At 37.0% G+C, this 72,089-nt stretch overlaps 1 protein-coding gene across 2 annotated transcripts; it reads right to left on the reverse strand.

The window, feature by feature from the left end:
- Positions 1-2,880: 2,880 nt before the first annotated feature.
- LOC113060776 (leucine-rich repeat and fibronectin type-III domain-containing protein 5-like) lies at positions 2,881-54,245 on the reverse strand. Of its 2 annotated transcripts, XM_026229949.1 has the most exons (4): positions 53,447-54,245; positions 47,463-47,565; positions 8,910-10,317; positions 2,881-3,935 (listed from the first exon to the last, which is right to left on the reverse strand). In XM_026229949.1, the coding sequence occupies exons 3-4, from the start codon at positions 10,295-10,297 to the stop codon at positions 2,960-2,962; spliced, it is 2,364 nt and encodes a 787-aa protein (XP_026085734.1). In that variant the 5' UTR covers positions 10,298-10,317; positions 47,463-47,565; positions 53,447-54,245; the 3' UTR covers positions 2,881-2,959. The 2 variants fall into 2 exon arrangements, with proteins under 2 accessions (XP_026085734.1, XP_026085735.1); XM_026229950.1 differs by lacking the exon at positions 47,463-47,565.
- Between the last annotated feature and the right edge of the window lie 17,844 nt (positions 54,246-72,089).

Here is a 72,089-nt window from a genome sequence, read left to right on the forward strand (position 1 = left end):
GTTAAAAGCACTATATAAATAAAGATGACTTGACTGACTTGGCTTGACTTGCTTTTTTAAAATTAGTGTTTTATTCTGATTTCAGAAATAGGGATCAACATTATTTTTCTAGCAGTAAAAATGTGTTAATATTGATCCAAGTTCAAATCTGATTATGAGACACTTTTCACATAAAGGGTACATCTTAGAATCCCACTACAGTATTTTAATAATACAATTTATACAAATATATTTTAACTAAACTATTTAATAAAAAAATTTAATCCTAATTTAATAAAATATATTTATAGTTTATTGCTAAAATAACAGATTTATATTTGATTGTATCTAGGCATAAAGATCTTTTTTTCTGACTGAATATATAAGATTGTGCACATCTGACTATAATAATCATGTTTGATTTCAGTGGAACTGTAAAATAAACGTCATCAAAATTCCAAATCCAGCTTTTCGAACATTATTTCATAAAATCAACAAAGGACAATAAACATCCCACATCTTCCCAAAATTATGAAGACATCTGTTGATTTGTAATCTTATCTCTTAAAATAATGAAAAACAATCCACATTCAGAATTTTCTTGGTTTAGTGAACCACACACACACACACACACATATATACATAAACATAAAAAAATACTTATTGACATGCCATCTGTTATCAGTATGCAGATGTTATGCAACTCTATTTTTAACTTTTCATTTCCATGTTTATGAATATAGAACAATTTGTAAACAATGTTTTTATAGTAAGTTTATCATCAATATTAGGTGTTAGGTAGTAGACATCCCTGTGATTAATGTCTGTGCTTTAATTTTCCCGTGTAGACTAGCTGCAGTTCTCTGTGTGTTCGCCTTTCCTCCTCCCTCTAATGAGCTGACACATGCCGATTAAAGACTCGTGACAGAAAAGTGGAGCGAGGGTTGTTAAAATGTCAGTGCCCTCGGCTGAATCTTGATTGCAGAGACACATGGGTGCTCTGACTTGTGAGTCTCTCTACGAGACAATAAAGCTGGAGAAGGTTGTAATGCCTCTGGACCCCCCAACTGGAAACCATATGTGGTCAAAGAGATCTTCCCAAAGCTACTTAACATTAAGAGTCTAGGGCTTAAAGAGCTAGAGCAAGGACAATTTTATTTATAGTTTATAGATCCGTTGTAAGGGACTGTAACCCTTTATATGAATGTGTAAGTTATGTTTGAACTGTGAAAGAGATATTTTACAACTGCCATTCCACTTTGGCTTTCAATTTGATCAGACACCTAAAGGATAATTCTTCATGCTTTAAAGTTTCTATAAGATGTCACTTACCTTGTGAAAAACAATTGTCACCTCCCTATAAAAATGTATGCCATTAACAATTTTTTTTGGCTAACATTCCAGACACGTTTTAAACGCCAGTGTGAAAATGATGTGATGCGTTGTCATCTTAATCATCTTATAATGCAGAGGCTTTAATGAATGATGAACCATAGAGAATTAGGTTCTGTTACCAAGGTGATTATTTCCTCACATTATCCTTGAGCTGGATTGAAGCTCACAATGAGAGGATAACAGACTGAAAGCACCATCACACAACAATATCTGTTTTGGCAGCAACTCTGCACAGTAAACAATGTATAGGCCAATAGTAATTTTAGTGGAAAATAATGCAGAAAAATCATATTAATTTACATGAAACATTTATTGATTTACTTTACATTAAAAATGATATAAAAAATACTCAAAAATCTATATTTAAAATTTTGAAATTAAAGTTTGGATTTCATAATTATTATTGCACAGCAATATGACAGATGTCTGTGCAAAATCAGATGGTTATGTCAATTAGATACTGTTTTTTAACTTATCTGTTAAGTATACAATAATTTTACATTTGGTTAGTAATTTACTGCATTATTTTAGAGGAATTTATTGCTACTCTGATATGTGGTTCTTGCAAAGGCCAATTGTAATCATATGATCATTTGTCAATGCATTGTTCAAAGAAGATTTTTTCAATGCACGTTCAAAGAAGATTTTTATAGTTCAACATTGAAGGGTCACATTGAATATGGCTATGAACTCTCAAAAATATACAGATCCTACAATGTCATTCCATAATACCTCAAACATCACTGTATTTTTTGTTGATTACACAGATTGAGGCAGTATGGGGGATTTCAAAGCATTAATAAAACACCTTCCAAGGCTGTGTTCATTATCCTGACCATTTTTTGCCTCATGGTGATAATGCCACAACTGAATTTTTTTTTTTTTGTTAATTTTATTATTATTATTTTACACAACATAAGAACACAGCATATGTTGTCTTTCTGTACATGGATTTTTTTGTGCCTTAAAACAAAGGCAAAATCAATGTTACTGAAAAGAAAAAAGCTTTGATTTTCTTTTAAAAATATCAATTTAATAACAGGTCCCAGTATCAAGTCCTCACATAGTGTTTTTTTTTTTTTTTTTTTTTCAATAAGCGCTTCTCTATAATATGCAGGAAATGTCATTTCCTTGAATAGAAAGGCTTTTTTGTGAAATCTCCTGTTTCCTTCCATCCGGGTAACCGACACAAAGCTTGTATCCAGTAGGAGCCCCTGGTAAGAGGTCAAAGGAAGGCACCAATGCTTTCCTCTTACCGTGATGCTCGCCGTGTGCAGTGAAGATGGAGGCATGTCTCTCTCGTGTGGTGGATCTTGCTCAGAGTGGCTCACGAACCTCCCTCAAGGCAAACATCCACAATAATCCATGGGTTTCCAAAAAACATTAACATAAAGACAGCAGAAAAATATGATTTGCAGATTGAAACAAAATAAATGGTGCAAAACGTGCACATTCATACGATCACACACATCTATATACTATGAGCACCTATACACACCCACACCCACCCACCCACACACACACACGCTAATGCACATACACAATGAGATGCAGGCACTCCATCTTGTCTCCAGCAGTCGTACATTCACACGGTGCTCTCTAGGATCCACTCTGAACTGGAAAAGGCATTTTTCTCACTGTCTAGATTTGAGTTCGCCATTTGGACTAGCATTCCATTCACGGACATACTCCGTTTGTAAAACACATTGCCCAGCTTCTGCGAGCCAATGTAGCAGTGATGTTTCGACAGGTTCTCGTTCAAAGAGTACCTGCGTTTAGCCCGTGCTCCTTCCACGGGCAGTGTCATATACTTGGACGAAGACGGACGAGCCCTCCTTAAAATTGGAGTGTCTTTGAAGCATGATGGAGGGGTTGGGACTGGCTGCTGAAGAGCGGTGGAGTTGTTGCGGTTGGTGTTTTGCGTCTCTGCACTGGGTAGCGCCTCTACTTTGGGCTCGGCGCCGGACACCGGCACAGGCTTTGGCGCTGGTTTGCGCTTTGGCTTTAGTGACCCTGAAGAGCCAGGAGTTGTCCAGCTTTGGCTTACCAGGGAAGTGGAGGTGGGGCAGTCTTGGATGGAGGTCTCTGAGGTGTGGGTTTGGGAATCTGGACGGGGAGGAAGAGGGGCGGCGGAGCTCTTTTTGCACCCCTCACCCTCCTCTAAGCTGAAAGCACCTTGTTTGGAGACAGACGGTGTGACGGTACACCCTTGGGATTGCGCGCCGTTGGTTTGAGAGTGCACGTCGGTGACCGAGGTCCCCTTGGCGGCGGCACCACTGTTGCACACCTTGTAGCGGATCATGAGGATGATGATGAAGACGAGGACGGAGGCGACAATTATGCCCCCGATGATGATGATCATAGTGCCGCCCAAAAACTGGGACTGCATGAAGTGGCAGCGCAGATATTCAGATTCAGTGGTGAACTGCACGCAGCCCACAACCCGCGTAGCTGTCAACGAGGTAATGCCATCGTCATAAATAGCTAGCACACAGAGGTCATACTGTGTCCCGGCAGCCAGGTTATTCACCAGGAAGTTTTTACTCGTTGGGGGAATCATTCTGTTGGGTGAAGAAAAGAACAATGTTAGAATAAATCATGATACGTTTCATTCATCATTCATTTATTAAACAGCCGTAAGGCTCATGAGTGGTACGAGTTCCTGTTTTTTTTTTCATTTATCTATTGCAAAGCTGCACTTTCAGCAGTTATTACTATAGTCTATACTATACTATAGCATGATTTTTTAATTCTAATATGATGATGTGGACCTTGCTTTCAATGTTGAAAAGAGTTGTGCTGCTTAATATTTCTTTAAAACTGCACTATTAATTTTCAGGACACCTTTTATTTAAAAAAAAACTTTGCAACATTATAAAAGATTGCACAGGGCTCTGTACAGAGCACCCCTGTACTAAGCTATTGATAAATCTGCTAATATTCAAGTATACTTTTCATGTGTTAAGCAGGCTCAGGCACGGACCGTATTATACTATTCTGAGCATGTTAATAATTAATAATAATAATAATTCATTACATTTATATAGCGCTTTTCTAGGCACTCAAAGCGCTTTAAATTTTCAAGGGGGTATCTCCTCATCCACCACCAGTGTGAAGCATCCACCTGGATGATGTAACGGCAGCCATATTGCGCCAGAACACCCACCACACACCAGCTTACTGGTGGAGAGGAGACATAGTGATGAAACCAATCAGCAGATATGGGGATTGTGAGCGAATTTAGCCAGGATGCCGAGGTCACACCTCTACTCTTTATCGAAAGACATCCTGGGATTTTGAATGGCCACAGAGAGTCAGGACCTCGGTTTAACGTCTCATCCGAAGGACGGTGCTTGTTGACAGTATAGTGTCCCCATCACTACACTGGGGCGCTAGGACCCACACAGACCACAGAGTGAGCATCCCCTGTTGGCCTCACTAGCACCTCTTCCAGCAGCAACCTAGATTTCCCAGGAGGTCTCCCATCCAGGTACTGACCAGGCTCAGCCCTGCTTAGCTTCAGTGGGAAACCGGTTTTGGGCTCCAGGGTGATATGGCGGCCGGCCATATCATTATGTTACAATAAACACGTAAAACAAACTCTGATATCAGGACTATCTCTTATCTGTAGCGTCTACTCTGCTGCAGTCATGTTTAATCACATAATCTAGAGAGAGTAATTGTGAAACTGTGGTAAATCTTCTTCGGTTCTTTCTCTTGAGGAAGTCCTGCTGTACCTACAGGAGCCTGGGGTCTGCGTCAGACGTGAACAATAGAATCTCTTATCATCCTTCCCCGTGTGCCCCACCTGCCTCTTCTGCAGCCTGGCAAACATTCAGCTCATTCAGCCTGCTGAAAGAAGCGCTCTATGATTTCCCCATGCAAACTGACTGGATTTGGAGCACAAAGGTTCTCAGTAGAAGCGGTCTTGTGATACAGCCGGTCAAAGTGTTTCAGTATGCTGGGTGAGAGCGTCTGCCGTCATACATACAAATGAACGAGGCAAGCATTTTAATTGCAGGGTTGCTCTGAGTAACTGAATGTGTGTATAATGGTGTCAAGTTGCTAGGGTCGCATTTCAAAAAATGGCTGAAGAAATTTGCATGACTCTACTGTTTGAGTAACTACTGATTTTATGAAGTGAGACTTGAATATATCCTCCCATTTCTGGATGCTTCATTGTTAAACGTAACATCTAATTAGCTCACTGCTGTGACACTATTAGTGTCACTATTCCTGGATAGCAGAAGTTTCCTCTGTGGAGGAGGTTCTTGATACTAGCAGGCAGTTGGCGCTGTTAACGTGAAGAGGTTGAAAAGTTTACAATGTTTGGCAATGACAACAAATATTGGGTAAAAAACAAAACAAAACAAAACAAAAGTACAGAGAGATTTCTGGTAAGGTATGGATACTTTGTCAATGTTGTACACAATTAAAAGTCAAAGTATTCAGGCAAAAAAATAAAGTTTCCACATTTAATTGTACTTAATATTTAATAGTAGCCTAAAGAGTACTACTTTGTTTTTGAAAAAGACTGATGAAACCAGCATGGGATTTCTCATTAAAATAACTTTGATTCTCAACTCTGCAGGACATTCCTTTTAATCACAATCTTGTTGATATTTTAGTGTTTCTTGGACTGATCGATGATCATCTCAAACCAGATTTGCTTACGGTTATAACATGCACTGATTTAGATTAAAAACTCTACACTGAGGTGACTGAAAAAAAAAGTCTCATCTCAAGGATGAATGACCACAGTTTTAGCCAATTACATTTTACCCAGATTGTTTTTTAGTTTGAAGTTAAAGGAATTGAGACTGCCTGGACTTGCTAACTCAGTAGGACAGACAAAAAATAACTTATTTTTCAAAAAGAGTATAGATATGTGTCATGATGAGCAGTGAAATTAGTTTTTTTTTTCTGTATTTTAAAGGTATAAATTAAATTACGAGGATTAAAAGTATGATTTTCTACCTTAGAAATATGACTGAGTATCAGTCTTCAGTTTTCCATGAAATAATTAAGCACAATTAACTCAAGTATTTTACACGTCTGAGAAATGAACACAGATTCTAATGAGAAGTGAATTGTGTACTTTGTAAATTGAAGGTCTAAATGAATTTACAAGGATTAAAAGCATGATTATCTGCCTTTAGAAATGTAACTGAGTGAATATATTAATGTTCAATGTGACTTGAATAAAGGAAAAATTCTGTTTTTACTATTAGTGTCCAAATCCTTTTATCAAAATGCTTCTCCTGTGAAATGGCATTCCTTTTCGACACTTACACCAGACTACTTAACATACATTGTGAGATCCAATCAAGCTATCATTGAATATTCTGTATAACTCAGAAATACTTTGTGTAAGATGTGAATGACATTTCATATTGACTTTAAGCTCAGGAGTGATAGTCCGAAGGTTATGGAACTCGAAGAATCAAGATAACAGCCATCATTGTGCCCATGAGCAAGAAACTTAACCCCAGGTTTAAAAGGGACTGTCTCTTTTATAAGTTCATGGCACTTTTCTGCAGCTTTATCACAGAAACAAATTCCACTGGCCTTGTTTTTGTGGCGAAAATCTGATTATAGTGCGTGTTTCACTGCGACGGGTCTGTTGCTAAATGTGTTAACTGAGAAGGGAGCACTTGATAACAACATGGGGTATCAGCCAGCTGCTTCTCTAGTAGAAAATAGGTCGAGATATATCAGTAGTCTTTTTTGTGGGCTTCATTTTCAACTTTTGTGTAAAGAGCTTCCCACACAATGTGCTCTGTACACAAACGATGAGGTAATGGCTTTGCTTCTGCAGTTTGTCTCATTGAACGTGAACACTCATGACCAGTGTTATTGCAATTAGCTGTCTGTGGCTCATTTAAAGCAGCCCATTGAGATAAAGTAAGCCAAAAAATGAATCTCTTTTTGATTCCCCCAAGTGAGTCTGCAAAGCACGCAATTATGAGAATGTATTAATGAGTACAGTGTACGTGAAATGAAATACTGTTTGAGAGTACTAAAGCAGATCGACTAACACACATAATGGTTTCTGAATATTATCAACACTATAAACTATAGTGATTATTACATTTTATACTTTAATACACTCTAGGTAGACACTCTTGCTAATCCTAATCAAAGAGGTTCATGGATTTGTTTCTGTGTTCAGTCTCCCAAGCACTCACAACTTCTTTAAACCATCAAACCAGACCAGGAAAGACAGGCTTAGGCTGGTTTAAGCGGTGTCTTTCAGCAGAAATAGCTGCAATAGAAAACAAATGACAAAATAAAACTATATTATCAAATATTCTGGTGCCCAAGTCTTCCAAACATTTGCCTAGTCCGCCACTGGTCAGTTGGTCATTGGTCAGTCCTGCCCCAAACTCACACTCTTGATATAAACACTGAAAAACTTAATTTAATTTAACTTAAAATATAATGCTAATAAAAAGCTGGGCTACAATATGACTAATCACAACCACAAAAAGACAAAAGCACTGCACATTCTAAAAGCCAGGCTGCAAAAACTAACACAGCGAAAAACACCAGCATTATTAATTTAAGAGAACATTAGAAATGGATTTCTATTCGACCATTTCACATGGACATACAGCTAAGCATAGATTCATCCATCCATTAGAACAGCACAAACTAGTGATGAATTTTTGCTCTAATGTACAAAAGACAAGGTCTTTTTTTCAGCTGGCCCCCTTAACACCTTGCTGTTGACTTAAAGGGCAAACGTCAGTTCAATCATGCATCTAGACTGATTGTGTTTTTCAACTGCCTTTTAAATCAGATCGTTTGCTCTCCTCTTGCTGGTTGGTTTGAGAGTCTATTGTCAGACAGTTTCTTAAATTTCAATCTACAAATTACAATCTACAACTCATTTCAAACCATATACTGATATATCAGCCCTTTTGCCCAAATGTTTGAGCTGTATTATTTACGTGATAAACATGATGTTCTTTCCTAAGTTTTACTCCTTGGTCGTTTCACAGTGGGAATAAGTTGTCACTGTCCTTATGAACTTTTCTCTAAATGATGGTGGTGGGGCTTCAGTCACCAAATCCAAACGAGCAAAATGAACATAGACACTGCAACAACAAAAAACAATGACTAACAATAACTGTTCAAAATACTCTGCAAGAAATGGCTAAACAACTAGCTTGCTTCCTAATCTAGTTTTCTAATAAACCTGGCATTATATATTATGAATATTGTTGGTTCTTTGACAAATTGCTCTTAATTCTCTTTTGTACACTCTCAGGAAATAATTTCAAAAGTTGCACCTCTAGGGGTACAACTGCTAGTCACTGGGCCAGTACCCTCAAATTGACACCTTTGTTTGTTATTTACCCTTAAAGGGTGCATATTAAGTGCAATAAGAGTACATATTACTACTCTAAGGTACTATTATGCACCCTTAAGGAGTACAGAAGGTGGTAAATGCCATTTAAGTGTCTTGTAAATGCATAAATGTAAAAAGTATTGCGTATTGTAAATGCATAAATGTTAAAAGTATTGCTCACCTGTAAACAAGAGAGTCATCGTAGGTTCCATTATACTGAATCTGAAACATGCGTATTCCAGGTATATTCCTCTGGAAGTTAAATTTTATGAGTGCTGTGGATGAAGTGGCTTCTACCATAACCACCCTCTTATCGGAGCTGGTTTTGGCATCGCCTGTTTGGTTGCTGCCGTTTGCTCCCGCCCTTGTCGAAGTGGAGATGTCAGAGGAGCCCGGGTCAGGCTCTTGGATGTTATTGGTGTTGTTGCTAATGTGTGGAAGCTTTATGATGACCAGCTCCACAGTCTGGTGGGCCTCCCCGGCGGGATTCGAGGAGATGCATGTAAAAGAGCCTGTGTCCTTTACTGTGCTTATGAGGATGTCCAAAGTTCCATTGTTGTAAACCAGCGTGCGTGAGGAGTTTGAAACCAACTTCCCATCAGGAGATATCCAGTGAATGGCAGGTTCTGGATCTCCCCTAGCTTTGCACTTCAATGCTACCCGTTGGCCCTCCAGGACCCTCATCTCGTTAGAGTGGCGGGTGATGAGGGGTGGCTCGCAGAGGAACTCCTCCTCTGGGATGGACCAGAAATAGCGTCCAGAGAGGTGCAAAGGTGTGGCGCAGGTCTCCAAGTCATCCTCCCGATTGAGCCGCCGAAGCCACAGCAGCTCACAGTTGCAGTGTAAAGGATTTCCTCCAAAGCTCAGAGCGAAAGAGGAGGGATTCATTGCACCAGATGTGGCCAGAACCTGCGCCCGCTGGAAAAGTGGGTCTGGCGGAAGCTTCTGGAGCTTGTTGGAGGTCACGTCCAAGCGGTTGAGCTTCTGTAAGAGGGAAAAAGTCCCCTCAGGAATGTATTCGATCATGTTGTGGTCCAGACTAAGTGTGTGTAGGCTGGTCATCTTTTGAATGGCCTCCCAGGGGATGGTCTCCAGGTTATTGTAGGATAAATCCAGTTCTTCGAGTGCTAGTAGGTCATTAAAGGCTCCCATGTGGATGAGGGTCAGTTGGTTGTTGTTCAAAATCAGGTGATGTAGCTTAGACATGCCACTGAAGGTATCATTGGCTATTCGTGTCAATCGGTTATGGTCTAGATGCAAGGCTCGTAGGTTCTCCAAGTCCGCGAACGCATGTGGAGTGATGTAGCTTATTGTATTCCTTGACAAAGTAAGATCCTGCAGCTTGGTCATGTTGGCCAAGTCTTTCCGTTTTACACTGGTGACAAAGTTATCAGCAAGCCGGAGCTCCACGGTGTGCCTGTCGATGTTGGGCGGAACAAAGAGCAGCCCTTTTTTGGCACAGAGTGTTGCAAGGTTGGGGGACAGAACTTGACAGACGCAGCGCTTTGGACAGATCTGAGCCTTCACTGCCATTCCGATAACCAACAAGCAGACAAGCAGTTTTTCCATTGTAAATCAGGTTTTTACACCTAGGAAAAAGAGGGTGGAAAAGACAAAGGGTTTGATTAATATACTACTTTGAAGTACACATTTTAAGCAAATCAGGCCTTTTTTAGTTAGAGCACAATTGCAATTGTAAATGTTTATCATGCACCAGTGGTTAGCACAGCCAGAATGCATCTGATAACAGCAAGTCATTGGTTATCCCCCAGTCATTTCAGGAACTGTGATAAACAGTTCATCTTGCACAAACAAAACCCCATGTCAGATGTAAGAAATCAGCAGTTTTGTAACACAGCAGTAACATTATCAGGCTCAAAATCGGTGCTGCTAGATCTCAAAAGAAAATAAGCCAGATAAAATGTCCAAAATAAATGACTCACTAAAGATACAGTATATATATATTGTGAACAGTATCCAATCAGTTGGAGAACCCCTAATATATATATATATATATATATATATATATATATATATTAGGGGTTCTCCGACTGATTTGGCTACTGTTCACAATCGGCCTATAATCACTTTCGAATTCTCTGAAAAGGCCGATCTCATAAAACTGATCTCAAGCTGATGACGTGCCTGTCTTGAGAAGTTTGGCTCGACATTTATGTGATCGACAATAATGTTGATAAAATGATTCAAATAAATTCTGTACAAAGGTTTTGAACAGAGGGTTAGTATCTAATGTATAAGTAAATCATAGGTTTTATGAAGAACAGGTATATGTCAGGTTATTCCACAATATATATTTTTACCTTACAGTCAGCTGTTCAGAAATATATTATCAAGTGAAAAGGTAGGATGCATTGTATATTTACATATTTTTCTAAAGCTTTATTGAAAAAGTCTAGAATAGTCATTTGCACTTCACTCTCATTAAGAATGGCATTGGTGGAAAGGTTTTTAGTGTATTCAGATCCATGTACTGTATTCTAAACTTAAATCATGTGTAATAGGAACCAATTTTCTAACATAATATTTTGGTTTTACCATTGGAAGGTTACAGAAACAGATTGAACAGCTGGAAAAATTCTGTAATCTTTATGGTATAAGAGTGAAATTGTGCAAAACAAAAGTTGTGTTTTTTAGAAGGGTGGGTTTTTTAAACAAGAATGAAAAATGGTATTTCACTGGTGAGCAGATTGAGCCTGTCCTCCATCAAAAAAACCAACATATAAGTCATTTGTGCAAGCACCTTATTACGACCTATATTTACGTTTTAAAGTTAAGCGCCCTCTAGTGGGCATAAAAATAATGACAGTATCGCGTTGCGTCTGTCGTCATGAAATGACGTATCACGTCATTACCAATCAAAACGCACGTTTATTTAAATGCAATGTGTGGGCTTTTTACACCGATCTCACAGTATTTCCTACATATTTTACTAGGTTGCTTATTCGTTCGAATGACCATCCCTAAACCTAACCCTCACAGAAATCATGCTAAATTATGATTTATTGAGCATATACATTTTCGTGCACGTCCGTTCCCTGGGATCGAACCCATGATAGCATGATTACATTTCAAGGCATAACACAATAATCTACCAACTGAGCTACCCGAAACGCAAACCAGAGTGCAAATAAAAGAAAACAAAACAAAACATTAATATGGAAATGACCTTTTGCCTATAGGGGCGCAACTGTAGGATACGCTCTGATGGGTCGTATTTCAGGGATTTGGACAAACGACCTATACGAGCGAATTGGTTGGAGGACAGGTTGACTTTTAGCAAGGTTTGTTAATAATCATAAAATTAGCTGCAAGTGAGCAATGTAGCAGTTTTGGGTGATTTGGGTAGATTTGCACTGTCCACTTCTTATATAAAAAGATGTATCATTGGATAAAATTAGTATCTATGTCTAATCATCGTGGGTAGATAAACATGGGTTACTCGGATTAGAGCTCGGATTTCTATTGCTTTGGAGGCTTAAAGTGTAGGTGACACAAGAACATTCACAGCTATTTTTAACCAACAATTGACAGAAAAAGCACACAAGGCATGGTATACATCAGTTATATAAAATAATAAGAATCTTTACAATCTTACACATTTTGTTAGTACAAGAGAGCAACATTGTGTTTATTTATTATCAGGTCATCATTTAGCTAAAGAAACAGGCAGATGGAGTAATACAACAGTGGAGAATCCATAAATATTGTTAACATCAAATATTTCTGTGAAAGACAATGACAATTTATTTATATAGCACAATTAATTACAACTTTTGTCGACTGATGTGCTTCCCATTAGTTCATTAAAAACAGATGAAACAAAGAAGATGAGAAGCATTTCTTGTATGACTGCTCCTTGTATTGATGTTTCAAGTGTTTGTGATTCTGAGTATGCATGGAGATTGGCATTGAATATATATATATATATATATATATATATATATATATATATATATATATATATATATATATATATATATATATATATATATATATATATATATGCACCCTGGAATGAAGAAAAACGTATCTGCCATGCCATCTTATGGAACTATGGGCCAAGAGGCCATATATTCCTGAAAATTAACCTGAAACAATTATATATATATTCGATGATGATAAAATTGATGCTATAAAGTGTGGTTTGAACAGCAGGTGGGGAGATTTGACACCTATGATTAGTGGTACTTTACTGTGATATGGCAGCAAATCACTAGCTAAATACAAGACTGGAAATAAGCCCAAAAATGCAACCACTTGCCCATATTTATAAGCAACTGTAAAAATACAGGCCCAAAGTAGCTTATAACAAGTGCTCATGGCAGCACTGCTCAAAATATATCAGTTAAGTCTCTAAAAGAGTGTGGGTTTTTTACACGCAAAACACATGACTAACAAACGCAATACATACTAGAGGAACTATTCATATAGGAACACTTCAGTTTATTAGTGTTAAATTAAGAACTACATGAATTAATTCAAAACCCAATATGCTCTTTTCAACTTCAATTTCAAGGACATCTTCCTTGTCTTATTTTCTCACACTTCTCTCAAAGGTGTGACTCATTCTTTCCTACTGTAGAGTCCTTCACTCTCCGGTAGAACTGTGTGGGTGTGCAGAAGAGCTGTTTCATAATGAATGTGTGTGTGAACAGGGAATGGTTTTACAAGACCCTGACACATGGGGCAACTGTTTTATATTTAATTATATAATTATGCTGAGTTGAGTATGTAATGATTCAATACGGGGTCTAAAAACTCTACATTACAAACAGCCATCATTAAATGGTAAGAGAAGCTAACATCAGACTATGAAATCATGAGGAGACTGTCTGAGCAATAGAGCTGTAATTACTTGAAGAAGCATGATCATTGATTGATTATGCCATCTTGGTGGTGACATTCTTAATAGGATAGTATATCTCAAATATGACAATTATTCATCGTTTATGTATCCTCATGACATTCCATACAATGAAAAGTGAATAGTGATCAGGGACCGTTACAGCACAGAACTGACCAAAAGAACAATACATTTACAGTAAAATACGTCCATACGACTCGTGCTACATTCAAAGTCACATGAAATCTTTGTAAATCTTCCCTTCCATCAAAATCAAGACATCAGAGAAAGTTCTGGTAACTACAAGGACTAACTACATTGGGTAGGGTTAGGTTTAGGGATAGGTTCAGTACATTGTAATTACTATAATAACATAGTATGTAGCTATATGAGGAACAGGACTACAGTTACTACTAATAATCATGAACAGGGTTACTAAAAAGAAAGTGCTACAATTATTTCTATATTATTATACTATAACATAATTTACTATTACGGTACTTATTAATGTATATATATATATATATATATATATATATATATATATATATATATATATATATATATATATATATATATATATATATATATATATATTTTTTTTTTTTTTTTTTCAGTTTTCATTTAAATATTAGTTTAACCATTTTTTTTGTTGTAAATATGAATTTGTAAATTTAATATACATTTAATATATTTAGCTTTAATTTATTTATTTCAGACATTATTTAGTCTGTGCAATTTTAGTACTTCACCTTTTTGAGTTGCCAAGGAACATTTCTAACATTTTAAAGTTTTTAATCAATATTTTCATTTTATTTCAGCTTACAAAATCATTGTTTAGTAGTTTTTAGTCTTGTGTCAATATCACGTCTAACGTCATCTTTTGTGCTTCTTGGAAGAAAGACAATCATGCAGGTTTGAAACAACATGAGGGTGAGTTTATGTTCGGCATTCCTTTGAGTGAAAAATTTGATGGAAAGATGATTCTCGAACATGGCTGGACGAGATAAAATACTCCATCTCATGTGAAAGAATCATCCAGTGAAACTATCTTCAGCATGAAGGAAACTCGCAAGAGTCCCACAAAACTGATGCTGCCACCCAGTCACACAGCAAATGCAAAGATCATGTTCTTTCCCACACTGCAAGTCTTCACTATTGATTTTCATTCCACTCTGTGGACAGACCGGAGCAGCGAGATTTGAGTAAGCAAGAGAGAAAGGGAAGGAAAAAGAAAAGAGTGAGAGAGACAGAGAAATATGATCCTTTAATGGAGACTGATGTGTTGTGCATAAGATCAACAGGGAATAGTATGTGGAGTGTGATTCATGCCAGTGGATCTGATTCATGAGCCCTGACTCTTCACCAGTGCAGTAAAGCAGAAGAGGCCTCAGCAGATGTATGTTATGTTTTGCCTCAAGATGAACTGAATCATGTGTTCAAGCCACATGGTTATGCAAGGATCAGTGTCTTTTTCTACTTTTTCTACGGCTTTATGAAATAATAGGACACAGTCTCTTTCTTATATTTAAGAATATTTTTTTCTTATATGGTCTTAAAACCTAACCTAGAGTATCACAGATTGTATGGGAATCTAAAGCAGCTTGGGAAGGTACTTGCCCAAATTATCTAAACTTTATCATGGACATTGATTAAACATGTTAAGTTGTGACAAATATTCGTAAAGAGCATCAACGACTAGCTAAAATGTGTTCATTTATGATCCAAGCTTATAACACATAACATCACATTTCTTTATTACTTGTGAATACTAAATTTGTTTTACACACTTAAATAGAGACAAACTACTGAATAATAGGCCTAATTATTCTGCACATAACATGCTTAATTAAGGGTATCTAAGTGATAAAAATATTCAGAAAACAAAACACTACCAGCCTAAAAACAACAACAACAACAAAAACATTAATACTTTGTTCTTCTTCCAATCCAGTTTGAATTAATTTCTTTAGCATTTTAATTGTATACGTTCTGACGAGTGCTTCACAACTTTCACCTGAAATAGTTTCCATTTAAAAACTTTACTTTACCAAGCACATTTGTCCAATCCCTCTTTTTGGATGACCCAAATAAACTAACTTTTTTAAATAACTTATTCACCTCACATATAAAACTGTTGAATCATTAAATGTCTATGAGGAGGGTTCTTAGCAGTATTTACAGACACTATTTTGTATCCAAAAGCTCATACTTCCCTACTAAACAGTAAGGATGCATCGATCCGATACTCGGGATCAGTATCGGCTCTGATATTGGCATTTTCTGCAGATCGGGTATCAGTCAGATGAGACAGATCCAAATCCGATATTGTGCGTATACTAGGCTATTCTGTGTTATAGTTGAGCCATCAAAGTGAGGTAGAGATTAATGGTGAAGTCATTAAATTCAGTTCACATAAACTCTTCTTTCCGCTGAGGCTGTCTGTCATCCTCCATTCAACAACAAATCCATGAAACTCACTTCAAAAGTGCACAGTAACTGAGGTTTAAAACCATTCAAAGAAAAGGCTCAATAAACTAACACACAGATTTAATACACTACGTATCAATATCTCTTCCCTTTGTACTAGTGATGTCCGGTTCGCGAATGAATCGTTCGATTTAACTGGTTCTTCTTAGTGAACCGGTTGAACCAGTTCAACAAATCGCATCCCGATTCAGGTACTTATGCACTGTTCTATATGCCGTTTTGTAGTATAAACAGTGTGAGTAGTGTGTTCACATTGAAAATTCCAGCAAGTAAAAAAAGTTCCTAGATGAGACACTTTGCTAGCAAAAGAAAAAAGTGTGGAATTTTGCTGTCACTGCTTTAATTGTGCTACAAAGCGGGAGGGGGTATCAGACTCCGATGTTGAATGAAAAAATAATCTTACATATAGTTATACATAGTATATAAACACAGTATATAGTGTATAAGTGCATACTGTATAGTGCGTCATTTGGGACACAGCTGGTCTTCATAAAAGAGTAGGTGAAAAGCACCTGGACTACCTACTCTTTCCAGTCAGATATTAAAGTGTGCATGTGATGGGCACTTTACTATTCTATGAGGCCACAGAAGAGGACTTGTGAATGGCAGTGAAGTGACACAACTGACTCTTCTATGTGTAGTAGCAGACTGACACAATGAACACTATGAAAGTTGTAGTACATCCGGATTACATTCATACTTAAAACATTCTTATAAATCATACCTTTTAACGGTCACAAACCAATTACTGACTCAAAGGAAGTGCCCACTGAGTTATTATGTGATTTTGGAGTCATTGTGCCGTATCTGGAATAGACATATTATATTACTTTTATTTTATAATTGATTTCAGGCTTATAAACATAATACTACCAATGCTGCATATTCCTGTAATATGCATACTGTGCACAGTACACACATTCTGTATGCATAGAATACCCAGGCGATCCATTACATTTGCAACTGTGTGGAATACTGCATCCCACAATGCACCAGTGTAATGGATGAATCAGTGGTAATATCAGATGTGATGCATGTCTTTCTTGACTCATTCTATCAGACTGCCTAATGTTAAGACATGTTTACACAAAAATCTAAATGCAAATTAAATGTCTATTATGTACAAGAATTTAACATGAAAAATAGAGCTAGCAATATATAATTCTAAGAATATACATATTGTAAGGTTGATTATCTGAAGATTAATGTATTAATCTGCATTTGTTTGGTTAAATAAACCATGCATGGGATCCGGCATACATACAGTCTTACATAATCTTCAATCTAATGAAACAACATCAGCAATCCCTCCTAAAATGCAAGCTTCTGATCCAAACACATAGTGATGTACAAATATCACTCATCCTACTAAAACCCTCTTTAGTCTTTTTAAACATACCAAACAAAAGCCACGTTGCATTATTCTAAATGACAAGTGACCACACTGAATATCACATAGATGATGTATGCACAGTACACACTTATGAGAAGCAGAATGATAGCTACTGTAATGAGGAAGCTGAAGAGTGATGTCAGTCACTTTGACAGGAAGCAATTGCCGTGTACTTCACTGCAAAGAGCAGCCCCAAGACAAACAAACGCTAATCAAGCATGTCTAAGAGAGTATGGATGTTCCATCCCACCACAGCTCTTAATGAAGTGAGGCGTTCGGTTTAACCATAACACATACGCCCCACAGCTCCTCTGTGGTTCTTTATGCAGGGGTGTGAATCCACCTCAGTCATGAGATTGGAAACTTTACAAATAATGTTTAGATATGATTAATAATAATAATAATAATTACAATTCCTGTATGTTAAATAGCTAATTGCAATCATTCATATTGCACATGAAATCTGATAGAAATTGTTATATTCATGACTTTATAATTTATTTATATATTATAATTTTATGATTATGTAGTCAGCGATACTAATGAACAAAATGTATTTAATCCATTTGTAACTTGTAATGTGCAAAGCTTCCAGTGTGAGTTGCTTTTAATTATTATTAGCCGTATAAAAAAGCTGCTTGACTTTGCAAAGTGGTATTTCTTATTACAGTATTTTAATGTATTGTTGTGGGGAAAAAAATACTAAAATAAAAAAAAAGGTAATTGTTACTTTTTATCTTAATGTGCCCTTATTATGGGTTATTAAAGGTTCATATTTTGGTTTTGGGCGTCCCCAACAACAGGTTGACATGCATGCAAGGTCAAAAAAACACGTTCATCATCTTATAATATGCATTTATTTTTACCTTACTTGCTTAACAACTCTCAAACAATTCGCTCAACTATTCATTTTTTCAAACCCCTCCTGCTGTGGTGCTAATCTGCAGTGATTGGTCTGATTGGTCGATGTCCATTACATCATGCCTCTAATGCCTGATAAAGCAGTGTTTGTGAGTGCAGTGCTGCTTTGTTTAAAGCATTACCGGGGAAACTGTTATTTTTACAGCTCCAAAAGTGGCACCTAGTGGCAAAGAATTAATTTGCATTTTCAGACCAACCCTGTGTCTCATTGTGCTCATTGTACTCTTTTGGTGAAGAAAATTTACACACTTTTGAGTGTGTAGTAAAAGAATAGGCAAGCTTTGAAACATACTATCACGTCACACAACTGCGTCTTTAAAGGACCGCTCTGTCGCAATTGTTATATACATCCTGTCACTGTAGACTGACCTGTCAATCATCTTGTCACAGTTAACTTCCTTCACATTTCATTTCATTTAACTTCCTACCATACTGGAGAGAAAAGAAGTAGCTTGTTGATCTGCCAGTCGCAAGTATTTCATGCAGAGAACTCTGCTCATTTTCTCTGCATAATAAAAGTTAATGACCAAATGAATGTTTATAAAAGTTCGCATAGCTGTAGCAGATGAAATATAACATGGATAACAATAAATAAATAAACATACATTTGTACAAGGTTAAATGTTGATTAGTAGGCTAACTCAAACCCCTTTTGTAAACCTCTCTACCTAACCGTCATTCGCGCACATCCACCATGTTTGTAGCTTTTCAAACGCGCTTTATTCGTGTTCGTAGTTCTGGACCAAATCCTTCACCAAAGTGCAATGGATTGTGGGCATTTTTAGCCATTAGAGTGTGCATAGACCCACATTTCAAAAATTGACCTGAAATAGTAGACTATCCAAGAGCTTTTGGCATACTCTTTTCAAGATACTATTCTTTGGGGCACTTTTTCTAATCATATAATCATATATTCTAATCATACATATTCCGTGTAATAAACAATTCTTTGGGACTATATATAGTTCTCAAGTTGGAAAAGACACAGGATAGTTTGACTGAAATGTTAAGGTGTTTAAAAAAATACATTTATAAATGAAACATGTTCATTCTGTGGCCATTAAAAAATAATAATTTGGTCTATTTTCTGTTTCTATAGGAGCCAAAGGCTCCTTAAGTTATTATTATTTATTAATTTATTTTGTCTGGAGCCCTGGTATTGTATATGTAACAACTATGTGTTGACCTGAGAGAGACTGCGAGAATGAGAAAGACATGATACAGAATACCATGATTATCATGCATCATTCATATGGTAAAAAAACATGAAAACTGCTCCATAATTCACACTGGTCATATTTTAAACACATTAATTTTTAAAAGCCCTAAAAGGAAATGTTTTCCTCTGAAAATATTATCATAAATATTAAAGACATGTCAACACAGCAGAGATGCAGAGCAGGATAATTAGAGAGAGAGAGAGAGAGAGAGAGAGAGAGAGATAAATGTAAAATGTAAGTAAATCCCTGCTGGTAGATGACATAATTGCACTCAAGAAGCATGCTTCTCCACTGACAGCCATTCATAAGTAGCTGTGTATTCTAACAAAATGTAGCGGCATTTACGATCGTCTTTTGTTCCAATTAAGTAGGTTTTTTATATCTGCGTAAAGGTATAACATCCATACTTCATTCAAAGGTATAACATCCATACTTCATTCATAATGAATGAATGAAGTATGGATGGGCCAATGGATGACAACAGTTTTACAAAATAATTTCAACTGTTTATTTTTTCAAACAACACAGTACAATCTAGTTAAATGGATAGCTTACACTAAAATAAAATAAAAACTGTTCGATTTTTTATTTTTATAGAACGTAAAATAATATATTTAGAGACATGTATGCAAACAAACAGTTGCTGGTCCCTACTGACTTCCATAGGGTTTATATATATATATATATATATATATATATATATATATATATATATATATATATATATATATATATATATATTAGGGCTGTCAAATTATTAGATTTTTTATCAAATTAATCAGAATTTTCAGAGGATTAATCACTATTTGCAATTACATCTGAATCCTAACCATTTTTTTTTCTGAAATGCATACCAAAAGATAAATAACAGAACACAGATACATAATTTTCATGTATTGATTCATCAATATGTGGTTCTTTTTTTCTGAATTTCAAAAGTTTAACATTTACTTAATCAAATTTACCTGAGCACTATATCAAACCATGCCCTTTAACTACAGAGTAGTTTTAGGTGAACCAGTGGTTAAATATAGCCACATATCTATGAAATTATGCATAGAGAAACTCGAAAGAATGAACTCAGAAACACAAACATGCGCCCTCTGCACTCTGGGCACTCTTGTTTTTGGGAGGTGTTCATTTGCTCTGCCACAATACTTTAGGATCGATATTTTCACGTTCTGAAAGCTTCAAGTGCCAGTAAAACCAAGTAAAAATGCATATGCTTTTCAAACCACTGTAATTTTCGCTGCATTGCATGGAGGCGTTCTGCGCATGCGCAATGTGAAACACAGGACGCTATAACAGGAAGAAGCTCCAGCGTATCAACTACCAAAGTCATCTCTGTTTATTGAGCTTGGCATTAATGTATTTGAGAGTAACTGGGGTAAAACCTTAAGCATCTTCGGTGTTTTCGTCGCGGCGCTCGCCGCTGTTTTTTACTATCTTGAGAATTCAGAGATCGACGAGACTTTCCTGACCTGAATAATTTGTCACACTGTGCATGCGTAAGTAATGACAAACAACTAATTAACATTGTTAACGCGCTATTTTTGACAGCCCTAATATATATATATATATATATATATATATACTATAGAAATCACAAATCAGTAGGGACCAGTAGGTTGGAAATTCATTCTGGTTTGGAACAACTTGAGGGGTTTTCAATTTTAAGTGAACTAACACTGTAAATCTTCTTCATTTAATTTTTTCTAACTTGTTTATATAAAATGAGATTATGTAAAAGAAACATTGTCTATGTTTGATCCAAGAGGACAATCCAAGACAGATCTTTACTGGTCAAACATACACATTCTCCCACTTCCGTTTATGTCATAAAAGATGGGCATGCTTACCTCGCATTTTGCAAGGATAAATTCTAGCTATTTACAGGTTCATCTAAGTTTGCACAAGTGGATAATCTTAAAAAAAATCTGAGCCATTTGGATATTTACTGTATTTACAACACCACTAACCAAAATGGGGGCACAATGTGAAATCCCATTTCTGGCCCATTTGCACTACGAACAGTGATGCACTGCAGATGTCAGCCTAAAGATGTTTTTGAAGAAAAATGTGGAGGCTTTTTCTCCAACGGCTGGGAGGGAGGCTGACTTGTTTTAGAGGATGTAGATCCAGACTTCAACAGGAAGAGAAATTGAGCTGCATTTTTTCCTCACGTTAAATGATGGCAGCAGCATTTTTCAGGCTGCTTATTCAAGATTAATCAACACCTAATGGCAAAACAGAGTGCTAAAATCTCCATACAAGAGAGAAGGGTACAGACTAAGCGAGATGAATTGAAATACAGAAAGGGAAAAAAGAAACATCAACACTTCCACAGTAGTTGCCTGGAGCAATGACCGGCCTCAGCATCACTCCCACTGACACACATGCACAGAAACACAAGACAGAATCCATACTAAACATCGCTCCTTACTGCATTCACTACATCCTTTTCTATCATTTCCTTCTGTTTAGCCTTTTCTCCTCAACTCATTTTCTAGCCTTTCCTAACTTTTTGCATCCTCCCCCACAGGAAAAAACAAAACAAAAAACCCCACAAATGAGATCTTTCGAATATCTCCGGTATTTCTTCTAGACATCAAATAAATGCTTTGCTAACATCTGCTACAACATAGATCTTTTACTTGAAATAAATACCCTATAATCTCTCTATATTATGAAGTAAGGATATATGAAGTAAGGAGAGTTTGTATCTCACAATTCTGTTTATATAGCAATTTTGGCCCTTTTACTCATAATTTTGAGAAACAAAGTCTAAACTGAGAAATATGAACTCCGAATTGTAAGGCAGAAATGGACTCCAACAGAATTGTAATGAAATACAATTCGAAGTGTATAGCTATTAAAAAGTTAAACAATGTTGTCTTCCCTTTTTTTCATTACATTTTCTCAAAACAAATTTTCGGAGCTACAATATCCACATAACGTTACATTTTATGAGAGACAATCATAAATACAATAAGTCAACAACCATAAGTTTGTCTGAGTGATTTAGCACATCACCCCCTGACCCCCCCCCCCCCCCCCCCTTTTTTTTTTGTTGTACAAAAATATTACAAAATAAAGCTATATTTTACACCTTTTCCTGCTCTGCCAACTTTCCCCAATTTTCTGGAGTTACGCTTTAGAGGAGCAGAGTGCAGCAATCATGATAAATCTGTGCTCTGTAAGATAACCTATTGTTCAGCACTGATCAAACCCTGAGTAGGAAAAGACTGTGACTGTGTGTGCGTGTCGGAGATGGGAACAACAGCTTGACAGCAAGAGAGCTGGCACGCAGGTCACTTAATTGGATGAGAAAATGAATTTGGCGTTGCATACGATGGGATGAATTTTAATAAAGCTTGTGACACAGGACAGATCCTATCAGGGGAATCTCATTTCTCTTTTGGTCTCCGTGCAGTCCATGGCGTCTTAGCATGAGCAGATGCAGCTAGGCCCATTGAACATTATAATGCCACTCTAGCTGTTTATTATAAGTAGGTGTCAATGCCATCAGACAGTATGATGAGAAACACTCTGACACTAGTCTGTCAGAGACCTGTGAAAAAAAAAAAACTCTTCTGAAGTGTTTTACCATATTACCCTTAATTTTCATAAAATCCTGCTATATAATCACAACACATTCTTTAAAATCCTAATTTTCTAATATTATAAGTAAATGAAAGGCTAAATATATAAAAACAGCTCACCAATGACTCACAAATGAGAAATACTGTTCCTAATTTAAAATTCCTGTCAAATAATTAAGTAATTCATTAGCCTAACTATAGGACATTTATGGTTGCTGAGCAACATACCAACTTGGCTCATCTCTATCGTATTTGACTGATGTGCAGTCACAGGTGTGCATACAGTATATCTTTTACCATTTACAAGCATAGATGAATAAAACAAAACACAGTTCAAGTCAGTAACAGTATCATCCGGGTGCAGAAATGCAATAATTAAGAGTAAAATAAAACAATAGTGCTCACTGCATAAGTTAAATACAGATCTCTCTGCGTGTGCACACTTCAGGTGTGTTCGGCAGCGGCTGAGCACACAGACAACAGTGTGCAAGTTAAAATTGCTTGAATGTGTAAACTGGTAAGACCAAACATTTGCAAATGATAAACTTTAATACTCTTATTTATTTTTTCTCGAGCACCTGGTATTCCCCACAAAATAGTTTTCATTTGCCCTTGAATATAAATCGCCCATGAGTGAACATCATGATTCAGTTCATCTGGAAGAGAAGACAAAAATGGCAAGACCTCGGCTGTATGGGAGCACTTTAAATTGAGTGAGGACAAGACAAAGGCAGTGTGCCAAATCGTCCCCTTGGAATTATATAAAGTTCTATCTGACATTTTTGTCAAAATTGAGTTATTCACATATTCTTATTCTGTGACAATTTATTTACATTATGTGATGTTTTATTTTAAGTTTTGTACATTTTGGGATTTTGTATTGAAAAAACAAAAAGGTTCTATCTACAGAAGTCTATGGAATAAAAAAACTTTGAAGCTCAATATCTCAAAACTACTCAGAACGCAGATAGAACCTTATAATTCCAAGGGGACAAAATATGCGAAACTGGCCTACATCACATCCCACATCAGCACATCAGAAAGAGAGTTCTGTTAGTACACCCATAGTATATTTTTAGCGTAAAAAAACTAGCTGCTTTTATCCATCATGTTGATCATACATTTTGCAAATGATAAAAATGTGCACCTAATTTCCATGGAAAATACTTGTGAATATGGCAGTCATAAAAAAATTTAAAAAAATACCTACAGCAGCCCAGCCTAATAATAGTTTGTCTATATTAAAAGTATTGCTCTAAAAGGGGTCATATGATGCTTTTTTAAAATCATTATTTTGTGTATTTGGTGTTACAGAATATGTTTACATGCTTTAATGTATTTTTCAAATACTGTACATTACTTTAAGTCCTCTATGCCCCCCCTCTCTCAAACGCATCGTTTTCATCGTCAAAGTGCCTCCTTCTGGCAAGCGCAGTCTGCTCTGATTGGCCAACTGACCAAGTTCATTGTGATTGGTCGAACACCTCAAGCACTCAAGAAAATGTAACGCCCCTTTCCATAATCGCGAGCTTCATCGTAAAGACAGTTGATAATGTCCTTAGTTTTATGATCAGTCCAAGCCCGAAAGGGGAATAGGGTCGCTTGACAGACACAGTGATGAAGCTTGTATGTTTTTGCAGTACACAAGCCACGGTCGGTTAAGACAGCTGACTCCACTGTGTGAGCATGTGTCTCTCTATCTCTCTTTCTCTCACACACACATACGGTGCCCAAAACTCCACATTTGAAGAGTCTATAGTAAATACTTAAACTGATTCAGAAGCGCCAGACTGTCATAGCAAAGTCAGAATTACCTCCTCTCATAGGTTCACGAAACAGTCGTCCATAAAATGCGTTCCTGCTCTGTTGAAAGTAATCTTAAAAATGCATCTACTTTTGGAAGGCCAAATAAACTGCTTTTGCTTCCGCCAATACTGTACATTACTGTAAGTCCTCTATGCCCCACCTCTCTCAAATGCATCGTTTTCTAGATACACACAGCATCTCCCTGACATGGCTGCTTCAACACTAACTGCAGTTACTGAAACCATGCCTTCTTTCGTGGCGTGAACATTTGGGTGGCATTACGCAAATATTTCCACATAGTGACATAGACATGTGGGGCGTGTTTAAATGAGCCGTTTTAGATGGGCGTGCAGAGTCTTAACTTTGATAAAGAAATATCTCTTTGGATTTGAGACTTTAGTCTTTGCAACTTTCCAGATCTTCTTCATGCACCAAGAGCTTGTAACACTCCAAAGAGAAAGGAAAAATTGAAATCACATCATATGACCCCTTTAACAGACCTGTGTGTTTTGTATCACTAGAGCAGTGTTCATTCTCTGAGCATATAAGCCCTGCTCGCATGAGGCGCTCCTATAGTTTATTAAATGTCGCATGTCCATATTGCATCAAAATGCCACACTGTACTCCCTTCTGGGTCCGCAGCAACACACCCGCCACGTGTGAAGTCAATTGGATGAAATTCTCGAAGTTCTCGACATAATAAAAATGCAAACAGACAGACAGACACACAGAGATTCCTGCCTTTATTACACCGTGTCTACATCCAATGTAGATGGCATAAAAGGTTCTATTGTATTTTGTCACACCACACCTCTTGTGTTAAGTGTAGACACTGTGTTAGAGAGAAGAATATGCCATCCGAACCCTGGTGCACACCATCTTTTTAGCAGGCTCAGTCGGCTTCCAAACAAACTCTGGTGTGGCTTGCATTAAACACAACATGGACCAAATAGTTCTAAACAAACCAACAATGTGGAGCAACAAGGAGGTAAAGCATTTTATGAGCTCTTATGAGCTTGCAGGTGGTAAAATCCAAAGTACACACAGCAATGAGTGTGCTTAGTCCAGGAGACGGCATTAGGTGTTTTCGACTTAAAGTGACGCTGAGCAGACCGATAGGGCACTTTGATGCACAGCGCCGCTTTAAGACGAACACACCTTTTGGTTGGGTTGTTCAGTGAGTCCCATTAAGAAATATATGTCATTCAACCTGACCAATCGTATCACTGTGAACGTATCACTATGCCTTTAGGTTCACTGTCAAAAATGCCACTGTGAATGCTTAGCAGACCAAATGTATTGTTTTTTTGTTTTTGTTTTTTGGTCCAGACCAAATGATCCAAGAGAACCGAACTACAAGTGTGAATGCACCCTAACAAACCTATTTCCACTATAAAGAACCTTTTGTGGTTGGAAAGGTTTTTAATGGATGTTAAAGGTTCTTCATGGAACCATAGATGCCAAAAAAGAACATTTATTGTTAAGAATGTAGGAGAAACAAAGTTGATACCTCAATTAAACATAATGGAGATGGCCACTAAATCTCCTGAGAGCATCCTTAGAGTTGTTGATTTAAATTGGAAACCGCATCTAACCACTTAGAAGAATAGAAGAGTTGAGCTAGCAATGTATGCCAAGCGACCTGATACTCATCTTGACATGACAACAAGCGTGTGCATGTGCATGCTGGCATATGTTAATATGGTCTATGTGTGGAATCATGTGTCAGATGACTGACGTTCTGTTCTGTCTGGCTGTCAGTGTTTGACCCAGTGCATCCATACACACACACAAACACACACATCCCGTGCCCTTTTCTGGTGACTCTCTGGCTTCATGTGGCCCCCCGTAACCTGCCTCTAAAAGATCCTTCACCCCCCGCTGGGCTTCCGCCCACCTTGGCCACTGATCATAACTGATGTAGAGAGCCAGCATCATCAGCTCAACCTGAGAGAGGGGAGAGATGCCGGCGGGAGTGGTCAGACAGAAAGGCCTCCAGATACTTATGCTGGACTGCCACCACAACCCCATTGCATTTGAAGCAGAGGACCCAGAACTCTTTAATCTGTAACAGAGCATCTGTAGCACCTCCGCTGGGAAACGAGTGTAAAAAGATTGGTAACCAGAAGGTGATAGGTTAAAATCCCTCTTCACCTTATTACTGTGACACTAGACTTAGCCTCACTGACCGCCCACAGTCTGTTCACTGACCACCTGATTGCACACATAAATGGCAAAACCTCAAGCTCACTTCTGATTGGCTGGCTTCAATGAACCAAGTCATTTTTACAACTCACTCTTCTGAGGAAAAACTATCCACTGGATTTGCCAAAGTTTGTCAAGTTAGTGGTTCCAAATTTTGTAGACTACATACCCATGAACATAAATCATATCTTTCTCTCTATTTCTATCAGTCTGTCTGTCTATCTACAAACAGTGTCCCGAAAAAGCATTTGGATGCTTAATCCACAATTAAAGTGGTAAGTAAAAGTACTAGCATTAAATCACAAAATATCAAAATAAGTGCCATTTACCCTTCTAAATAAAAATATTTGGTATGTTTTAAAATATGAAATAATACATTGTTCAAAATGAAGACCAAAAGTCTTGGACACTTTCTGGTTGTTAAACTCTGTGGAGCATGTTTATTAATTAGCAGCTAAAAAAAAAAAAAAAAGAAAGAAAAGTCAAGTTGGTTGTGTGAAAAGCTCTAGCGTCATATGTTTGCAGATGCAAAGTCGGTTGATATTTTGTGTCTAATGCAAGAAATTAAGACATTTTTAAGTGACAATGTCCTATATATCTATATTATATACAATTGTATTGCTTTACAAGTGAGTGAGAAAATCAATCATCTACACTGGAAGAAAAATAAATATAAAAAATTGGAAAGTAACATTAAATTAGGCATACAATTTTGAAGTAGAAAGGCTGAAATAGTATTTTCATGTAAAACATACTTCATTAATCTTCAGAAAATTATTTTTACAATGTAAGTGGTGAGGTCTGTGCCAGATGAAACTGCAAACTGAGTATTGTTGCAATCCGCCTAATATATATAGTTTTGTATCACTGTGCTATTAAAGTGCATTTACTAAATAAACAGTTATTTTTGTGATTAACATGTTCTAAAGAGGAACTGCTTAGTGGATCGACCTAAGGTGTAAGAAGTATAATGCTTCACAATAAGGCATACCGTCCAAAGGAGCAAATGCTCATTTCATCATATCATTCATCTTACAAAACGAGAAATCTGGATATTTGCACAGAAAATAGCATTCTCTCTATCAACCAACACTGGACAACAAAGAATGAAAAGACATTGATCTTAACATTTCACTACATAAATGCTTATTGTTTAGTGTTATTAGTGTAATTCAGATACTTTTACTACAAAGTAGCTATAATAAGTAAACTACTCAATTTCCTGCACTCCAATGCAGTGCAATCAGATATATGGCAGCCCTTACCATCATCAAAGGCAAAACGGCAATGGTAGATAAGATGAAAATGTTTGTGATGTGCACTTTCCAACATACCACCCAGGGCTGAAATACTCTCTCTGCCAATTTGGTGTGCGATTACGGGATGAGGATTTTATTCTTCCCACCTGAGCTGTCTGTCAGATCCATTGCACCAGAGCTTAGCAGTGTAGATATCTCTCTTTCCCAGAACTAGAAGTAATTGATCCAGATTTGACCATTTATATATATATATATATATATATATATATATATATATATATATATATATATATATATATATATATATATTTATTTATTTAATAGACAATATCTTTTGGAAGCTTTAAGCCACACAGCACATCAGACACTGTTCAATGTTATAATGCACTAAGGCTTAAATTGTGTCACATCAGTGATTTTATGTAAGCGTTTCTGCTAATGTTATATAAACGACTAATACACCAAGAGTGCTTACTATTGAAAATGCTTTGCGTCATCATAACCTCTGCTAAATCTGTCAAGCAGATGTATTTCAAATCCATTATAGATACAAAAATCTAATCACCGCTAAGAACTAAAACAGGCTCAATGCCAATGAACCGAGATGCTTTTAATAAAATATTTTGAAGGTTTTAATCAAAACTAATCTGTCATATTAAATTAGTATAAAAATCCCATCTGACAAAATCCTTTAAAAATACAGTGGGTTCTGAAAAAATGAGTGAATTGAGAATCTGGGAATTTAGGCTTTAATTATTATTTTTTTATAATTATTAATTAAATAATTGTATTATATTTTTGATCAATTAAAAGAAACAAATGTTATAATTTTAAATAATAAATATTTCAGATTCTGCACTTAGGTTGCTAATCAAATTAAAGGAAAACAGGATTTACAGTAATAACATATATTTATCTATTTGTTATTACTTTTTATTAAGTGATTTTATCTACCGTGTTTTTCGGACTATATAAGTCCAACCTGAGTATAAGTCGCATCAGTCCAAATATACGCCATGATGAGGAAAAAAAACATATATAAGTCGAACCGGACTATAAGTCGCATTTATTTAGAACCAAGAACCAAGAGAAAACATTACCGTCTACAGCCGCGAGAGGGCGCTCTATGCTGCTCAGTGTAGACTACAGGAGAACTGAGCAGCATCTCTGGCAGCATAGAGCGCCCTCTCTCGGCTGTAGACGGTAATGTTTTCTGTTAGTTCATTTCATTAGTTCAATGAACCACTCATAAAGAACCGTTTACTTCACTCCTAAATGAATCAGCCATTTGAACAAATCAAACGAATGAATAAATGACTCGATGACTTAATCAGTAAGACATTTACCACCACCTACTGGCAGTTTTAGTTTATTATATAGAGTATCATTTAATTAAAAAAATAATTTAATATTTTCATGGTTATAATAATAAAGAAAATGAATGATTAAAGTTATAGTTCACCCAACAAAAAAATGACAATTCTGTCATCATTTACTTACATGGTCCAAAAGAGTATATGAAATAAATTTGATTTAAAAAATATATATATTTCTCGTTTAACCTACTTTTTTTAATCTCTGTTTGATGCTTTGCACAACGATGACTTTAAATTATCTCATCATAGTAATTTCTCCAAATTTGATGTGCGATTAATTAGATTAATTAATTAATTACCACATTATGTAATTAATTATATTAAAATGTTAATAGCTTACCAGCCCTAATTTATTTATGTACGCAAACCTAACTATGGACTAAAAAAAAAACTGTACTAAATGAAAGCATTTTCACTAGTGAGCTCAGAGTTTTGGATCCCACCCAGTCTCCAAACAAGCTTTGCTTTTGTAATGTTCACGGGTGGGTGTGCTTGTTTGGTGTTTCGCCTGAATGTACTTGCCATTAAAGTGGCTGTAAATATGTAAAATGAAGCAAGCATCTCATCTCTGAGCTGAGACCTGGCATTCACAGCCGGAAAAGCTAGGCTTTATGAAGATCAATAGTCCTCTCCCTTTCTCACTCTATCTCTTTGGCTTTACTCGGTCTCAAAGTGAAGAAAAAGAAAACACACCCATGTGAGGTGATTACCTCATGCATGACGTTCACATCAACCTTTCAGCCAGGCAAAGCTTTATGGGATTACAGGAAAATACCAGTGGGAAACAGGAGGATGAGTAGAGGATAACTGTCTGTGCACCTCAAAGGAGAGGTTAAAGACGAGGGAATCGTCTTTTGTCGCCGGTGACATTTGAACTACAGTATACACAAACATTTGTAAATATTATAACTGGGTCCAATCCATCAGAGAATGTGGGAACTCTAACAAGCCTTTACAAAAGGTTAAGATCAAGAATATAAATGTATAAAGTGGTTTATCTGAAGAGGGATATCAAATGTAACTGCTCCACTGAAGTAATGGTGAACAGGTCAAAAGTTATCTGGCTATGTGATAATACAAAAATACCAACATGGTCTAGTAAGGCTTAGTTTTTAAAAAGGCACCCATGTCTATAGACTGCCCGCAGACTGTATGATGCAGAGTGCACACAAACACAGAAAATTACAATAGGTTGTTAATGATATGTGACTAAATAAATTATTTTTATCCACTGGATAAATTGTCAGATTTCACTTGCTAGCAATTAAGTAAGCTAAAATTAAGTTAAGCACATATATATATCAACTATATTAACTAAAAGAAAATAAACAAATTTAGAATGCAGTGAACTGACTCATGTATTGTATAAAAACCTATATTAAGATTTTTTCAAGATTTCTTTTTAAACAACATAGAATATTAAATATTATTTAATAAGAAATCAAACAAAGTTTATACTTAAAAATTGCAAATGACCATTCACAAAGACCCGTCCCCCTTAGTTGCTACATCTTACAAGCCGTGATACTCTCACACCACACTTCATGTTCTCACGCAGTGAAAAATACATTACAGAGCAAAGAGGAAACTGACAACAAGCCGACAGATAAGACAAAGCAAGTAAATTTTGAAATGAAACAAAGTAATAATAATAACACCAGAAGGACATCGGAAGAACATCAGAAGAATATCAGAAGGTATCTTGTTCAACTCCGGAAAGACATCAATACACATAATTTTTCCACCGACATTAATCTACTCCTGTCTGGTTTGTGTTGGATAGGGAAAAGATTGCTAGGTATCTTAATAAAATTTTGTAAAAAAATAGTAAAAAAAATATATATATCTTAAAAATGTATGCTGGAAAACAAGACAAAAACACATGTATACTGCAGTACTGTGTATATTTTGCAATGTATAATAAGTGATTCCATAGAAGTTCCGTAGTAGTTGATGCTATCACATAAAGATATCCATGAGTTTTATTTCATTCTGAACACAAAGTCTAGACAATTGTTCCAGTAGACTGTTGTTACTTTATTTAAATGAGTTTGCACATTGTTCTATTATTGTGGTATCATTGATTTTAGATCTACTCATCCCTAAATCTTAAAGCAAACGGTATTGATTTTAATATATCTTTTTTTTTTTTTTACATTTTTACCACAATCAGCTTTGTATAAGTGGGAGGATCTTGTACCAGACCAGCTACAATATGGAGCAGACTTCATGCCAATAGTCAAAAGTCTGGCTTTGGCTAGATCGAGCAGCAGCTCTGGACCCGCTAATTGTTTCTCCTGACCTTCACCCCAGGAAATGTAAATAAGCAGGATCCTAATCCGGACCCAGAAGAACTTCTCAAGGTGTGCCAGACCTTAAGAAATAAACAAACTGCCTTATATAGACACACCAAAGGGTAAAGAGCTTAATCTAAATGCTCATGATGCACAAGAAATACATTAAATCCAGAGCAACCACAACTAAAAGTGGTATTTAGTGAGATATCATAATTCTTTGGGTATAAATAAATTACTCTACTGTACATGCAAAGAAGCAGGTGTTTACACTGACACGTACAAGCGTAGACCTGGTTTCACTGCATGACACAGAGGAGGAAGGCTAAATGTTAACAGTCCAACATTTTTTCCCATCGTGCATTTGTTTTGTTTGTTTGATTTTAGCTTGATCCCTAAATCCTCTTGTCTCACGAATGAGCGTTTGAAATGCATGGGTCACATGGTTCCTCACGGGTATAAGGACAGCTTAACCCTAAATGTCTCTGTGGAGTTGATCATTGCCATCTGTGTGAGAGCTGATGTGGTTTGATACTCACCCTTGGCTATCCGCACCAGCCATGAATAGACATAAAAACCTAGAACAGATGGATACGCCACAGCTCTGTCAAACAGAGGACAAGTACACACACAAACTCATGGTTCAGAGAAATAAGCGTAAATAAGCACATAATGTATGACAACAACAACATCTTTTTGCAAGCTCATTACTTCTTGATACGCCTCAGTGTCTTGTCCTGCAATTGAAGATCACACAACTCTAAAAAGCGTCATATTGTGCTATACTCTCAATACTCATTTGTATTTACGACAGTATAAAAAGGCTCTCAAGCAAGCTCTATGCCTGTCTCAAAAGACATTTTTAGATGTCTTCTTGTTTTCTCTGAAGAGGCTAGAACAGAACGTGGGGGAGTAAATGAACAAATATCTGGTCAGAGCATGACTGGCACGGGCATGTATTTTTTTTAGGGTCTGTTCCCTCCTATCCTTCTCTCCAGCAGTGCTCTGATCTCATTTGCCTCTCTGTATTGATTTTGCATTTAAGCATTAATGCAGAGTCTAATGGACAATCAGTAGGAATAGCACCCCACCTCCCTCTCAGTCTTCTCGGCATCAGGAGGAAGGGACCGCCGAGATCTATCATCAGTTTGTTTTGCAGCAGTGCTCGCTGTTGTTTCTGGCAAATCATTGTCTTGTCTTTATTGCTTAAGAGCTGAAAATTCAAGACGGTCCTCAAGCACAAACTTTTCATCAGAATTGGTGTCTAGAATCAACTATATTAGTATGATTTCTATACTATTATGGTATTTATTAATATTTTGAATTAGTTATTTACTAGTTATTTACTATATTTTATAATATATAATATATATATATATTGTTTTAGCTTTCATTTTCATTTTTGTAAGTTTTAGTCATTTTGTTATGCACTTACTGTTTTTTATATAAATTATTGTGCATATTATTTCTATTTCTAAATAGCTTAGATTTATATATAGCTTTTTATTTCAGTTTTAGTCATTTTAGTACCATAACGTAATTCAGCTAGTTGGCAAGAAAACATCCCTAATTTTATTTAAATTGGTCTAATATTTATATTTTATTTCAGCTTCATTTCAATTACCAAAAAGATATTTTAAATACTTTGAGTTAAAAATAACAGCTCTGCCCTAGTGAAAAGTAATATTTTTTAAATATGTACATTTATTTCATACTAAGTATAGTTCAAGTCTTTTAAGATATTTACTGACATATCGCTCGGGACTTAACCTATTGATATAAAAATTATAGTTATACTTTATTTGGAGGAAAAGTCGGCCCCGGGCCCATATGCAAAAAAAAAAAAATAGTTGGCTAAATCGTGTGCACAGTTTACTAACCTATTTCATTCCCACGATTTATAAATTGTGCACACGATTGACTAATTAATTCCCACCATTTGCTAAATCATCCAAACGATTTGTAAATTGAGGGAACAAATTTGTAAATTGTGCGCTTAATTCTGTTTTTTTCTTGCATGTCATGTGCTGGGCTCCGTACCATAATGAAAAGAGTTTTTGTTTCAGATTTGAATTATTTTGTTTTAAAATAGTAATTTAAAGCACTGTTGATATATTTATCAGATCGGTGAAGCGCTCCTGCTTAAGACCAAGACAACAGAAAGCGCATCGTGTTTGTTTTCCTTATTTTACAAAAGCACAAGGTTTTTTTGGTATTGTAAGAGCACACAAATTTAAGTAAACCCTTTGCAATTCCGATTGATATATACTCCTACATTTATGAGCAAAAATGACAGTGTATTTTTAAGTTTCCAATGTTATAAAAAAATAATAATAATGCGCAAGTGATTGTGCTGGCACCTCCATGTCCTGCAAAGCGTGCTTTAGCTTCCAATCTCTGCACACATTGATCAAACATAATGCTCAGCTCACTGTCTGCCACTGCAGCTTGGTTGTTCCTTTAAAAAACAAAAACTTTTTAACACTGTTCCAAACATATTTCTAAATTAACTTAATAAAGAAACATGACTCCTTTGCTATTAAAAAATAAATAAATTGAACTATTTTAATAGCTGAGAGAGAAGAGAGAGAAAGAAAAAAGTCACGGGATCCAGTCGGTCTCGGGCCGAGAATTATCATAAGTTTTAGGACAAGGACCAGACCCATGCAGGGCTCTATTCCCTTGTTTCAATTACAAGTTCCCCCCAGCTCGACGGGCCCCCAGACTGCACCTGCACACCCTGACGAAACTGAATGTCATTATTGATGAGGATTAAATGCAACATATTCAAAGTGTACCTGAAGTATACTTGCAATATTTATGTATCTTTAGCTGGACTTCTGCACAATTTAAATGCATTAAAAAAAAAAAAAAAAATATATATATATATATATATATATATATATATATATATATATATATATATATATATATATATATATATATATATATATTATTTCTGTCATTATTTACTTAAAACTTTTATTTTCATTCTTCTAAAGAACAACAATTTAGATCTTTGAGATTATGTTTCCAATAAAACAAAAGCAAAGCTCCAAAAGGGTCAACAAGCAATATAGAATGTATAATAAAAAGCAGTCAGTATGACCAGTGCTCTATATCAGTGTTGTTAAGTGCAGAGATGTGTGCACATGCACAGATGTAAAATTATTGAATTTTGGTCAGTTACTCTCACCACGTCTTGTATAAGCTATTGCACTCTTTGAATTTAATTCTGCTGAAGATTTGAGACTTACATTACATTTTTGCAACTGCTTTTTGTTAAGCCTAGGAGCTTGACAATCCACTTGCTTTATACACAAAAGAATTGTGAACACTGTGCCTAAGATCTTTTATTGTGTTTCTGAAAGGAAAATATGAAAATATAATAGAGTTGCTTTGACATAAGAGTGAGCCAACGATGACAAAATGTAAATCTTTGGCTGCCTATTCCTGGAGAGATCAAATAAAATGTTTAGCTCATTTCTCACTAAAAAGAGAGCATTATAAAACGATTTAGGGAATAGCATAAAAATGATTCACTCTGCACTTTAAAATTGATGATTTTGTCCATCCAGCTTTGCAGTTGCCATTTGTGCACTGTGGCTTTTTTCTTCCTTTTTTTTTTTTTTTTTTTTTTGAGACAGGTCTGCTTAAGCTGGCTGTCTCAGCTCCTCTGGGTTCTCCAGCACCTGTGTCTGCTGCACCTGGGGTCTCTGCAGATGGTGTTTCTCCCTCCTCTCCCTGGTGGGGTTTCATCCTTGCAACTCTCCAACACTCCAGCACATAGCTACGTCTGGCTCCTCCATCTCAAACATTCCCCACTGTTTCCCCTCTAGTTCCTCATCAGCAAAGTTTGGCTTCGAGGCACGAGGTTGAGGCCTCTCTGATCAATGCTGCTCACTCATTTCACTTTAAACCTGCCTGTGGCATTCACAAAACATGCACTGACACGCACAAACCTTACACCAACTGTGCCGGTGGTGCAACTTAGGTCGTGCTCCCTCCTGCAATCCAAACTAAATGATGCAAATCCCATTATCCAGAGAAGTAGGTCACAGTTTATATACCACTGGCTCACATAAAAAGCACAATATCTTGCCCATATCTGGGACATGGAAAGAGAGAAAAATTGTTTGTTTAGGATTTCAAGCTTACCGCACTTACATTTGGTCTCTCAGAAGATTGAGAATTCAGCCAGGACAGATGTCTAAGATGTCGCTCTCAATTATTTCACAATGTCTGTCTCAGTGATCCTGTCGTGGGAGCCACCAGTCACCGTCCCACATATACTGACCAAGGGTTTGTTCAGTTCACTTGTATGGTCCATTAGAGCTACTTGCCTAAGTACAAAAGCAAATTCACTGGCTGATTGTTCACCTAGCAGTCTGAAAGCTCTAATACATTCAGAGATTGCATCTCTGCTTACAAATACAAAAGGCAAGCATTTCTTAAGAGAGAAGGGTAGGAAGCAACAGCATCAGCCCACAACAACAACAAGAATTTGTGCTGATTCACCTTACTCTCAGAATAAAAGGTACAAAAGCTGTTACTGAGGTGGTACCTTCTTCAAAAGCTACACATTTGCACCTCGTTTACCCCTAAAGGCTATATATTAGTACTTAAAGATATATATTGGTTCCTAAAGTGTACATATTAGTATCTAAATGGTACATTTCAGTACCTTGAAAGGTTAACCTTTACCCTTATTTCTGAGAGTGCACCTGCTTTATTCTGTTCTTTGCTGTTGTCTTGGTTAGGGGCTTTAAAATTTTGATGCCAAGGACAAGTTCCTAAAATAAATATTCACCTTTAGATTTTTATGGTTACAACAGCTTTATATTAGTATCACTGAGATACTATTATAGTGGTCTTAAATGATTTGTAAATTTATAATAGTTTATTTTTTATTTTTTATAATAACCCTATAATATAATAACTATAATAACCTTGATATGTTTTCTTTTGGCTACTAAATCTGCACAGTACACAAAATGTGTTTTTACTTATTATAGTACATATATTATTTATTATTTTATATTACATATTGTGACGAGTCAGCTGCCTCCTCCCTGATTGTCACCGACACCCCCTCCTAAATCGCCGCCCTTCACCAGGCTCCCGACTGGAGTGGGTGTGTGAGAGGAGGGGCGCTGGACGAGTCAGGGCTGGCGGCGTGTGATGGGGCACACCTGAAGGAAATGGAGCCTCATCACCGCCACTGTTTAAAAGCCCAACGCGCCTCTCCTCAGGAGACCGGTCTCTTCCCCGTGCATGCACACTGGTGTCCTCGTGGGTCCAGGAAGGGTGCGTTGAGGGACTCCCGCGCCACCAAGACGTGAGCTGCCGGACCCGCGATCCGGATGGGAACCGCACCCGTATACACGGCCGACGGGCCAGTATCCCGGGCCGTCCATCCCCTACCAGTGCCGCCGTCAACGTGAGAGACGCGGCCGCTAGGAGAAGCCGCCGCCCCTCGCGCCCCGGACCGAGGAGGGGAGCGCGAGCGGCCGCCGGAGTCCGCCCCTTGCCTGGACCCTTCCTCGATGAACACTGCCCGACCTACACAAACCCCCGCAGCACAACGAGGACACCAGATTCCCTGTTATTTTGGACACTTTCCCCCTTTGGCCACTTTTATTCCCTGTGTTATTTTATGATTACTGTTAATAAAGGCTCTCCGAGGCCTGACGCCACGCCCACTTTGTCTGTCTTGTGCACGTCCCATGACACTGGTGGAGAATGCGGGCAAGGCGGAGCCTAGACAGCGCAGTTGGGAAACATCTGGTGACGTCACTCCCTCTCGCTTCCAAACATTCGTGAGAACCCAGACTGGGACGGAGGAAAACTGGGGACAGCCTCCCAGCCACAAAAGGGGTAAGTGACTTCTGTTATTGTCATTTTACCCTGTGGTTGGTTGAGGCTGTCACTAAAACCCTGTTTCTCTGTCCCTGTTCCGGTGCGCTGCGAGAGGGAGGACCGCCCGGAGAGGAAGCCCTGCCCACTCCGACCGTTTGGAGCCTGGTTGAGGATGGTAGCACTCCCGTGTGGGCGCCGCCCTGATGACGGGGATGTCGCTTGGGAGGGGGAATGTGACGAGTCAGCTGCCTCCTCCCTGATTGTCACCGGCACCCCGTCCTAAATCGCCGCCCTTCACCAGGCTCCCGACTGGAGTGGGTGTGTGAGAGGAGGGGCGCTGGACGAGTCAGGGCTGGCGGCGTGTGATGGGGCACACCTGAAGGAAATGGAGCCTCATCACCGCCACTGTTTAAAAGCCCAACGCGCCTCTCCTCAGGAGACCGGTCTCTTCCCCGTGCATGCACACTGGTGTCCTCGTGGGTCCAGGAAGGGTGCGTTGAGGGACTCCCGCGCCACCAAGACGTGAGCTGCCGGACCCGCGATCCGGATGGGAACCGCACCCGTATACACGGCCGACGGGCCAGTATCCCGGGCCGTCCATCCCCTACCATTGCCGCCGTCAACGTGAGAGACGCGGCCGCTAGGAGAAGCTGCCGCCCCTCGCGCCCCGGACCGAGGAGGGGAGCGCGTGCGGCCGCCGGAGTCCGCCCCTTGCCTGGACCCTTCCTCGATGAACACTGCCCGACCTACACAAACCCCCGCAGCACAACGAGGACACCAGATTCCCTGTTATTTTGGACACTTTCCCCCTTTGGCCACTTTTATTCCCTGTGTTATTTTATGATTTCTGTTAATAAAAGCCTCTCCGAGGCCTGACGCCACGCCCACTTTGTCTGTCTTGTGCACGTCCCATGACACTGGTGGAGAATGCGGGCAAGGCGGAGCCTAGACAGCGCAGTTGGGAAACATCTGGTGACGTCACTCCCTCTCGCTTCCAAACATTCGTGAGAACCCAGACTGGGACGGAGGAAAACTGGGGACAGCCTCCCAGCCACAAAAGGGGTAAGTGACTTCTGTTATTGTCATTTTACCCTGTGGTTGGTTGAGGCTGTCACTAAAACCCTGTTTCTCTGTCCCTGTTCCGGTGCGCTGCGAGAGGGAGGACCGCCCGGAGAGGAAGCCCTGCCCACTCCGACCGTTTGGAGCCTGGTTGAGGATGGTAGCACTCCCGTGTGGGCGGCGCCCTGATGACGGGGATGTCGCTTGGGAGGGGGAATGTGACGAGTCAGCTGCCTCCTCCCTGATTGTCACCGGCACCCCGTCCTAAATCGCCGCCCTTCACCAGGCTCCCGACTGGAGTGGGTGTGTGAGAGGAGGGGCGCTGGACGAGTCAGGGCTGGCGGCGTGTGATGGGGCACACCTGAAGGAAATGGAGCCTCATCACCGCCACTGTTTAAAAGCCCAACGCGCCTCTCCTCGGGAGACCGGTCTCTTCCCCGTGCATGCACACTGGTGTCCTCGTGGGTCCAGGAAGGGTGCGTTGAGGGACTCCCGCGCCACCAAGACGTGAGCTGCCGGACCCGCGATCCGGATGGGAACCGCACCCGTATACACGGCCGACGGGCCAGGATGCCGGGCCGTCCATCCCCTACCAGTGCCGCGGCCAACGGGAGAGACGCGGCCGCTAGGAGAAGCCGCCGCCCCTCGCGCCCCGGACCGAGGAGGGGAGCGCGTGCGGCCGCCGGAGTCCGCCCCTTGCCTGGACCCTTCCTCGATGAACACTGCCCGACCTACACAAACCCCCGCAGCACAACGAGGACACCAGATTCCCTGTTATTTTGGACACTTTCCCCTTTTGGCCACTTTTATTCCCTGTGTTATTTTATGATTTCTGTTAATAAAAGCCTCTCCGAGGCCTGACGCCACGCCCACTGTGTCTGTCTTGTGCTCCTCCCGTGACAATATATTATATATATATATATATTTATATTCTTATAGATATTTTATATATTTATGTATCTATTATTCCTTACTGTCCACAGAATTTAAATTAAAATCATTAGGGCTGCAACTAAGGATTATTTTGATAATCGATTAGTTGGCCGATACTTTTGTTCCCATTGTCTTTATTTTAATTTTACTGACAAAAACACACTATTCCACATTCTGCCCAATGTCTTTAAAACAAATGTGCCAACTGAATGCTATAAAAACATACAGTGCTTAACAATTTATAAGACCACCTGTCATAAGACAAAACACAAACATTTTAGGAATATGATATATATATATATATATATATATATATATATATATATATATATATATATATATATATATATATATATGTATATATATTCTAAAAAATGTATTGTATTTTTTGGACAAATAACAAGCTGGAACAACTCGATAGTATTTATTCACATAATAACAAAAATGACCTCCTTTGCCTTTGATAACAGCTCACACGCTTGCCATTGTTTATGTACTTTTTGACTATTTGGTTATCTGAATAAAAAATTAAAAATACATTTTCTACCTTTCTTTCACAAATAACTGCAATAATTAAATTATAGCCAAAAAAAATAACGTATAACTATTACTAAAAATGCATATTGGAGATCTAACCAATACATAAAGCTAAAAAAAATATTTTGGTAGTTACCAGTACTGTTAGTTAGGAGCAGCAGTGGCACAAACCTTACAAAATCGGTTAAAAACCTTACATAAATTTGTTAAAATAAATTTGTTAATTACTGTAAGCTATATAGTGAATATAGTTTAAATGTCTAGATCAAAAATTAAAACAATAAAGATAATAAAGGCTAATAAAATCACAGTAATGCTGTGCAGGAACACGTGTCGCGTGCACTTTGATCACAGTCAGTCTATTACTGCAATTTCTATATCCTGTAAAAGTGTCTGTTATTTCTGACAATTACACGCTGCTGTCCCTTCACAGTTCCTGCTCTCATAAATTACTCACACTGCATGTTGACTTTTAAACCTAAATATAAATGTTAAACAACAGTTATTTCAGCACAACGAATGTTTTTGCACCGAATATTTTGTCTCCCTCGCCTCTCTGTGTTCCGTCTATTAAATGCACGCGCCTTTATGCAAAGATATGACCATTAACAAAAAGTTTTTTGCGCCGAGGGCACACACACACACGTATCTGTAAAAGCGCCTGACTGGCAAACCATTACGCTAATGCATCAGCTTGAAGCTTCAAGATTTATCATGTTTGGGGCAGCTTGAATCACGTATTTTTCCTGCAGGAGCTCATTGTTTTCTCCAATATTTGTAGATGCATTTTGTCCATAGAAATGCGTTATTCAGTGCTGTAATTTGATGCGACCAGCTCTAGTTGTACATGCACTGTGGGCAGACCCAACTAATCAATAATGAGTATCATAATCGATTTTATTGTTAGTCATTGTAGCCCTAAAAATGATCATGATTAATCTCATGACCTCCATGGCTCCAACCAGTCTTTAGAAAGCAGAATGAAGCAGTTATATAAAAATAGTACCGATTTATTCTCTAAAAATTTCCACCAGCACTCTACCACCTTTTTGTGGGCCCCAGTTTGAAAACCCTGGTCTTGATGCTTCCAAGTTACAGTACAGCTTACAGTCGCTATTTACACTGCTTTGTGAATGCCGATATGTCGCATTCATATGTTGCTTCAATGACTACTAGCCCTAGCATCTCAAGGCCCATCTTAAATGGTAACTGCAGGGGAAAAACCAGCACAAAGTGCTCAAAAATCATACAGCGTATTGATCAGGCTCATAGTGCAGTGCTCTCAGCCTTTCTTCAGTCATATTTTTGACTCTGAATAGGCCACTCTATGCTATGAAGTGCTGCCCATGATTAATAATGAAACCGTTAAATAGCCCTTGGTCTGAGATGATGAACGATCCACATTCAGCTCACTTACCGTCCCTGTATATGTATGAAAAGCCATCAAATTTAATGACGCTTTACCTTTCCCAAATGCAATACGCACTGGGATGTCTGTCCGCGGGAATACAACAATCCGCCCCTTTGTAAATCCTATAAAATATAGATTATGCTATGTATGCAGACTGGATGTGGACAGTATTGCAGCTGTTTTTCAAAAAGAATGGGTCCACGGGGATTTCAGCCACTGTGTGCGGAAATGCTGACGACATCAAAAGCTAGAACCATTAGACAGTGAACAAATCACAGAGGTATATTTTCAAGAAGGCAAAACAAACAAATACCGGCCCCTTAAAGGGCTTCCTGCTGTCGCTTGGTGCATTGTAGCTTCTTTATTATGGCAGTCTCTGTCTTTCCTGCGTAATAGCTGATGGCTTACAGCGTAGACATATCTCAGCAATTACATGTATTCTTGTAGGTATGTGTGTGTGTTGTGTGGGTGTCCCATCTGAAGAAAAACTCTGGTAAGTCATAACAGTCAGACAAATAGCACAAGCTAAAAGCATTCGCTCCCATGGTGATGTTTTCCATCATAACATATCACAAGTGCTCTAGTTTCAAATCATTTCACATACATGTATTCGCACATGTGCGGGACGAGGAGGTTATCAGAGGACACAGAATATAGGAAAGCCTTAATCATCAATACGCTGCAGCATCCTAATGATTTGCTTCTTCTGAAGGTCAGGACAACAAGCTGCAAATTAGGGGTGATCAAGCCAACAAAGCACTATATGGAGAGAGACTGGAGATGAATGCCCTCTAGGTTTATCCAATAAATGCGAGGAGATAATTACAGGGTCATTAGGATTTAATGATACTGATGATTTTGCTTCTACTTGTGCAGTATAAAACACATGGGGCTAGGAGAGATGACACTGTGATATATCTCTGACCTAAGAACACATCTGGAGACAAATAAATAAATAAATTGCAGCAGAGGTCAGTTAATTTAATCCTTATGCGGATACATCCACAAATAATTAATTAAAAAACACTAAAAAAAATTGTAAGATGAATTAAATAAATAAATAAAATATGAATAATAATAATAAAAAATTAGATACAGTGTCAAAAAACGTAAGCCACATTTTTAAATGTATGAATATGTATATATAGTTTAACAAATTTAAAAAAAAAGTAGAATTTGTAGAAAATATGTAAGAAAAACATAAAGATGTCACAAAAAGAAGTTTGTTAGGTCTTAAAAGATAATTGATAAAGGATACAATTAGATATAGTGTTCAAAATTAAGATAAAACATTAGAGAATAAAATATAAAGAATAAATATAAAATATTATTCCTTAAAATATGAAAATGTGGCATTTATTTTATATAAAAATTATATACTTTTCAGTCAAAATGTTAATAAAAAAGTGAATTAGATCTTAAAAGATAAGACAATATAGATACAGTGTTCATAATGAAGACAAAATATAATTTGATTCTAAAGCTAAAATGTAAAACATAATAACAATGCCTTAAGGAAACGCACAATTAATCTATTTCATGCAATGAATTGGATTTCATTTTTATAAAAATTAAAAAATATAAAAATGTCATATTTATGTATATTTATATTGTAAGAACAACATACGTCTCCATTTAGATAAGCAGGCATGTGTGATTGTGTGTTTAACTGAAACATCTGAGACTTTCAAGACAGTTTCCAAAGTAACCAAGGCAGTAGCCATGAAGCGCAAAACCTTGAGTGGATTTCAATGAAACTTAACACTGCTTTTACACAGATGAAGGTTTTTGCTGCTTCTATTATGACAGATGTGTTCAAACCTTGAGTTTATTCTCCAAAGGTGAAGTCACACTGCAGTCCACTATCTTTATCCATGACTTATCTAAATTAGCTATAAAATATGTAATATGTCTGAAGGAAAATAAAACGTTGCATAAGATTTTGAGGCCATTCAAGCACTATAATAAAGCAATAAAGAAATAAGGTAATCGGCTGAGAAATGTGGAAAGTGGCTCAAGGAGAGAATTAAAAAAAAATGTAACAGAGAAAGAAAGCCTGAGAGAAGAAGAGAAAATAACCTGAAGCCTTAAAACAATGCATATATTATGGCACACCTCAGACGGGAAGTGTGGCATCAAAGCTATGCTAATGCTCATAAATAAATTAAAGTAATGCAACAATCACATGCGATCTCTGTCACATACCACGAGAAAACACAGCAATCAAAAGGAAACACTTCAGTACCTTGCTGCCATATTGCACATAAGGCATGTCACATGTGTTTAGCTAAACATTTGGAAATGTCTTGACATCTAAGAATAATGCAGAAACCAAGAAAATTAAATGTTTTCTGCTCTGGGGGAAGAAATAAATTGCAACACAGTTGCCACTCACAACTACACTTCAATGGTTCCTAGTATGATTTGTGCATAATAAACTGTAGATCTTCATCTGTGAAAGTAATTATGATGCTTCAAACTCCTTTCACTTCTTTTTAATTGTTATTTCACAGTTACTGGACCAACGTTAATCACTCAGGACCGCCTACAGTGCATTTAACGCATACTGCACACAACAAATGGTGAGATAAGTAAACAATAACAAGATCTGATCTGATTGGCTTGTTAAATGCAATTTCAGTTAATCAAAGCAAACAAATTAGTTAAAAAATTAACTGATTTATGAGCTGGGAAGTTGTAATTCGGGAAGTTTTTAAAACTCCCTAATGAAAGAAAGCTCAGAGTCCCCCATTAATAATTACAACTTAGTTGGAGTGTTCACATGCGTTCAACTTTCCAACTTGACTTGAACACACTATTATTACTTCTAACCAGTTCTAACAACAAAGTTAAACTTCCACGGGTAGTCATAGTCTAATGGTTGGAGAGACAGACTTGTAACCCAAACGTTGCAGGTTCGAGTCTTGGTACCAGCAGGAATTGCAGGTGGGAGTAGTGAATGCAGTGCTGTCTTCCACCTTCAATACCAAGACTGAGGTGAGATGCTTGAGGAAGGCACTGAACCCCTAACTGATCCCTGGGTGCTGCAGCAAAAATGGCTGCCCACTGCTCCAGGTGTGTGGAGTTGGATTGGTTAAAAGCAGAGCACAAATTTGGAGTGTGGTACACCATTAGGGCTACATGATAATGACAAAAATCATGATTGTCGATAATTCCGTTGAAATTTTAATCACGATTATCACAATTTACATTAAATGTTGTTATACCATTGTTTGATGCAACTGCATGCCGTATTTGTGTATGAAAATAAACAAGCTGAAAACACTCTAACTGAAAAAAAAAAATAAACTTTTAGTGATTTACTATAGTATTAAGCCTCAAATGTCAACTATACATTGGTTTCTTTTTTAAATTATAAAAAAATATGAATGATATTATAATGTTATCCAAAAACTAATATTAAAATAATGGGAAAACCCTTAAGATAACATGTAGAAAACAACAACAACAACAAAAAAACACATCTTAAGCATTAAGAATAACATAAGTGGACTTTGAACGATTTCACACCTGCCTGGCTGATTAAAAAAAATCACCCTCACTCAATTCTCTGAGCCCTAGCAAAGAGTCTTGTTAGCAGAATTTTATTTGAACCAGGGTTGGGTTTGGAACTTTTTTAGTGTATTCCCCACTATATGCCTCTGAATGAAAGTGAAAATGACCCATACTCAGAATTCGTGCTCTGCATTTTAAAACATCCAAAGTCTGCAGACACACAACAGTGAATATTATATATATATAATATTCCCCAGCTGGGGATTCGGTGCCTTGCTCAAGTGCACCTCAGTCATGGAATAGAGGGTGAAGAGAGCACTGTACATCCACTCCCTCCACCTATAATTCCTACCGGCCCGAGACTTGAACTCACAACCTTTGGATTACAAGTCAGAATCTCTAACTATTAGGCCACGACTTCCCCAAAAAGGTATGCTATTACTGTATGTCAAAAAAATATTGTCTACTGCCACTCGCATGCGGAGTCAGTTGGGGTTTTAATGGCAGATCCATCAGCAGTCTTTGTTCTACAACCTCATCATTTACAAATTAAGAACAGCTTTGTTAGCATCTGATATCTTTTTTATCCTCTATTAGAGCCTGGCTAACCTCTGGTAGTGCTTTGACAGACACATTTTCGGATCTCTACATCCTCCTAGGTGCTCGTTGTGCTCTGTGGCATCTCTAAAGACAGTGAGTGGCACCTCTGGAGTGACAGACAGCTTTTGCTCACCTCATGAGCCTGCCTATCCTGGGACATAAACTCACGGTGACAGCCTACATTCAGGCCTCCTAGGTGCCTCCTCTAAAACAGCTATTGAACCTTTCAGCTTCTTAATGAGAATCAACAAAGCATCAAAGCCTTTCTAAACTCCAGCTTCCTGTCTTTCACTACATGATTCTCTCTCTTTGCAGTACAGTGGGAAAGAATGTCAAACAATGCAAACTATTCTTTTTATTGAATTTGTGTAGTGACATGGCATTTTAAGTGACCTGCAGTGTGACAAGCCATACTTTACCTAAAATTATTTGAAACAACACATTATTAGACTTGTCACAATATCATAATTTTCACACCGCTGCAGTATTCATGTTCAGAATTACTATACTAATACTACGGATGGTGCTAAGAGGTAATTGCTGTTGGGCAATAATACAAGGTAGCTTGAATTTTATTTCTTTATTTTATATTTGAATTAAACTTTATAACTAAAAAAATATATATAAAAAAAAGAATAAATAAAACATGCAGTCATATTAAATTGTGTTGTTTTCCAAAACTCTATTTCAAGTGTTCAATTATAAAAAATGTTTGCTTCTAAATGTGGATTTGCACTTGCTGTTAAATTCTAAGTTCTACAAATCTAAAATCGTAATGTTCAATAAAGAAAAAAAGGTTGATGTGAGTATATATATAACTACAGATTTATGTAGTTTAAGTATTTGAAAAATAATGTGTTTTTTTTTTTTTTACATTAAAGCATGTCAACATATTCTGTTACACCAAATACACAAAATAATATAATCATATGACTCCTTTTAGCAAACATATTTCATTAGCTGTTATCTCATGCCATCCCATTGTTCCTTTTCCCTAACTTGAGCTTTCCAGAAAGTGCCTAAAGTTTATATTTTCAGATAAATATGCAAGCAAAAATCCCTGATCCACACAGGTCATAACAACAGTGCCGTTGCCCCTATTAAACATTAGCCTGAAATAGTTTGTGGTGTGTGATAAATCACTGGCTAATGAGAGAGAGCGAGGTGGTGGTGCATTTGTATTCTGCCCAGCTGTTGGCAGACTATCTATCTGCTTTGAGCCTCTCATGGCCATAGAGGGAGGGCGAGAGACTGCATTAAGCCATTATAGTCTGCCGTTCACCCTGAATACAGATGTGCATACAGCAATTTCACTCCATCATTCAGTGTCAATATGCACAGGAGACAGAGGCCAGAGGAGGTAATCATAGACGTAATAAATGCACCTACCGAATCTTTATCTTCATCAGCCGTGCCAAGTGAAGTGCAATTAGGGTCTTCTTGCGTAGGACACATCGCCTAGCTGCTCTTTACAGTTTGTGCTTGTGTACGCCTGTAGATAAGAAGCCATTTCCATTACCAGAAACTGGTGCAAGGATACAGCAAGAACTTTTAATGCGCTCTTTACCACTTAAGCAAGTATAACAAGCATGCTGGGTGGAACTGTCTCATTTTACTGGAGATCTGCTGCAGATGTCTTTTATGACCCAATATCTGCTTACTTCAGTAAGCCCTGCTTACTGCAAGCCAACCCTATTTAAAAATCTAAAATAATAATAATAATACAAATGACAATAATCATGATTAGTTATCATGGTTATAATTTCTGAGTAAACCTTTTGCGATTATCAGTTCAATGCAGCCCTAGAGAGTAGCATCAAATACTCATTTATACTAAATAACAATTCAGTTTTGCTCATATATGCAGAGCCAAGTAAACTTCTGGAATGTTACTCTTATGCTGCTTTGACATGCGAACCTAAGCATTCATTTGATAGATTGCCCAAGCATGAGGTACTCAGGTCTAGCTTAAGGCCATCTATATTGTGGATGGCTCTTCCTCTATGTCTGTAATCTGATCGGTTCAGATAAAATCAGGTCTAACGCTCTGATGCACTCCCTTTCTCTGAAAACAACTCAAATATTTATCCCATTTTCACTTTGCAAATACACAACTAATATTTGCAAACCGATTAGATGGGATTGGCATTGCTGAAAGGCCCTATAATAAGGATCAGAGAAAACAAATATGAAATGTTTTGAAATCATTCCAAGGCAGTTCTGTTAAATGAGTCTAAAATAAATGCAGTATGGATGCACTGGCTACTTTTAAGAGATATATTTGGTTATCTAAGCTCTATTAATCTTGTTATGGATGACACAGGCTTTGCTCCATACAAAGGAAAGCAGAAGGTAGTGGTGATATGCTAATGTAGATGACTGCTAATTCACGTTGATTATTTATTTCTAGATCAGAGAGGCCTGATGAAGCTTCAGTCAACCAAAGACTTTCAGTTGTACTGCAAAAAAAAAAAAAAAAAAAAAAAAAACAACTGCACAGAATATCAACAATCTTATAATCTTCTATGACTCCATTAGTGCTTTTGATCATAATTCTCATTTTATGGTCTACTCCATCACATTTCTTAGAAGTCAGTGTTAATTGAGTACACAAATGTGGGCGAAATCATGAAATCTGTCAAGAATACACCCAAAGATCATATTTCACCCCATATTTTAAAAGAAAATATGAGGAATATTTCACTCCTACATAAAAATAAAAACAATACTATTATATTTTGTAACAGATTCTATTTAATACAAGTTGCATTTATGTGATATGGCATATTCAAAGAAATTAAACCCATTAAACAAATTTTAGGTATAGTTCACACACACACACACACACACAAATATATATATATTTACCCCATATACTTATCCTCAAGCCATCCTAGATGTAAATGACTTTCTTCATTCAGACCAATGCAATCAGCATTATATTTAAAAATGTCCTAGCTCTTTCAAGCTTTATAATGGCAGTGAATGGTGATATTCAATAGTCAAATAGAAGTCCAATAAACTCTGCCCATCCATCATAAAAAAGTGATCCACACGGCTCCGGGGGCTAATAAAGCCCCTCAAATTTCTTTTGAATGTAATACATTTTTGTTTAAATAAAATTATTTCATACAGAGCACGGTGCATGACATAAATAAATCAATAATAAAGATTCAAAATAGTAAATTGTGGCCACGTTATACTAGATTGTTATTTCGTTTAATGTGTACATGAAGAGTATGGTTCACAATAAATAAATTTTGATCAATTTGAGTAAAAATGTGTTTTCCTTACCAAGAAAGTTGCATGATGAAACCTACTATTTTCTGTTTCAATCTTTGACAAAGCATCTTAATGGTTATAATAACATTAAAAATTCAAATCCAAATGTTTTTTTTTTTTTCTATAAATCTGTGATAGGCCTACTTTTTTCCCATTTTTCTCTTTTTTTCTCAAAATGCACTAAATCCATTGAATCAATATGAAAGTAATTTTTTCATATTGAAACTGAAAACGTCAGCCTCTGAACTTGGTCAATACTAATCTTATACTTTATACAGGCACTGGACTAAAAATACATTCATCAGTTATCACTTCCAAAACGAATTCAACGGGTCATCTTGTTAACAATTTACTGTGTACAATTAATCACAGAACCGGCATATATACACACACACACACACACACACACACACACACGTTTAAACAAATTTAAAACCATTTAGTATGATATTAATTTCTTTCAGTCAAAAATTTTAAGATATTCAGGTTTGTAACTGATGATAATGATGATAACATTTTTATTTTGGGGCAAACTATCTCTTTAATGTTCCTAAAAACATCAAGTTTTTCTAATTCAAAGTATATTATATGTACTGTTACTGTATATCCACATAATTTGGCACAAAATGACAATTTCGTCACACAGTTAGATGTGGCGCAATTAATATTGATTATACTACCAAATACTCTTCAACATCATTAAAATTATGCTTTGATGTTTCATTTGAGCTGGAGCACTTGGAAATGGTAGGGAATCCACTTGAGTATTGATAATGCTATTATTAGATAAGATAACTCATCTTTTGTCACTTCCTCTTCCTTCTGATGATTTATTCCCTATTTTTACCCTTGATGGCCTCTAATTCATGATCATTTTTCTGTGTTCATGTCTCAATAGACCACATCAACCACAAACCAGTACGACAGTGCTGCAGACAGAGGGCAACACACATTCACTCTGAACACAGAAGAAAGCCTCCATTCCCCAACACATACACATAACTAATGGCATTATTGCCTCATTGGCCTTTGTACACAGAATTTATTTCTATCCACAGCTGTCAGTTTTCTCTTGCTTAAAGCAGCAGGGTGGCAAGATCAAAACAAGGCACCGGTGCCTCAGTGACAGCTCATTATCACAGACAAACACCCCCTAAAGTGACTCACACTCGAACCTCTGCCATTTTACCTCGCTGCCTCTCCTGTCACTCTGAAAACAACCACACTCTCCCCATCTCCGTATACCAGCACTCCTGAATCCCACATTCAGGATGTTTGGAGATGATCAAGACCTCACTGTGGCTGTGTTGTGATTTTATGCAGCTTCAAAATCTAACTGTTTTGACTGGAATTGTTTCAGTTTATGTCTCTTGCCAAATGTTCCATGAATGGCTGCCGAAAGCATTTTACATCCTAGTGACTGTTCTCTGTGACTCAAAAATAGCTTTCAGAAGATTCAGGTGGTGCCTCACAGTTATTTTAACCTGTGCGGACCTGTAAAAAAGAAAAGTCTGGGGAGTCTGAGGTGTAACTTTTAAGGGACAACTTGAGTGGTCATCAGCTGTGTATCTCATAGTTGGCGTGCACTTAAGTGTGAGTTTTGACCTCATATACAGTATCTAATCTGTTCTGAAATGTTTACATTTGTCAGTCTGGTTTAATTCATCTGTTCTAGCTGACTGAACTCATGGACAGCTGGCCAGCCAGGCCTACAAATACTCCACACCAGTCAGAGTAGATACACTGTACAAATCTTTCCCAGAAAACAACATGGATGATTGACTGAGATATGACTTAACCTTGTAATGTAGTCCATGTCATCAGAATAAATCTAGGTTTATTCTTTACTCAACCACACATATATAGATTACCAGTCAAAAGTTTGGCATAAATTTAAAAAAATGTTACGTTTCTTTATGCTTACCAAGGCTGTATTAATCTGATTAAAAATACAGTAAACTGTAGGCTAATATTGTGCAACATTACTACAATGAATTCTTTTTTTCAGATATATCTTAAAATGTAATTTATTCCTGTGATGCAAAGCTGAATTTTCAGTAGCCATTTCTCCAGTCTTCAGTGTCTCATGATCCTTCAGAAATCATTCTAATGTGCTGATTTGGTAAGCAATTATTATTCTTTAATATTTTGATAAATTAAATTTCTCTTAACATCAGTCTCAGACATGCAGCTTACAGCTTACTGTACCATTATAACTGACTTACTGTACAACCTGCCCGGTCTGCTGTGACTGTGGTTGCATAATTTCAAGGAAATCTCAGTTTTACTCAACGAGTGTGATCATCCTAATAAATAATGACTGTGATAATCCAAGAGCATTATTTATTTATTTATTTATTTTTACCTTTCCAATTCCTTACTCAAACAATCACACAAGCTGTAGGAATCATTGCGCTCTTGCTGGCTTCTTGGCTCTAAGCTCAGCAAGAGTAATTAAACAAGTCTGAAGGACTTTCTGTTATCCTGGCACCACATTCAACACAACAGACAGCCACAGGAGATCTGGGATCGGTCAACAAGGTTAGAAAACATGCTAATTTCAATGTTATGTTAAGGGGAATCTGTGTTACACATTTTACACATTAAAATAATTAGTTCCAGTTAACCATGAGGTCCACATACAAGCAGTTCCACAAAAAAAAAAAAAAAAAAAAAAACTATATATGCAGTTCCTTAGAGGTTCTGTAACATGAAACATGAATATCCTTCTATATTGTCTTGTCAGCGTGATAAAACCATAGTTTCCCACACCCCTCTCCAGGAAAACAGTGCACTTGGGCCTCTGAGCTGCTGTTTGAGCCATAAATTGAATTATAGCACCACCAGCCAGTGGAAGAGGTGCTGCAGTTCAGTTACCCATCTACTCTATGTTAAAACTCAAACACTGTGGCCAAAAATATACAGCAGCTTTATATTAAACAACATATCTCATATGTCTGTGTTTACTCAGAAACAACATATACAACAGTAATTGCATTTCTTTTCAAGTAATTCAAGACAAATTGAGGATTTCTGTCAAAGCAATTGATGGAATTGGAATCAGTTTAAAATAAAAGATACATTTGGGGTTTATTATTCTGAAATATAATTTTAATCTAAATGCTCTAGCGAGTTGTAGAGTAAAGCATGCAAGGATATATTTCCAACAATATTTTATTCATTTATCTTTTTGGTAACAGACAGGCTGATGAAGACTGATAGAGACCGTTCATATTGCTGCAGGCTACATGTATCAGGTGAACGGCAAATGATGATAAAACCTAAGCAGCAAGAATTTTTCTACTATGTAGGTATTCAGAATAATCAAAAAGCTGTGCACATCCCCAAAAACCACTGCAAGTGTTTCTTCCCTCTTATATTAATATTAACTATGCATGCTTGGAATTCAGAATTAAACCATTTGCAGACAGATGAAACATTTACATCACACACAAAATACATTTTTACAGTGAAAAAAAAAAAATCACAATAAAATACAAGTTTCAGCGCTGCTATATTCTTTGTCTTCCTGAAGTGAATGAAAATCACTTTTATCTGAAAAATGTAACACAAGTGCACATATGACTGTGATACCCCTCCTATATCATCGACTGGATCTGTGCCAATTCTGAAGACTATTACTTCACTGCTTCTGCTAGTCTATATTTCACAAAAAAAACAAAAAAAAAACCTTGACATTGACAGAGCAGATTACGGATGTGGACGCAAATTAAAGAAATGATTTCAATCTAGTCTTTCAACACAACCCCCTCTACCGCCCAACAACCACACAAACCCATCCATACCATTATCTCCACAGTACAAGCACTCAGACTAAACCATAACTATATATTTTATGGATGAAGCTGATGCTCCACAATACGGTATTATGAAGCATTTCAATGCACTTATTTATCATTCTGAGAGCAAAATAAAATGTTCTACTCCTGAAGATACATAATGACCTTGCCTAAAAAAACACCCAGACACTCTGAAAAGGTATTTCGACTCTCGGCACCTATTCTTCAAGGAGGTCGAGAAGGGACCGTTCAATGTGACATTCCACTCAATATTCAGAAAGAAAAGTTTACCTAGCAGAAGGAACGCCAGTCCGGCTTGAAGCACCGAGGGTCAGAGGAACCGAATCTTCTCACTTGTCATATTTTCCCATGTTGTGTTCCACTGGATTCACACTAAATTAAAAGGTGCGCGTGATATGAAGGCATCCAACTCCCCAAAGCCCATTTCCAAAACCACTAAAATCCAATGTTTTTCCCCCCTTTCGACGTAATGGATAGATATCTCCAAAAAACGAACTCTAAGGGACAATCAAATTCCAGCGCAATGTGCCCGACGCCCCTCAAGAAAGCCAAGTACTTGTTTTCCCCTCAGAAGCGCGGAAGCTCGTGCCATTCTCCTCCCGCCCGTCGACGCACCTCGCTCGAGCGCGAGCTTTCGTCCGCATTAAACCCGAGAAGTCATCAGAGATCTCAACAGAGAGACCTTCTCACCACTGCACCTTTACAAGCACTTCTTCCCCGCTTAATCCACACAGTCACTGACCGACTGCCTTCCGCGCAGACCCTCCATCCAGAAGGTAGTAAAAGTGTCTTCTCCTCAGGCAGTGTACGCTCTCCACACGCGACTGAGAATGGATTTATTACTCGAAATATCTCATACAAGTCGGTACACATAGGATGCTGAAAATTTAAGGAGAGGTCTAATTAATTGCCCATGAGGCAGAAATATGAAGCGAATTCCTCATCAAAACGGTCGAGCCGTTTAAACAAACTAGTTTTGCACCAGTCACTGCCTGGGATCATCAGTACGGCTGTTCTTTCTCCCCTGCTGTTTGGATTGGGAGAGAGAACGCAGGACGTCATGACGGATTGGCTCAGACTGACGCTCGCAATACTCGATACGTGTGTAACTGAGAAGTGAGAAGTGCTGTTGATTTAGTGCTCGAAGACGACGGAAAAAGTAAAGAAAACAACGAACTATGGCAAGCTGCTTTAGCGTTTATTAATGGAGAATCGATTTTATTTTTGTTTTATACTAGGGACCTTTAATTTCACTAGTTAACTTTTCATTGGATACTATTAAAGGTTTCGTTCACCTCCAGAATAAAATCTTGATGATTTACTCAACCCCATGTCATTCAAAATCTTCATTTCTTTATTTCTTTAGTCGCAAAGAAATTAAGGTTTTTGAGGAAAGAATTCCAGGATTTTTCTCCATAAATGGACTTTACTGGTGGCCAACAGGCTGAAGGTCCAAACTGCAGTTTCAACGCAGCTTCAAAGGGCTCTTCACGATCCCTATTGGGGAATAAAAGGCCATTCACACCTAGAAAAATAACTATAAAGATAATTAGCATCCACACCAGTGGATATCGTATTTTTATTCCAAGCACATGCTCCTCTGCTACTTTAAATTCTAAAACTATATATTTATTGTTGTCTTTATAATTATCGTCCTTGAAGTGAACAGGCCTTAAGGGTCTTATCTAGGGTCATATGATTGTTCATTTTCCTAAAATAAAATAAAACTGTATATCGTTATTAACCACAAATGCTCAACTTGCTGGACTTCATGCATTATGTATTATTGCGTTTCGTGTAGCTCAGTTGGTAGATTATTGTGTTATACCTTGATATGTAATCATGCTATCATGGGTTCAATCCCAGGGAACGGATGCGCACAAAAATGTATGTGCTCAATAAATCATAATTTAGCATGATTTTGTGATTTAAATGAATTATCCACCTATTAAAATATGTAGTAAATACTGTGAGGTCGGTGTAAAAAGCCCACACATTGCATTTAAATAAATATGCATTTTGATTGGTAATGACGTTATACGTCATTTCATGACCACAGACGCAACACGATACTGTTATTATTTTTACGCCCGCTAGAGGGTGCTTAACTTTAAAATGTAAAATGGGTCGTAATAAGGTGCTTGCACAAACGACCTATATGGTCGTTTTTTGTTGGAGGACAGGCTCAAAAAAAGGTAAATGCACATTTTAACTAGCACATTTTCTCACAACAATGTCAGACAATTTTGAAGTTGGAGAAGAAAATGACATGGAATTTTTCACCATACCCTATCTTTTTAAAACCGGAGTACACAGACAAAGATCTAACCATGCGTGACCTTTCCAACGTGATTATGTAATGCGTGAATTTACAGATGTGTAATGCAAAGGCAAGTACAAGACGAGCATTTGTGATTAACAAGTAAATACATTTTTATTATGTTTTTTAGAAAATGACTGATCATTTCGCTAGATAAGACACTTATTCCTCGGCTGGGATCGTTCTGGAAGTGAACTAATCCTTTAAGGTGCGGGTCACATTTTTTTGCTTGGTATAATCTCGAAGATGAAATCCAGTAATTCCAACAGAAGGTGATCAGAAGTCTTGCATGAAAATGCTTTTTTTTTTTTTTTTTTTTTTTTTTTTGGAGTTTTAGTTGAATGATAAAGTGCATCCTCATTCTAGTTTAATGGAATTTATCAAACCAGCTTTAATTTCTCTAATTTCCACAATGACACTGAAAAAGTCTTTCAGAATCATCATTGGTCCAATTCATTTTAACATCTGTATACCAATTATAATATATTTGTTATAATTGGTATACAGTTGCTGTTTGGTATATAATTGCTGTTTACTTGGCATTTATAATGGCATCTATATAGTTTATTAATGATACATTTTGTATTTTTTAACCAGAATTTACTGGAATAGTGACTACAGTAGTAGTAAATTTGCTAGTAAAGCTACAATACTGTCAATTCACATTAGGTCTGTTACTTAAAGTATAAGTGCCTAAATAAAAGCTACTAGTAAAACTGGAATACATTACATAATGAGTAGTTGAAATCACAGATTTACTGGATTATTTATAGTAAATATCAGTAAAAAATGTTACTTGTCATCATTAGAATAAACCAGTAGCAAAAGAATACGTAGCCTAATTGTGTATAATGAGAAAGTATCTTTCTATTAATATAAATAAATAACTAAATAAAAGATGGGCTACTAGTAAGTTTAAAGGAATAAACGTTTATATAGCTTGCCATAAATGGACAGGTTACTATTTGTCTCGGACTACCGTTCAACGCAAAACCCTCAGTCCCTTCCATAGAAATTCAGCAAATGGTCTGGATTAAGAACGAACCTTACGTGGCCCGAGTGCAGGAATGTTCCACGCAGTGAATGCAGTGCCGCCAGTGAATGTAGTTGCAAATGATTTAGCTATAACGCGTTGAGTAGCTGCAGCTGAAATACCCCTTCTACACTCGTGTTGGGTTGTGTGGGGCAGGAGATCGATTACTTAAGATCATGCTAATAAAAGCGTCAACGCTTCATTTATTTCTGCGTCAAGAGTTCACTTATTACATTTTGCTTAACATTTCAGCTCTCGATGTGGATGCAACTCTTGCGTTATGTGCCGTGATTTAAAACACTGATTTCATAGCCATTAAAAGCTATGTCATCATGACTATTACCAGGATTTCTACAAGCGAGTTAGCGAATACAGGTTTAACTGCTGCTACAAACATGAATACTCGCTACAAACCACTTGAGGCGCTTTGTGTGAAGGGTAATGGTGATTCAGTACCATGGACAGCGATTTCGACAGTTTTTGTTCATATCTTTGAAACCATATATAGCCCATGACTATTTTAAGTCTTGATGTAATATTTCAGGTTAAAAAATGTACCCACCACCCCCCAAACAAATAAATAAATACTAAAATAAATGAATAAACACTTTGCATTTTTTTAATAGTCGCATATGTGTATCTCAGTTGGCCCGAGTGTGAAAAGATGGATGTTAAAATCATACCATTGTTGTAAATGTCAAATACACTGGAAAACCAAAGTATTTGTGTGTCCTGAACAGCGGGCAGCTTAACTGTTCAGGACAAACAAGGCACTTATGAACAATATATATATATATATATATATATATATATATATATATACACACACACACACACACACACACACACACACACACACACACACACACACATAAAAAAAAACATGGATAAAAGTAAAAATAAAAATATTTTTTAAGTTCTAAAATATATTTAAACATAAGTAATTTGTTAATACTGTAGTTGATATCACAGATCAATAGCATTATATGAAAAAATGAGTTTTAGAAAAAAATTAGAAATTAGACACTTGTCACTGTCAGGATGGTAGCAATGGTATAAATAGCCTACTTTTATGTGTATATGTACCATAAACCAAATATATCTGTTAGACCACCCACCATCAGCCCCCCAAAAAAAGAAAAGAAAAGAAAAGAAAAAAACACCCACAAAGAGTTGTGTTTGAACTTTACAAAGTAATCTCACATTGAAGTCCTCAAGGAACACTCTAAGGATCGTAAATGATCTGCCCACTTCTTTTACATAAGACCACCATGCGTTCATTAAAACCATTTGTACACGGTTGAAAAGAGTTTGACAGGTATTTGACTTTTTCACTCGAGTGATTTCCCGAGCAATTTACTATTGGTTTTATTGTCAGCTCGCTCTGTAAAATAACGACCAGTCATTTTCTTTCATTCAGTGTAACTGCATGAAAGTAGAACATATCATTAAAATTGCTTTATGTGCTGGATCAATTTATTTTGAAGCACAGTGTGCATGCATGTGGTCTGTTAAGATGGAGGAGCTGTTGAACTGAACACTATATTGCTATGGATTGTTCAGTCCAGCACTTCCAGTACAGTCATTTATTTGAAGCAAGGCGAAACACGTTGTGCCTTCTCTACAGGGTGAATTACAAGATGGCCATGAAATCTCCTTATTTGTACTTTTTTTTATTACCTCTCATTGTGGGTGTGGGCGTTCTCCTTCCAGTGTAAACACTTCCACTCAGCATTAACCAGTCCATCAGCATCTCCCCTGCAAAAAAAAATGCCCTCGTGCTGATCATCTCATAATCAAGCTCTTGTTTAGCTGAATTAGCACTTACTTTATTTCACTTTGAAAGCCATTATGAGGACTCTGATTTGCCAATGCAAGCCATGTTTGCAGACAGATCTATCAAAACACTGAAATTATAAAAGCTACATTGCATTTCAAATTATTTAAATATACAATGAATAGATCAGAATTAGTAAAATGATTAGTAAAAGGACTAAAATTTTAGGTCTAATTACACTCATGGGGCCTACTGAAAAGGCTGAAAGTGGCAGCCCGTTGGGGGAGACAGGGGAGGCTCAGCTTCGTCTTAATTAAATATTACAACAGGCAGATCCCTTTTAACACAGACATTTAAGAAGGGATGAATGCTTGCGTCTAGTGATAAGACAGGTAAGTGAAGTTATATTATCTTGGTGTATGTGTCATTTTCTTTACGTTTTTCGACTAAAAGCCACAAAAAAAAAAAAAAAAAAAAAAAAAAATTAAAGTATAAGCAAACAATAATAAAAATAACAATAATAATATTTGGCAGGGATCCCCAGTCCAATACAAATAGTGTGCCTCCTCTATTTTAAAACCCAAGAGCCGCTACTGCTGACTAATTAACCCTCATATAGTGTTTTGGTCATTTTGAACCAGAAAAGATTTTCCTTTTCCCAAAAATGCTAGTTAATGTTTTTGCATTGGACTAAAACCTATTGACTTTGCTCACATAGGGTATAACAACCTCCCAAGAAAACATTAATAAAACTGTATTTGTGTAAGTTTTGCTTTTTTTTTTCTTTCTCCCACCTTGTTACATTTCTGGTGTGCTTGGTCAAAAATTACCGGCCTACAAAATTTATTATACATTTCTTATAATGCTGTATTATTACTAAACATTGGAATCAATAATTGATCCACTTGTTTTCTTTCAATTAGCACCGGTTTTGTATTTTTCTTTACAACTGATTGAGGCCTCACTGATCTGAGCTTATACACCTGTGACCAAAATTATCCACAAATAATGTTTTTTTTATTTTTTTTATTTTTTCCACTCAAAAACTGATGTGAAGAAAGTGGAAATACAAAACCTGTGTTAATTAAAAGAAAACAAGTTGACCAAAAAGATTGAATCCAACAGGTAATATACCATTAAAAAAGTTTTTAATGGGTAAAAGTGGCAGTAGTAGGTTGCTATGCAGTCAATTCCTAACACCTATTCTCATTTAATTATCAGCTCTCTACAGAATACAAAAATACTGATAAATACGTTCCCCATATTCCCATGTGTCTTCTGCTGGCAATCTGTCATCTGTCAGAACCAAACTAAAGTAATTTATGCAATGGACAAATTAGACAGACCTAGTGGACAGAAAAAAAGTTGTGGAAGGCCGCCTTCACTAGAAAGGATAGAATCAGCAACTGTTTCATTTCCCTCGAGACAAGGTCTCTTTTTTAATGACTAATATGATCATTGAAAAACTATCCTCTTTCCCCGCTCCATCCAAAAACAGATGTGAGAAGTTCCCTACTCAAAACCCACGTGCTTGTGCTTACACACGCATGACCTGCACTCTTTAGTGCTATATCTTGTCACATCATCAGAGGGAATGAAACACCTTTGCTGTAGCCCCTGAGGGACACTTTCACGCTGCTGATTTAAGCTTCTGCTCTCCTGAGACTGCCTCTCTTGTAATCAAGCTATGCATCTGCACAGTACAATATTCTGTTTTTAGAAAGACAGGCAAAGGATGGTAATGACTCTGAATGGAGTGTAACTAGCTCTGATTTTATGGCAAAGCTATTTTTCTCCTGGATTTAAAGGTTTCCTTTTTTTCTTCAGTGCAGTTTTATTTTATTTTATTTTATTTTATTTTATTTTATTTTATTTTGAATGTTCACACAGGATTTCTATTTTGAAATACAACATGGTAGTGATTTCCCAAGAGTATTTTGTGTTCAGAGGGAGAAAGCACCAAACAGTATGCGGAAATAATGACATTTTATATATATATACTGGTGTGTGTGTGTGTGTGTGTGTGTGTGTGTGTGTGTATATATATATATATATATATATATATATATATATATATATATATATATATATATATATATATTGTCACGATCATTAGATGGAGTGCCCATGAGCTTCAGTAGAGGGCACTCCACTCAGGACCATTCCACGCATCAACCACCAGATGTCACTTGGACACTAGCACCTCTCATACTGTTGCACCACTCCCACACTACATTACCCATAAGTCACTGCATCACAATCACCCTGCCACACCTGCACCTCATTCATCAGCCAATTTCCTTGCCACACCTGCACCTCATTCACACGCACACATATAAGCAGCACACTCACTCTCACTCACTGCGAAGTCTTGTTTAGCCAGTCTGACATTTCCGAGCGTTTTCCTTGTGTTTTCCTTCTGTACCTGACCTTTGGATTGTTTATATCGACTCAGATTCTCTGCTGCTTGTCCCCGACATCTTCTTGTTTCTGTTATCGATTCTGATTATCCCTACATATCTGACGCCGTTACTGATCATTGCCTGTCTGACCATTCTCATCATTAAAGTTCTGCACATGGATCCGAACGTCTCTGTCTCATCATTACATATATATATATATATATATATATATATATATATATATATATATATATATATATACCACAATTTTTGGGTTCGGTTCTGATGACTTGGCACATCAGTGTCTTGCAATCTAAAAAGTTATTTTTTTAGAACAAAATAACCACAGAAATCTCCTGTAAACTTCTGTACACTGAAGAAAGTCATGGATTATTATATTTATACTTAAAATTTCTTTCAAGAGAAGTATTCTTGTTTTCCTATTTTTCCCAAATCAGGATGGATTGGCCATTATTGGGTGCTAAAAACACATAATGAAGTGCTAATAAACACGTACTGTAATGTCTGTTTCAGTCATACTGGAAGCCGGAGGGCACCCTTGTGTGTGTTATAAGAATTACTATGTGTGTGTGTGTGTGTGTGTGTGTGTAAATAGATAATTAAATTAATTTAATAAGGAGTAATATACTCATGAATACTTATTACAATTATTTTTTACTTTAAAAACATATTATAGCACCACTATAGCATCAGCATCAGGGCTAAGAAGGGGATTTATGTCATGAGTACAGATGCATTAGGTCTGTTTGTTTATGTTCAAGTTCAGAATGTGTGACAGGTCATGTGCTTTCTGATTGAGAGTGCTATTTGCTCACTGTGACACAGAGGAACTATTTTGTTCTATTTCCTCCATGTGCGGGAAAATTCCTTTAAGCCTCGGCCCACCTGCTGGTTACCTCCCCCAGAAAGCAACCAGGCAGAAATCTCCCTGAGTCACATCATCTCCTCCTCAGCCCTCGGGCACAGCCACTGTCCAAGACAAGCTGAAAAAAAGTTTGGGCAAAATTTGGGATTTTGGGACTTTCCTTAGTTGCCAGTTATAATAATCAAAATTAAATAAATAAACATTTGAAATATATCAGTCTATGTGTAATGAATGAATATAATATACAAGTTTCACTTTTTGAATGAAATAAATCAACTTTTTGATGATATTCTAACTATATGACAAGCACCTGTATACTCTGTGCTGTGTCATGTTGATTGTTTCCTGCAGCCCAGACATCTTCAGCACAGTCTGATTACTGGCCACAAGTGGTAAAGTATGGCAGGTATTTGCATACTGATGAGTAAGCGAATATGACACACACATTGGAACATTAGCAGGACTAATTGGAAAAGAACCAAATGCGCTTCTGTTAAGGTAGACAACTACACATCATTTCACTCCAAGAATGAACAGCAAATAAAAGCCAAATTGTCTAGAATAATAAATTGATTCTACACTCATAATTAAATTGCTGTGAAGTGAAAAAAAAAAGAAATGAGAACATAAAGATAAACAATTTCAGCCAAGCCAACTAAGTTATGCCAAAAGAGCAATTATGATTTTAGAAATGATTTAGCCATTATATTATCAGTGTACTTCTTTCAGGACAACTACTGTATACACTTAAAAAGTGTAAAAGCAATTTTCACTGAGAAATTACAAGTAAATTTCACAAATAATTAAAGAGAAATGGCAAGTAACACACTGATTTAAAGGTTTTGAAGTAGAAAGACCAAAGTATCTACACAGTTTGGTAGATTAGGAGCTACCTGGGGTTGTTACTAAGATGGCTGTCGTGCGAACTGACTTCAAGTCCCGAATTTCCATAAGGAACCATGTTTTGCATTTCTTCTCACACTGCTCAGGACTGCTTTTGGAAAAAGCATTTTGTCTGGTAAGCAAGGGGCAGCTGATATTACCATGCAGATGAGCACTGGCAGGATGGAGGCAATCTGTTCGCCCTCAGTCAGAGAGGAGTCTCAACACCTTCTTGAGTTTCCTGCTCCTCCTCCCTATCTGCTGTTCGCTGTATGTCATGTCTGAGGTTCTTCACCACCCCTTTATAATTGGATCTTGTTCTGTAACTTTCTCCCCCTGCAAACCATTATTTTGTAGGAACTGTGTGAAAAAATTAAATAACAAGAATTTACCAGTTGGAAAGTACAAGAGAAAAATGAGATGTTCTTTCAGCCTCTGTATTTCCTGCTCTCTGAGTCTTTCCTTGCGGGGTGTACTGGAGGGATTTTGTGTAAAGAGAGCAAGCTCAGTAGTTCTTAAGAAATAAAGAGTCAGGCGTCTGGTTGTGGTAGAATGATTCCCGTGGGGCTTTAAGGATCAAGTAGTGAGTGTCTCTGCTGTCTGGACAGGTTCTTCTGGGACTGTTAATGTTGTTTCAGGTGGGTGAACAGTAGTCTTAGTCTCAGACGGGCATGACAACCATATGATGCATGCTGCACACAAAACTGGCAATTTTCTCGATTTTATAAGCTCAGATCTAATTGGCTGACTTTACACAACTTACACAAAGTAGCAAAATGATTTTTTCATAGGTCTGTCTGGAAACAAAATATTTTTATTTGTTTTAATTTCTCTTTCCTATCTGCATAAAAAAAAAAAAAAAAACACACACACACATATATATATATATATATTTGTAAACAATCCTTACGAAGCCAAGAGTCAAATTTTACCCAGATAAAGTTTACTTTTCTACTTAAAAAAATTATAAATAAATAAATAAATAAATAAATAAATAAATAAATAAATAATAATAATAATAATAATAATAATAATAATAATAATAATAATAATAATAATAAATTAGGCAGAAAGTTGCATCTGAATAATAAGGTAATGTGACAGATTGAAATACTGGTGGGATAGACTGATATATGTATTTTAAAAGATTCTTGAATTTTTTGAAACAGGGAAAATAATCTACATTTGGACTATTGTGAGTATGTAAAAAAAAAAAAAGTAATTTTCAAATCTATTTGTCAAGCCAACATTAACATTTTGACAAGGCAAATTTTTACTTAAACTTTTTTGCATTCAGATTGCAATACAGCATCCTGTCTGTTACCTCAATTCAAATATAATTCAACTTCAGGAATTGGATTGGATTGCCTTTTCAGTTCAATTCGGAATCTCTTTTACATTATCTCACTTATCGTGACACAGTTTTGTAGTAACTTCCAATTCCCTGTCCAGAAAAAAAGCTTAAACTCAATCCTATATTGGATTCGAATCACACAATGCATGCAGAAGCATTTGGTAAAGAAATGTAAGCCTTGGTTCTAAAGCCATATATAACAAAGGTAGTGAGTGTGCCTACAGAAGCCACTAGACTAAGTCAGGCAGCAATCTATTGATGCACGATATTGCAGGGGAGGATGCATCTGTGGTGATTTTTAAGGTCACGATTGCATCTTTCTGCTGTTCTGTTAATATGAATAAACAAAAACCATATATCAAGCTGTCATGTTCACTATAAAAAGCCACAACAGTTTCCTGCTTTCCAACAGTTTCAAAAGCTCCGGCCAATGTCCCAGTTCATCTCTGAAAAGAACCCAAAAGAACCCAGGAAATCTGTTGAAGTTTACTTCACTTTGGAGCATTCATTCATGGATTTGTGCTATGCCACTGCCTGCAGTGTCTTCACACACAAACAAAACTTACAAGAAAAGTATGAAGTGTAACATAATATACCTGATTAAATAAATACAATTTAAATTAATGTCTCGCACACTTTAATGTCCTTTGAATGGAACATATATACTTCCTTCGAACTGGAATCATGGCAGAACATCCTGTGATCTCCACTTTGGAGGGCACTTACGGTCAACTAGAACAAATGTCTGAAGTGCTAAAAGATACATACAAAATGTGTAGAGTATGTGGGGTGGGGCAGATCTTGCAGATACACTCTGGAAATAAGAACATTTAGTTTCCCTAGTGAAAAACAACATATGATGGAATTGGATTGGAGGAGGCCTGAACACAGTAGCACAAAGTGTGGCCTTCCTTCACCTTGCTAAACATCTAACCCCCCTTAGTGAACAATGGAGTCAAGGATTAAATTGTGAAGGTAACCTTCCTGAATCTCCACAATGCTGAGGCTGATATGATGAGGGATTGTGGCTTGGTGCCATATGAGGTATGGAGTGGGAATAAAGCATTGGGGGGGGGGGGTATCATGAATAAGCTCTGCTTTGTAGCAGCATTTAGATATTCAACACAGTGAAAACATGAGCATTAGAGCACACTGAAAATTACTTTACACTTATTTGTTTATGCATTGCATAATGTGTTATAACATTGAAGGAAATGTACATAAACTTAAAAATATACTGGAAATTTCTGAGACATACAATTGTTTATGAATCTGAGTCTGGTCAGACCTGGAATCCTTAAAGTTGAAAATTGCGTACTGCCATTAAAAAAACTGCTATCTATCTATCTATCTATCTATCTATCTATCTATCTATCTATCTATCTATCTATCTATCTATCTATCTATCTATCTATCTATCTATCTATCTATCTATCTATCTATCTCTATCTATCTATCTATCTATCTCTATCTATCTATCTATCTATCTATCTCTCTATCTCTCTCTCTCTATCTATCTATCTATCTATCTATCTATCTATCTATCTATCTATCTATCTATCTATCTATCTATCATTGTTTATCCACGTGTGACCAATTTATGTGTGCTAGAGCCACACATTTTGTATGAATACCCATGAATATTAATAAGATCCTGTTGATTATTTAAATGGCTGAACCAGCATATAGCAGAAGGAAACCATCTGATAATGTGACATGGTGGAAAGGAGGTTCATGTGAGGGGCACACTCATTATTAGTCTAAAGCTAGTAAATAAATGTGTGTGATGGGGCCTTGACATGCCCAATCTGTCAGGCATGGCTTAGCCTGCCTCTCTGACACTTGCCTAAAGTGTTTACAGAACAGATCCGTTTGCTATTCTCCTTGGAATAAATGGCTGATTAATCCAGTGATCGGCTCCAGGCTCCAGACTCCAGCGCAACACCAGTAAATAAACACAGACACACACAAACTCATCCTCTTAGCGCAAATAAGACTGAACCGCTAACTATTAGCTTTCAACTTAGAGAAGGCATATCCTCTAATGAGTTCAGTGAACAGCTTTCTTTTTTTTGCCTGTTGACTTTCTTTTTTTTCAGATTTTTGCAAACATCCATGCAAGGATAAGGAGTCAGGAACTCTATTTATGAACGCTATTCTGCTTTATGCTAAGCCAGAGCGCGGCAGTTTCACAGATGGATTTATCTGGATCAAAACAGGGCCATCTACCAGTACTTGAGCACACAGTTTTAAATGTAAAATAGAGTCCAAAAAAGAGTATGCTAAGCCTACTCAAACAAAGCAGTACATTATACACCCACAATCCACTGCAGTCCAGTTCAAGCAAGGATCTGTTTGTCTGTCTCTCATTTCCTGTCTGTCTGTCTGTCTGTCTATCTATATGTCTACCTATCTTTTTAATACATCTAACAATGTCTGTGTATTACCTGTCTGTTTGTCTGTCTATCTGTCGGTGTGTGTGTGTGTGTGTGTTGTGTGTGTGTGTCAATCAATCTGTCCGGACTCCGGAAATGTCTGTACCTGTCTCTCACTCCATTTTCCCATCTGTCTGTCTATCTATCTATCTATCTATCTATCTATCTATCTATCTATCTATCTATCTATCTATCTATCTATCTATCTATCTATCTATATATATATATCTACATATATCTTAATATCTATCCATGTGTGTGTGCGCCTGTCTGTCAATCTATCTGTCTGTATATGTCTGTATCTACCGGTCTCTCCATTTTCCTGTCTGTCTGTCTGCTTATCTATGTACCTGGCTGTTTGTCTGTCTAGAAATGTCTATATCGACCCGTCTGTCTGTCAAGTTAATAATCTGTCTTTCATTTCAGGGTGTAAAAGTAACACAATCCTTGATGCATATTAATAACAACAATGTCGCCAAACTCTTAGTTCACACCTTTCTGAACGAATGAGAAATTTCATTCAAAGGTGAAAGAACATGAACACTGTACAAAATGAGCAGGAATCAGAGCATGTAGCTTATCTCAGGATGACACGGTCTGGCACCCATAGAAAGGCAGAGCTCTCAGCACCAGTCCTCACACGCTCACCTCTGCAGGAAAAACAAAAGACCTCCCGCTAATGAGCAGCACAGGTGACAGGAGAGACAGAGCGAGTCAGAAATAGAGACCGACTGCGTATGTGTACTGTCATGCATGTGTGAATGAGCGAGCGGGCAGGAAGCACACACAGCCACCTGCCACTCCATGCTGCGGTTGAAGCCGTAATGAAGCATACAAGCTGTCATGCTCTTGTAGCCTGATAAACAGCAGTAACAGCAGTAACAGTCCCAGCCCTCCCGTGAACCCTCTCAGCCCGGGACATAACCACAAAATAGTTCTAGGGATTGTTGGATAATAATATAATAATATAATACTGAAGGATAGAAAGACCAGTTTTAGTTTTAAATGAAGTGGTTAAGTAAATGATTCAGTGATTCACTAATAACAAAAAGATAACCACCTACTGGCATAATATCGTAGTCTGCCAATATACCCACTAGATGAAATTCAGAAGAAGCTCATCTCTGTGCTGACTGGAAAAACTCTTAAATTTGTCCTCCATTGCCAATAGTGGGAAAACTATGGTGACTTTCAGTCATTTATGTTTATATGTGAATATGTGCATATAGATGTGTATCACTCCACTGCGATGTGCGAGTGAGTGTGAAACAACTGCCTTCTCACCCACTGCGAGACTCTGGCATTCACTCGTAAACTTGTGAAACCAAGCAGAAAAGGATGGTAAAACACACAACAGGGGGCACAGACAGGATTTCAGTAGTTGTTCTTTATCATGTAGACATACACATAATAGTCCATGTGTACAAGTACTTCAGGGAGCCCCGGACTGATGACAGTCACATTCAACAAATATCTTCGATTATCCATCCTCTTCCTTTACTGACAGAGGATGGATGATAAAATTACTTTTATTCAGCAATAACCAGGTTTTCATCCAAATCTGTGAATTTAACTTACATGCAAAACTGGAATATCGTAAAAAAACATTTGCAAATAAGCACTGTTTACATTCAACAAGTCAAAGAGAACAAGATCGTCACTTTCTCATAAACTGGCACTAAATATCATTATGAAAAATTGGAGATGCCCCCTGAATATAATAATTTTTATATATTATAAATTACATGTGCCTCAGAGCAAGCAGATGAAATGCAATAAATTCATCATTGCTTTCAGAACTAAATTGATGTACTCACAGTTCCATGCTCTGACGTCACATAGCCTGCGAAACAATTGCCCCTATTGAACAATTCAACAGCCCCTATGGATAATATTTCTTACTGACGCAGTGTTTATGCAAGTGGTACACGGTGAAAAATAAAATAGACTTAAGGACAATATAACGTTGCAGTAAAAGTAATATTTTATATTTTATGCCCAGGCAGTTTGGTGTGACTTGCCTGGAACGCTGCAAAGTCGTGAGTCGTTGTTTGAGGTTGTGACTTACGGGCTCAGAAACCTGCTTGGAATTATATTTCAAAATATAGTTTTTGTTTCTGGTTGGACTCTATAGAGAGGTGATCAGTGCAATTGTCTTCAGCAACATGATTGAACTCTTTCATTTCAAAAGTACAAGGGAAATCATGTTTTGCATGACATATCCCCTTTGAATATATTTATACTGCACATATTGTTCTTCTGTCGGAATTTAATACAATGTACTTAAGAATTACAAAGCTCAGGATGTAAAATGTGGACCTTACCATATGAAACAGTATTTAAGATTTATCACAATGATTGCTTTTAGAGCTTTGTTTTTTGTTTTTTTATCCAAGCCTGTTGTGCATGAGGTGACATGTCATAAACGCTGCATGCTGGCCATGCGATTATGGGATTTTGTAAAATGGCATCCCATGGGGATTAAAGAAAATGTAAGAAACGGACGAACAGCCAGAGAACAGAGAAAACCTGAGTGCATGTGTCAGAAAGAGAGAGGAATTTTATGGCCCACTTTTGAAGATTGTAAATCACAAAATGGGAGCATTGGGAAGAATCGTTCACTTTCACCCTAGTCCACATTTCACAAGCCATATTCTCCCTCGTTCTCCATTCCAGGTGCTGATGAATGACCCTGGCAGTCGCTGAAGCAGAGAGTGCCCTGCTATTCTGCACGCCAGATAACTTTACCTAAAACTGGGTGCTGTGCACAGGACATTTAGCTTCAAAAACAATGCTCTCTCAGCTGTTCAAATGATCGGGCAGGTGCACTAGACCTTAGGGCAAGTACGAGTCAAGGAAAACATACAGGGGTTGGGCAAAATAATGTGAAGACCTGGGAGAAATGGGAAATATGTTTGTACTAAACAATGCTGAACACAGCTTACACTGTTTTACAAACTAGAGAATATAGACAATGAAAAGATAGATAAAAGATCATCATTGTAGGGGGTTACTGTAGCTTACACAAATGCCATTAACCCCAAATGGATGTTCACATTATTTTGTCCAACACTGTCCATGAGCACTTCTATGTCTGTAAGAACCAGAGATTCAGTCATTGTTGGTGTTCAGCCACTCAGAGCCATGACTCAGCAATGCTTAATATCGTGTCTGCTCACCTAATGCATCCTTACTGACAATTTAATGTGAAAGCTGCCTCTACATATTATCATGAACTTATGACCTTTAGTATTTATAAAGAGAGGTTGGAATTGCCATATAATGCAAAACGGAATTTACTGAGAGTGAATAAAGATATTTAATCTTTTAAGGCAACATAAAGAGCATTTGCATTAAGTTTAACCTCTACATATAATGTGATGGAGTAAAACAGAAAATGACACACTTGTTATTATTATTATTGTTGTTGTTGATATTATTATTATTATTATTATTGTTGTTGTTATGATGATTATTATTATTATTATTATTATTATTGTTATTATTATTGTTATTATTATTATTATTATTATTAATATTATTATTATTATTATTAGATTGTGAAAAGTAGGCAATAAATATATTGCATAATATTGTACACTGACATGCATGCTCTTTTGGTTATTATGTCAGTAAAAATAAAATTTAGTAGTTTTAAAATTTAGTAAATTTAGCAATTAAATTGCAAATCCATATTTTACAACATGAATACATAATAATACAAAATTACAGTAAATACAAATATATTTTTCATAATGGTCTATACTGCATTTATCATTTATTTGATCAAAAATACAGTAAACATGGCAATGTTATGAAACTTTATTCCAGTATGAAATAATTATTTTATTTTTATTTTAATACATTCAGAAATTATTCTTATATGCTAACTGAAGAAAAATTTATTGTAATCAGTGAAAAAATAGGCCGGTATGTTTCTTTAAAATATCTTACTTTGAATGATGATACATATTATAAACAGAACATTTTGCAGCACAGAGCGTCAATAAAGTAACTGTTGCACATTTTTCAGATAAGTTTACAGTGCCAGGACTGATGCAGCACATGTATATGCTTCATAATATATATCTGCTGCGTCAGTCTTTAGCTTTCAGATTATGCACTTCAACGAATGTGCAGTTTCACATTAGACTGCAGACAGAGTGGGTGCATGCAATTTTTGTTACTTATATTGATGCACAACCGCAATGCAGAACAATTTTTTTTTTGTTTAAAGGCAACTAACTATGTTCTGAATCAGTGCTAATAACTGGATGCATCAGCTGGTTCTAGAGTTGGCAGGTTGTCTTCCAGGAGATGTAAACATTTATTCAAAGATGATAGGGTTGAGGTGACAGAAAACAGTTTTTTAATCTTGCAGACAATCTGCCAATCACGAAGGGATTTTGAAGTCTCATGATACAAACAAAGTGTTCATGTTCTTTATGTACTGCAGCTCGTTTTGATTTTCTCATTGTATGCTTCGAACTCAGCAGCTCTCCACACCCTCGCATGTGACCTCCAAGACTTCATTAGACAGTAGCTTTTGATTTGTGACTTCCTGGATGCTGTAAAAGCAATAAACCATGAGATACAGTGATTTACCTCTGTTAAGGTATGTTGTTAGGCATGGATTTACCCCCTTAACCATGAAAAAAGCTTCAGCAGATGGCTTATTGCTTTTACAGAATCCGGAAAGTCATAAGTCAACAACATGATAACCCAGCAAAATGACTGACATGACTGTTCAATAAACAAACACATTAAATAGCAATATGCACAATAATTAAGTCTTTAAGTCATCCTAAATTAAACGCTTTCTTAAAACAAAAGTACAACCAAAAATGAACATTTGCTGAAAATGTACTCACCCTCAGGCCATCCAAGATGCAAATGAATTTCTTCATCAGAAATCTAGCTTTACTGTACATCACTTGCTCACCGATCGAGCCTCTGCAGTAAATGGGTGCCGTCGGAAGCTGATAAAAACCTAGTAATCCATGAGTATATGTTTGTGATAAACCGATTTGTCATAAAGACATTTTTAACTTCAAACTGTTCCGGCTAAAATACAAGTCCATAATGTTGCTTTCGCCAGTGAAGAATCCATCTGGTCTGAATCAGGACAGAAATATGCACAGATCAAGCACTGTTTACAAGTGAAAACAGTCCTAAACAAAATGTGAGTGGATTTTTATGCGATAGCACTTCAAAGCAAGGACATTTTCACTAGAGGAAACATTATTATGGATTATGGTTCTTATACTGTACTTTGCCCAAAAGCGACATTTTGAAGGTAAAATGTCTTAAAGATGGTTTTGTTACAAACACACAACTTTTTGACTTTCATGGCAATAGGATTATTTCGATGTTTTTATCATCTGTTTGGACTCTCATTCTGACGGCACCCATTCACTGAAGAGGATCCATTGATGAACAAGAGATGTAATGTTAAATTTCACCAAATCTGTTCAGATGAAGAAACAAACTCATCTATATCTTGATCTGAGGGTGAGTACTTTTTCAGCAAATTAGTATTTTTTTTATTATTATTTTTATTAGTATTATTTTTAGTATGTTAAAGAATAAAAAAGAAAAGAAAAAAAGAAAAGGTCACTGTGTTTATAAAATGTCCATAATCTTTTTATAAAAACGTGTGTGTGTGTGTGTTGTCTACAAGGACACAGCTTGTTGGTTGTTTGAGGGTTTCCAGTAAATCTGGCTGCTCTGTGTTCAGCTGTGGCCATGGGCTGCTCTTCTCTGCAGCATCTGTTCCTGTCACATTCTGTAATCGTCCATGAAAACACTGACTTTACCACATTCA

The sequence above is a fragment of the Carassius auratus genome, chromosome 42, assembly GCF_003368295.1.
Source record: "Carassius auratus strain Wakin chromosome 42, ASM336829v1, whole genome shotgun sequence".
NCBI classification, from domain to species: domain Eukaryota; kingdom Metazoa; phylum Chordata; class Actinopteri; order Cypriniformes; family Cyprinidae; genus Carassius; species Carassius auratus.

Bases quoted from the DNA above. Each gene is read 5' to 3' on its own strand.
- LOC113060776 (XM_026229950.1), bottom strand. From the start codon at position 10,297: ATGGAAAAACTGCTTGTCTGCTTGTTGGTTATCGGAATGGCAGTGAAG. The intron at 3,936-8,909 runs GTGAGCAATACT...TTCACCCAACAG, and splicing joins GATGACTCTCTTGTTTACAG to AATGATTCCCCCAACGAGTA.